Consider the following 71,819-nt stretch of genomic DNA (forward strand, 5'->3'; position numbering starts at 1 on the left):
CCACCATGTTCTTCTCCTGGTAAACATGCACTAGCTCACATTCTGCTATGCATGTCATAAGTTGTCTGCACTAATCAATGATGTTGGCAAGAGAACGAAAACTCGTATCAGTCATATTATTTAAATTAACCACAAGAGCCGAATCCATTTCCACCTATAATCTTGAAATACTTTGTCAACTCCACTTTTCAGTCCAAAATATAGCTCTAAAATTTCAACATCAACCACCTGATCTTTGCCCAAGGTGACAGAGAACCTACCAAGCAATCACCGTTGTTGTCTCTAAAAACTCTTCTTGCACGTATAATTCCAATAGCATTGATTTGAGAACCGTCCACATTAAGCTTCACCCTCTCTGCAGTAGGTGGATCCCAAGCCAGAGATACACTTGCATCTCAGGAACATTAGAGCATACACACTTATAGGCATCATACCATTCATTTGCAACCTTAAAGATAACACGTTTGGGAGATTGCGGCCTTGCAAAGTTGTTTTCAAAGAGTTGTTTATTCCTCCATTTCCATATATCTCAACAAGTAGAAATAAAAGCATTACTCCACCCAATTTGTTCAGACCGTACTAACTTGGATTTCAAATTAGCCAACAACCAAGTTGTAGCATCAAGATTAAAGGAGAGTTGTACCGGTCCAGGCATTCCCATCAATTCCTAAATACTCCTTGCTCTTGGGCAGTCTCGAAGAATAAAGGACAAGAGAAATTCAGGCAGATTTCTCTTGGCCCTTTACTCATTCGTTAAAAGTTTACCTTTTGGAAATTAATGACATAAAAAAATTAATTTTTGGTGGGCAAGTCAACTTCCATATAAAATATCACGGATAATGAGGCCATTCATCGCCTTCAAAAGGAGCTCATAAGCTGTTTTGACACTAAAAAGGCCATTAGCAATTTGTCCCCATATTTGTTTATCCATGCCAACACCCAAAACACCAGCTGGATGACTGGCTATTATTTGCACTAGCTCCTCTGGAAGCTCATTCCTCAATTTGTTCATGTCCCACTATCCATCTTTATGTCATCTGCAACACAAGAGTTCATAGACGAATCATTAACATTACCAACTTTGTTGATTAACGGCTCTCCACTAAGAACCCATGGATCCACCCAAAACTTTGTGTTTAGTCCATTCCTATCCTCCAAAGCATACCCTTTCTTAGTAATTCAATACCACGCAACACACTCTTCTAGGTATAACAAGTGGCGTGCTTAGTTGCTAGAGTGGGGTTAATTTTTAATTGTGTTATAGGTTATAAATTTCGAGGTTCCCATCCTAACAAAACTTGCCTACACATTTTAATAATTACTATTAAATTCAAAAATATGTAATATCATAAATAATTACTATTAAACTCCAAAGTTCTCATTTTATACTCCAACGCATTTTGCTCTCCAACCTTTCTACATTTAAAAAAAATATACACTTGTGAGGAGTGCAAATTGAGATTTTTGGATTGCCAATGACCGTTCCCATAAAATAAATTAAAATATTTTTCAAGAGTTGTTTGTTAAAAGGTTTTATATTTTTAAATTTAGATTAAGAACCTCGTCGATATGGACAATTTCTTGTGAAGCCATAATGTTTCAAGCTTCTCAAGCATGTTTACACCTTCTTGGCATACGTTTGATATTAGAGACTAGTTGTGTCTTTTTCCATTGTTGCATCTTGAAAATTGGCATGCTACATTACTAATATAGTTCTTTGTACTCTCATTAAAGATAACCAAGTAAAAAAATATACAATACTTACATGTAATTGTTTTTTTAAGAATACTTACACATATTTAAAACAATCACCATCTGCCAGTCAGATATAATTCGTGGTGATTGTATTACATGTAAGTATGGTAGCCAAATCCTATTTTTTAAACTATACTTATTAAGTAATAACCTCTTTATAGTAATAAAATGGTTATGTCCTAACATTATGACAATATAGAGGTTTTACTATGGTACCCTTGATAGTTTTTCCACTATTGGGAGCTTACTTTCACACACATTTTTTAGCCTCTAACGTATCTCTCTTTTAGATTAAACAATGATGCGTAGGAGAAGAAAAATTATAGGCGTTTATCATTTCTCTTTTCATATTTCTTTTCCACAAAAATCATGTCCATGATTGATCACATTTTATTTGGTCCAAGGTCTATATAACTATTTTTTGGAAGGAAAAAAGATTAAAAGCTTTATGTGACACCTAGAATCACTTCTGATTATGTTTGAAACTTGGACTTTAATGAAAATTTTGATATGCTTCCCACTAATTGTTTCTTTTATAATTCTTCATCAGAGTCAGCGCTACTTGTATTCAAATGGTGTCTCATTACTAGTTTTGTTGGTGCTTTTGTACAACAATCCTTCATGTGGTAAGTTTATGAAATGATTGAACTTCTAGTTGTCATTATTATAGCTTTGGAGCTCTGGCTCCGTTCCTTTTGTTGGGTTTTACAGCTCAAAATTAGGATGTTACATAAATTAAATTTGTGTTACCTATTTTTGCTCGGTGTCCTATTTGGGTTTGATTTGACTTCTTGGTTGGATTTCTTACTTGGTGGAGAGATTTTGTTAATTACCTATTTAATTAGGATTTGGATTTACTTCCAATTAGGATTAGGATTCTCATTGTAACCTAAGTCCTATGCACTTAAATAGGACCTTAGGGTTAGTTCATTTTGTGTGGCTCATTAGTGTGGCAATTTGGTGAGAGTCCATTTGTGAGTTTGTGAGTCAAAAAGCAATTTGGGAGAATCATTTCCGTTTGATTTGGTTTTTCTACTCTAGTTTAGGATTTGTAACTTGTGGGATTTTGGTTGTAAGAGTTAACCACTCTTTTGTAATCTCCATTTGTTTAATAAAATTTCTCGCCGTGCTTTGCCCGTGGACGTAACTTTTATGTTGAACTATGTAATCTCTTGTGTTATTTTAAGATTATTTTTTTCTTTTATCTATAACGTAGATATTGGTATATTGTTAGAATTCACATCCGTTTTTCACATAAAAGTACAACACCTTTGCTACTTGTCGTGCTTACCAAACCCACAAATCCGCTAATACTAGTGGGCTTTCAATTGGCCAACCGACCCAATCCAAGATATCCTCCTTTAAGTTTGCACATTTTCTCAACTATCTAATAAAACCGATATTGTTTCAGTACAGAAAAAAAATAAAAACTAAAATGCTCATTTAGGAACTTGGACAAAATTTAGTCACTAAATTAGTTTAGTCAAATCGTGTCTTCCATATATTTCATCTATCCTTAAGAAAATTGTTGATGCACAAAATTAGTGAGACTTTGGAACAACATAAAGTGTCAAGTTTGTGACCTTCACTCAATTGCTTCAGTCACCTAATGATGGTAATATGTTAAGAGATAGAGGTAGGGAAGCAAACACAAGATGTACATGGTTCACTCTAAGTTTGACTACGTCCATGGAGTAGAGGAGTTCTCATTAATGTTGAAGGGTTTACATAAATAAATAAGTTTAAACATAATCATCATTAGTGGATTCTAACGACTAGTTTAAGTACAATAATATCATTAGGGATTAATTGTAGGAGAATGGTCTTCTTTTATAGTTGAGGAGAGTCTCCAGCTTTCGTCCGCGATCGATGTGAGACTCTATGAGCTTTATTCTAACATTAACATGTGTTGTGCTGTGATTGGCCTCCTAGGTGGAGGGAAACTCTAGTGCTTCAGTAGGAGTGCCTCAGCATGAACCCCTTAGTGGGCCTTTGAAAGTATGAAGTTGACCGGTACTTAGTAGTCTCGAGACTGGCCAAGTATGATACAAACAATACTCCTCTAAGTTCCCGAGTGAGGAAAGCTTCTCGGTTGGGGACTTAAAAAATCTAAGTCATTGAATAATCACGAAACTTCTGAGTACCAAAGTGTAGTAGCATATAGTAGGAGTCCCCCAAGTTTCCAAGCGAATAGGATAGGAGGTGGCTTGATATTCTTGAGTCATTAGAGAAGAAAGACTTCAAAAATTGTCTCATCTCTTTTTTTTTTCTTTTTCTTTTTTTTGGATGTAGCCCAAGTATATATATATTAATTTTTTAAAGCCTAATTCATTCTTTCATTTTTTTGTGAGAAGAAAAAAATGTGGTTGAAGCCTTTTCCTTTGTGTACATAGCTTGAATGATTGAAGCTTTTTCCTTTGGACACATAGCTTGAATGGTTGAAGCTAGTAATCGGAACCCATAAATTAATTTTTCTTTACACTGTCTTGATCAAGAGTGTGTGAGGTTTTGAAACTTTTTTTTTTTGGCACATAGCTTGAGTGGTTGAAGCTTTTTCTTTGGGCACATAACTTGAGTGGTTGAAGCTAGTTGTAAGACACCATAACTTGATTTTGCTTCACACTGTCTTGATCAAGAGTGTGAAATTTTTTACATCGTGTAGTGTTGAAGCTTTTTCCTTTGGGCACATAGCTTGAGTCGTTGAAGCTTTGTAGATGAAGATTTTTGGTTGAAGTTTTGTAGGTGAAGTTTTTGGGTTGAAGCTTTGTAGGAGAAGCTTTTGGTTGAAACTTTGTATGTGAAGTTTTTTGGTTGAAACTTTGTAGGTGAAGGTTTTTTGTTGAGGCTTTGTAGGTAAATGTTTTTGGTTGAGGCTTTATAGGTGAAGGTTTTTTGTTGAGGCTTTGTAGGTGAAGGTTTTTTTGTTGAAGCTTTGTGGGTGAAAGTTTTTTGTTGAAGCGTTATGAGTGAAGTTTTTTCGTTAAAGCTTTGTAGGTGAAACTTTTTGGGTGAAGCTTTGTGCTTAGGCACATAGCTTGAATAGTTGAAATTATTCCTAGAGCACCATAAACTGATTTTGCTTCACACTATCTTGATTAAGAGCGTGTGACGTTTTTGACATTTGTAGTTGCCTCCTATGTGTTGAAGTTTTGTTGGTCTTCTCCATATGTCATAATTAATAATTTATTAATTACTTAATTAATAATTAACAATTAATTATATAATTAATAATTATCGAAATAATTATTAATTAATTAAGAATTTTCATCACAAACGGTTCGTGAAATTTACCTCACTCATCATGTTGGTCATCATGTTGGTCCCTCAATTTGAAAAGCAACCAATGTCATCCTGAATTTTACTAGCACACATCAATTCGGTCCCTGCCATCCAAATCCATCAATTTTTTTGTTAGTTTGCTGATGTGGCAGAAAGAGAACCCCACACAACCAATTATTTGATACCTATGAGGTTTTCAGCCAATCTGTCCTTCTCTCTTCTGTCTCATTTCTCTCTCTTTCACAATAGCCTATGATGTTTCACAATTTGTCTTTCTCTCTCTCTAACTCCATTGCAACGTAGACCTCAGACTTCCATTTAATCACAAGTGCCCTCTTTATCTTCCAATTCTAGCTAAGATTTCCTCATTCTCTCTCATGGCTTATGATTTGGTCAAGCTTACTTCCCCCCCCCCCCATCCTCAAATTTTCGCACGACCTCATTAAATCAAATTCCCACGCTGCATTCATGGATTCAAATACCCACCAAGCAATGTGCACAACCCAATTCTGAATTGCTCAGATTTTGCTCTGCTCCGAGCTCCCTCCTTGCCAGATTCTTCGACGAAAATGATTCAGGCCAGTCACAGGTAGCTTCAACGACACAATTGCGACCAGGGTGTGACTGAGCTTGGGGGGGAGGGGGAGAGGTTGGCATATGACGAAGAGGATCAGGTGCTTAAGAATATGTTTTGTTTTTGTTTGCTGTTTACTTGTTAGTTTGGCTTTTACTTTTTTTTTTTTTTTAAATAAAAGATTTTTTATTGTCTACATGGTGCCAAATAATTGTTTGGGTGGGCTCTTATGTGCCACGTCAGCAAATTAATAGAAAATTGATGGATTTGGATGGTAGGGACCAAATTGATGTGTGCTAGTGAAATTTAGGGACGACATTAATTGATTTTCAAATTGAGGGACCAATATGACGAGTTAGGTCAATTTCAAGGACCACCTGTGATAAAAATCATTAATTAATTTCGGAAATTTTAACCTTTTTTTTTGCAGAAAAATTTCTTTTTTTGGCGTCTTTTTTTTTTTTAAACTAGGGACAAGAAAATGTGGGAAATACCACATATCCAGATTTTGCTTCCACACTATTAAGCAAGAGTGTGCGAGGCAAACCACATATTGTAGTAGTTGAAGGTTCGGAGGAACCATATAAATTGATTTTGGTTTGCACAGTCTTGATCAAGTATGTATGAAGTTTTCTACGAGTTGTAGTGTTTTCATTGTTATAGAGAGAAAATGTCTAGAACAGATGCAAGAGGGTTGAAGAGCCTGATCTTTGTATACCATGCACTGAATAGGGGTGAGCACTTAGAACCGAAAACCGAAACATGAACCAAATCGAACCACACCAAACGGTTTGGTTTTATGGTTTTGAAACGGTTTGATTTCGGTTTTGTCTTTTGAAAACCGCATCGAAACCAAAACTACATGACTTTATTAAATTTTAAATTCTAATTGGTTATTTCATTGAGTGCATACATTTAGTATGGACTCAACCACATCATAATAGTGATTGTGTTCCTCTTTTATTTGCTTTCTAATCATTTGTAACAAATTAAATCCTTAAGTTTTATTCAGACCTCTAGTTCCGAAATTTTCATAGTTTTAAAATTGGAAGGTTCAAAATGTGTAGATTCAATTCTTTGATATCATAAATCTTATAACTCTACTTATAGTGGCTTAATAGGGTACAAGTAATTTATAGCTAACGCTGGTTATGTTGGTCTTGCAGACGAGGAAAACTTGCCTCTCACGGGGTCCATATTCCCATGTTACTATAGCTCTCAATGCACTATGCCACGTGCACATGATGAAAGCTAGATGAACATGAGGATATACACCCCGTTACAAGGGAGTCTTTCTCCCTAGGGAAGAAAAGAAAGATGAATAGAGGTGGAGTATATCATACGGAGTATGTAGATACGTAGTTTCAGCATTTTTGGTGCTGTGAATCTGAGACAACATTGCTCGGAACAATTGTGGTTTGATTTTGATATAGTTAGATGACCATCAAGATGGTAGTGTGTTGGAAATGATGCAGAATTGTCCAAGAAGATATTCTTGAGGCGAATGTGGCATCTCCGGTTGGTTTATTGAGGAGGATGGATATGGCACATTGGTAGCATGATGTGCATGAAGTAGACAATATGAACTGAGTGCATTTCTTATATTTATTCTTCGATATCATTCAGCAGCTTATGAATTAGTATCCCTTGCTTCGTTCATAGGTTACAAGATTATTCTGTGGAGACAGTCATTGCCACAATTGTCGATGAAAGTGAGAGATTAAAAATGGACACTAAGCACCTTTGGGAGATTAGTTTTCGAGTTGGATCGGTCTACCAGTTCATTGGTGAGCTGCTTATTCAACTGGACAATGAGGTTAGTGGTAAATTACAATTACTTTCACTTGGTGATTTTTGGTGCCGGTCTTTTTTACGAGTCGCAAAGTAAGTTGAAACACCAAAACTTTTTTATTGAATTGGATGAACAATTTATTTTTCATAATGTCATAATGCATTAGGTAACCACAATAGCTTTTTCAAACACCAATACTTTTTTATTGAATTGGATGAAATGAGATACTACTAGGTAACCATAATAGTTTTTTCAAACAATGAAACCAAACCAAAACCGTTTAAAACCAAACCTAACCGAACCAAATGGTTTGGTTTCATTTAGGTTTTAGCCTTAAAACTGCACTGAACCAAACCGCAAAAACTTGCGGTTTTGGTTTTGGTTTCCACTCAAAACCGCACCAAACCAAACCGCGCCTACCCCCAACATTGAAGCCTTTGTTGGCTTGTAATAAGACTTCGTTGGTGACTATAACCCTTGTTAGGCATAAGTGTTCCCCCAGTTGGGTTGAGCTAGGCTTGCTTATCCCTTTTTTAAGTTATAAAGCTTGAGGGTTTTTAATTATTTGTGAATGCTAAGAGTTCACATGTACAAACTGTACCACTCCTCACCTAGTTGGTGAGAAGAATGGTTAGTTGCCGAGGCAAAAATGTTTATTAATAGTACTAGTTGTACTCTTCATCACCTGGTTAGTGATACGAATGTGAGTTCTTTCATCACCTAGTTGGTGATAAGAGTGGCAAGTTGTCAAATGATATTAGAGTACGGGTTGTACCTTTCATCACCTGGTTGGTGATATGAATGTGAGTTCCTTCATCACTTGGTTAGTGAAAATAAGGGCAAGGTGCTGAGGCAGATTGTAGCAAGTGTCGAATGATAAAAAGTATGTTGACACTCCTTCGAAGCTTAGTTGGCTTATGTATGAATGTGTTGAAATGTATAATGTTTATGTTGATTGATATGAGTGATGCTTATGAGTGTTTTGCTATGCATGAAGGAATCTATGCTTTGGATATGTGAACCATGTTGGTTGTAACACTTAGTTTCACTTACTTTGTGTCAAAGTACGCATGTTGATGCTCTGAGTTAGAGTATAGAGGTATGTCAACGTAGACCAAGTGTTCCAGTGCTAGGAATGTAAAAGACTCAGATGAAGTTGTCTGATTCCTTCTTCATTAAATATTTGCCGAATGGCTTGTGTTACAAAAGATAATGGTGGAGGGTCAAAACATTTGTAATGTGTATTCCTTCTTATAATAGCATTTCCTTCATCACCTAGTCCCCCCACCTTGAAAGAGCAAGGTTTGACCTCATGGTCATAATAGTTGAAGGTACGTTCACCCCTGGTTGTCTTGATATGAACCTTTATCCCTTTTGTTGTAATAAGCTTGCTGAGAGTAAAGATTTTTCCTCTTACCAAAAGACGAATACGTTTGGTGACTTAGCGAGTAGCTAAGTGATGCAAAAAAAGGATGCAATAGGTTTCTGAATAGCCAAAACCTCTTCATTTGGTAGAACTTGACTTCCACACCCCACTTGTTGATATGGGTTAGGGTTCCCTTGGTATGCCCTTGCCTCAGCAAAGGCATGATTGTAAGCTTGCATCATCATTTCAGAGTAAGTCTTCCAAGTGTTAACATTGATCATGTACTTGAAGAAGCATTCACGCATGGCTACTGTGAAGGCCCTGAGTGTTATTTTATCATCTACATCAACGTAACGAGAGTACTCGTGACTGAAGCGACCGACATATTCACGCAATAACTCGTCCAATTTCTGATGAATGGTGCATAACTCATCAGCGGAGTGTAAGCGATCAGCTTGGAAAATATGTTAAGCCACGAAAAGTCTTCTTAGCTCAGCAAAGGAATCCACGGTATTAGGTTGAAGATGACAATACCAATTGAGAGCTCTACCAAAGAGAGTTGAAGGGAATATGAGATATCGTTCCTTATCATTGTGTCTTCGGTATGCCATGGTAGATTCAAAGACGTGGATATGCTCAATTGGATCTTCCCTCCCAGTATATGATTGTAAGCCAAGCTTCTGTTTAGTTTTTCCTTGTAGAGGGGTGCAAATGCTCCTTTTTGTTATAAGGCCTAGCCTTGGCTGATTCGTCAGGTATTTTAGTCTGACGCTCGACCTTCAACTTGTTCACTTCTTCAAGGAATTGCAAGATAAAGGGGTCCTTAGTAGAGTTAGGCACCATTAGAACTATTCTTCGTAAGTTTCCTCTTTGGAAGTAAGGAAGTTTGGTCAAATGCATGTGGCCTTTCCCTGGATTTACCGTACTCGTTTCCAGGACATGTCCATTGAAAGTCCCCTGAGTTTCCTACACATTCTTATCCCTCAAAAGCTTGTCGTTCTTTTCTTGGATTGGGGGCTGGCCTATGTTGTGGTAGAAGATTAGGCCCTTCGATAACCTTTGGATCTTTGATCCTTGAGCTTATGTGGATAGGGTTTTCTCGAAGCTGCTGATGCGTAAAATAACTAAACACACAAATTAAACCCTCTTTTTATCAATTGTAGTAAAGTATGTAAGTAGGGATCGTTCTAGGCCGGGGATTAGGAGGGATTGCTAAATCACTTGGAAACTGACTTGAAAACGTGAAAACAAAGTTTAAAACACTAACTAGACTCAAAGAATGCAAAACTATACTTTAAAACACTAAAACAAACCAAAGACTCAAAACAGCCCCTAAACACTAAAAACTACCTTAAAAACACAATCTGGGCAATTTTGGGACTCTCACACAAACTTGGACAAATTTTGATTTTCTAATGAACTAAAACACTTAAAAACATAATCTAAGACAAGTTCTAATTAATATGACTCAAAGAAATAAGATGGGGTTGATTTTTGACGACAATAATTAAATTAAGACAAGAACAAAGTAAACAAATTCTTAGACAAATTTGGGTGAATCAAAACACTCTAACACACAACCAAAACAGAAATTAAACACTTTGAAACAATAAAGTAAAAGAGGGATTTTGGTTTTAATGAATTTGAAAACAAAACAAACTTTGTAAAACAAAACAGATTGTAAGTGAATTTGAATGAAACTTATGGATGGAAGATTAGCTAGGAGGTTCTTCTCCACATATGTCACACTTGCATACAAAACGATTTCCAGTTGCTTTTCGATAAGCTATGAATACTCAACGCCCCAAATTAACCGTGAATTGCACTAATTAACCCTCAGTTTTTTCCACAAGTTATTAGGTTGGATGATTGCATACGACAACCCAAAACATTCCCTACAAGTTCCCTACATGAATTGCATAATAGAGATACAAGCAAGAATCATTAAGTTCTATGAAAAACATAAGCATTGACGAGGCACTCGTTACTATGATTTGCATGAAACTTATGCCAAGAGTTTACTTAACGTGATTGTGACTAGCAACCTTCACTACTTGTGAATATAAGTTTATAACGATTAGGTAAAACTTCTTTATATTCTAGCGTCAAATTCATGCATGAAAATTAAGCGTGCACTCTTAACCAACATACACAAATTAGTTTTTATATGAACGGATAAGTAAATTGAATTCACAACTTATAAATCACAACTGGATGTAATCAAATCATATTGCAAGTATGAACATAGTTTCGAATCACCCCCTAACTAAGAGGGGTTTAGTTCCTCATACTCACAAAGCAAAGATACATAAAATTAGACATTAAAATCAAAGGAAAGAAAACACCTAAAATGCTCCAACTTGGTAGCAAGTGCATCCAAGATTCCTCATTTCCCTTGCTTGCGGCAGATTGGGTTATGGACAGATTTTGGGTAGTTTTATGATGTAGAATGGATGGGGAATGGTATGGAAGGGTTTAGGGTGAGTGTGGAGGAGTGTTTGATGGTTGGAGGGTGGTGGAGAACTAGGCAAAGAGGGTGGAAGAAGGTGGAGTGGCTGTTATGTTTTCTAGGCACTAGAATGGTGTTTTTGGGGTGTTTTGCTTCCTAGGGTGTGTATGGACGAATTTTTGTGATAAAATGATGAATATGGGGGATTGTCCTTTGGCCAAGGGGTGTAAACATGTATTTATAGGCCCCAAAAACCTTAGAAAATCAGGTTAGGTTAAGGATGAAATGCATGGCAAGTTGTGTGTGTGGTGTGCAATGGTCCAAGGGTGAAAATGAAGTAATGATGCAAAGTGTGAAGGGTAAAATGGAGTGGTGTTGTAGCTAGGGAGCATGAATGATTGTGTACATTGCATAGAGATGGAAAAGGAGGTGAAATGTGTCAACAAATGGGTCAAAGGTGCAACAACATGTGTTGCACATGGCATTGGATTCCAAATGTGAATGATGGAGCATCAATTGGTGCATGTAATGGATGTAAATGTTGTCTAAAATCTAATGAGTGAAGGGAACAAGAGGTATCAAGCAATTGAGTGTAATAATTAAATGAATTGAAGCATGAAATTAGAAATTATGTAGGGGACAAGAGTGATCAAGCATGGCATGGAATCCAAAGGGAATTCTATGTGGTTTGCATGGCAAGGAATGCAAGTTGGGGTGACAGATTTTTGGGCTGTTTTCTTCATCTTTTGGACCATAATTCTTCATATTCTTGGCCTCTTTAGTTCTCAAATTCGTCCATCCACTTGGCCCATGCATTTGCTATCCATTCCAAGCCCGAAACATGCTCCAAAGGCCTCCAAAATGCATCTTCTTGCATACTTTGTACTTAGAATCTGAAAACACACAAAAATAACTTTAAACACTAAAATAACTAAGGAAATACAACGTAAATGCACAAGAACAAGCTAATTAAGTCGCATAAATATGCTCCTATCAGCTGCCTTAAGAAGTCTCGAAAATCACGATAAACAACCTTCGATCCTTCCACTCCTTTTGCAAAGAGGTGCCTCCCTCCACTTCTCCTGCTTCGGGTCAAAGCAGTTGGGTTGAGAGAAGTCTCGCGTCGACCAACACATGGATGGGTAGTTCGTTCCTCATTAAGAGTATCCATGTTAAAAACCGGTGACCTTTCATGTTGAGGGGCACCCAAGTGATGATTAACATCCACATGGGTGATGGGCTCGTGAGATTGAGTCTGCCTACCCTCGTGGAGCATCTCAAAGAGTTTCTCATACTGTTCTTAAAGGATCTCATTCTTTATTGCTATCTTATTGTTCTGAGCCTCAAGCTCTTCGACCTTAGCTTGAAAAGCAAACTTCTTTCTTTCCTTCCTTCGTTGTCCCACACTAGGCACGAAGAGGTGTTGTTCTGCGTGTTGTGGCTTCCTTTGTTTCCCATGTTGGAAAGTGATGCCTAATCAAAAGAGAGTGTACAAACGATGGAAACTAGCTTGACAAAGCTAGAGAGAGTAGGAATAAGTGTCATTCCCACAGATGACGCCAAATGTGGATACACAAAATCAGTGGGACTTTGGAACAACGTAAAGTGTCAAGTTTATGACCTTTGCTCGGTTGCTTCGGTCACCTAGTGATGGTAATATATAAAGAGATAGAGATAGGGAAGCAAATACAAGATGTACATGGTTCACCCTAAGTCTGGTTACATCCATGAAGTAGAGGAGTTTTCATTAATGGTAAAGGTTGTACACAAATATATAAGTTTAAGCATAATCATCATCAGTGGGTTCTAATGACTAGTTTAAGTACAATAATGACATTATGGATTAATTGTAGGAGAATGATCTTCTTTTATAGTACAGGAGAGTCTACAGCTTTCGTATGTGGTCGACGTGGGACTCTATAAGCTTTATTCTGACGTTGACATGTGATTGGCCTTCTGAGTAGAGGAAAACTCTAGGGCTTCAACAAGGGTGCCTTAGCATGAACCCCTCAGTGGGCCTTTGAAAGTATGAAGTTGACCATTGCTTGGTAGTTTCGGGATTGGTCAAGTATGATACAAACAAAAACTAAAGACAAAATATTAAACAGTCAACCTAGTCATGAGGGTGGATAGGATGGGTAGGAGTATGCTATGTCTAGATTTCGAAATCTTCCAACATAACTACAAAAACAAAGTATTGTTATTAGTGCTTCAAAAATCTCATTCTACACTCCTCACAAGGGTATTTTTCTTTCTATTTATAGAAAGTTTGGAGTGCAAAACGAAAATTTTGAAATGTTAATAACAACTTCCTAAAAAAATGAAACAGTTAGAAATGTGACCTAAATTACCCATGCCAATACCAATATCAATTTTGACTTAATCAGAAGTTAAAAGCCTGAAATCAGTGGTCCAAACGTTTGCAAGTACAATTGGGATGCAACTAGTTCCATCAACGACATCGACATCGATATCGAACTGGTTATGACCAAGGAAGAAAATATCGGTAATATCGGAAATATCGGTAGTCCGAAAACACGGAAATATCGATGGAAATATCGGGATAATATCGATATCGATAAAAATTACATGGAAACCACGGAAATTGTAAGAAAAACTTGGAAATTTTTAATGAAACTTTGTAGGATGTTTATTTAGTCAATTATCTATTAGTTTATCACAAAAAATTGGAAGGAAATGCATTGCATGATGGATTTAACTGATTTAAGTTGATTATATAGCGAGCTGGCAAACATTGTGAGTGTAGAAAATATGTAGTAATTAATGAAAGAAGTTTAAACACACCATAATCATTTATATATAATTAATTAGTACAATATTTGGAGGTTTTATTTAGGATATTAAAAAAAAAAAGGGAGTGAATAAAATGATGAAGAATAATGTGCCGAATTTGACAATTTAAGTTTCTTACACATAAGCATGCGTCTAGGCGTTGAAGTTCCAAATTATAGTATATCAATTAACAATTGAAAATCAATACATTGAATAAGACTAAACTTTAATTTGGATGCCGATTATGTTTTTTCAAGTTGATATAAAGTAAAAGTATTGAATTTTGGAAGCCAGGAGTGTGTCAATTGAATTTTGGGCGGCGTGCAAGGTATCAATCTCTTCGTCTCTTCGAGGGCTACAACTTTCCTTTTTGTTTCACTCAATTTCGTTGCGTATTGAAAAAGTTATACTCATTTGAATCTTACCCAGTTTCCGGCGACCTCAGTAGCTTTCGAGGCAATTTCCGGCCAAACCACAATGAGTCAGATGTCGTGTGAGGTACCATTCTCTTAGTCTCTTCGAGGGCTACAACTTTCCTTTTTGTTTCACTCAATTTCGTTGCGTATTGAAAAAGTTATACTCATTTGAATCTTACCCAGTTTCCGGCGACCTTAGTAGTTTTCGAGGCAATTTCCGGCCAAACCACTGCGAGTTGGCCGGTGTTCAAGGTATCAATCTCTTCGTCTCGTCGAGTAGTACAACTTTCCTTTTTGTTTCACTCAATTTCGTTGAGTATTGAAAAAGTTATACTCATTTGAATCTTACCCAGTTTCCGGCGACCTCAGTGACTTTCGAGGCATTTGCCGGCCAAACCACGACGATTCAGACGTCGTGTGAGGTACCATTCTCTTCGTCTCTTCGAGGGCTACAACTTTCGTTTTTGTCTTGCTTGATTTCGTTGAGTTTTGACAAAGTTATGATCGTTTAAAGTGGGTGTAAAATTTCGGCCGAAATTTTGATTTTTTCTCCCATTGGGCGAGTCCCACATCGCCCATGCAAGGAAGTGAGCAAGCCATTTTTCCTATAAAAGCCACACTCCCCTGTTGAAATATCCAAAGCTTGTTTGGTCTTTGGGCCATGACCAAGTGAAGTATGTGTTGAGTTTACTTAACATATTTAAGTATTTTTTTAATGAAATATTGCGATATTATCGATAATTTTGAAAATATCGCGATATTTTTGATATTATTGATAATATCGTGATATTTTAACGAAAATAGGTTGGATAGTTAAAAAAATTTCGGAATTCCAAAAAAGCGATAATATCGGCGATATTTTGCCGATATTATCGATTTTTTCTTCCTTGGTTATGACCTATCAATTCATACGAATCCACACTAACCTTACATTAAACATTGGCATTGACTACGTTGAACATCAAAATAGTCGAAACCTCGCTCAAACATGAAGGGAATTATCATTTTCAAGTGTGCAACAACAAAATTTGAGTAATTTCGGTAACCTCGCTCATGTACAATTTGCACTACAAATCTACAAAGAGCAGACAAAACAAGACTACACTGATCCGCTACATGAACAACTGCATTAGAAACAATTGAGCAGCATCTCAACTTACTCGTCATATATGTATACCCCCGCATCACTTTGCAGTCGACCAGAGACTTACCTACTCCTTTTCCCTGCCATGAGTTCCAACGAGAACTGCAACACCTAAGTATCTGGCAAGTAATGCAGATATCTTTGAATTAGCAAGAAACTGGCGAAAGCACATATAATTAAATTACGAAAAAAGCAAATTTCGAATACATTATGAAAAAATACTGATTGAAAATAATCAATCTTTTCCTACCATTGCTGAGTACCAAAAACGAAGTATCCATGCTTTTAAACATATTGATTCTTTTCAACGAATTAAGCTATCTACATTCAAGGTATAAAGAAGAGCACAAGAAAATATGTCCACATAACACCATACATGCGATGAGAAAAAATCCATCTAGCTTGGACCAGTAGAGGAGCCGTTCTTTTTCCTAGGTCTCTTGTTCTTGGGCTTCACAGCATCCTTCAAGGTTTTCTCTCCATTTGTTCGCTCTGCGGTTTCAGCTCCCTCAATGGATGAAGGCATTGGATTAATATCTTCAGGAGGTTCCTCTGGCATGGCTTCACTGGTTGTTTCCTCACCTTTTGAGTCCTCTGGTTTCTGATTAGGCATCGACATCCCTGCACATGTCATGCCTAACATGGATGAGAATTCTCTCCATCTCTTATATATCTGTGCACGTGCATGCATACGGTGACTGAATGCATGTAAATAAAAGTCCTCCCCTAAGTATGCAACCATACAAGAGTGTTATGTAGTATATGTATGCGTAACTGGAGCACTTAGCGACAATACCTAAATAAACATCTTATCAATTAGTAAACATTCTCATTACATCAGACCCAAAAAGGCGTAGCTCACAAAAAAGTAAATTTTGTACAGTAATACAATGCTAATTTGTGTCTTGGGATATTTTTTATCTTTAATAGGGAAGTTTGATGCAATTTCCTACAGTTGGGGTAGACAAAAAGGGCAAAAAACCAGACCTAACATAAATATTTGCAAGTCCTAACCAATATTAATTTCCCCATATGTATGAATTAATTCCACATTCCACAAGGCTGAGCAGAACATTATAATCAGTCTTAAAATCTCTTGGATGAGCTATAAAAGTGACAAAGAGCAGCAATATGTACAATGGTAATTTCTTTCTCTTATAGGTGAAGACACGATAGAGTAGCATGGGAAGCTTTTAAAATATTTGAATCAACACCATTTGAGTAAGGATCCCTGAGGAAAAAGAAAAACAAATTAATATTGAAAAAAATAAACTAGTATAGGATAAATCAGTAGGGATATCGAAGCCTTTATCTCTCTCTTATTGGGAAAATCAAAACTGAAACAACCCAATGCATATGATAACTAACAACTCTAACCCAGAAATTGACCCCCAGGTTCTACATTGCAAAAGGAAAAGAAACACCTTCTCAATTTATTACCTTTCCATGTGCAAATTCTCCCTAATAAAAAGAAGAAGAGGACTGCTGGAGTGCCAATAATAACAGTTCCTTTTATTAATGATTTTCTTTTTGCTTGGCTGGGTCACCAACTGTTTCTACCACACAGTCCATTAAAAATTAAAATGGTTCTCCAACTCCATTTGCTAAATTTGTTCTTTTACGGCATTTTTCTTTAAGTAAGGAAGTTCATTCAGAATCCTAAGAAAAGAATACCCTACAAGGGGTGTACAAAAGAGGAGTACTATTAATAGAGGACAGGAAGCACAATGCAAATTGGCAAGCGTCCACTAACATCCAATCTTTTAAAGCCATTTTCACACATTGATTGATAATAAAGGAATGATAAGGCCCTAATTTTTATAAGATTGGAACCATACCAACTTGAGGGGCCTCCAGTAAAATTCTTCGCATCTTCATTACCCTTATTAGTTTGTCTTTTTTCTGATAATTCAGTTTCACCTGCAGCACCCTCACTTTGATTTGCAACTCCTTCCTCAGACATCCGCTTTAATCTCTCCATATGATTAACAGAAGAAGAGTTTTGCTGCACACCTATATTAGAAGCACCTCTATCAACATCCATGGGGACAGAAGACGTATGGCGCTTGATCTTCCGAAATGCTCTTTCTGTGTTGTATGAATCAACCTGCATTTGAATTGGAGTAAACACTAAAAAAGGAGCCAAAACATGAGAATGCTGACACACATTTGATCAGATACCACTTTTCCAGATGGAATATGCTATATCCAAATATATATTTCAAGTCAACACTTCTTTAGTCACTTCTGGTCATGAATACTTTTACAAGAGACCTTTCAAGAAATATTAAAGACAAATGTCACTTATGTGTTCTTCAGAGACAATGAGATACTGTTATTTGCCTTCTACAACAGTCATATAGATCACAGATACCAGTTCATTTTATAATTCTAGAATTATGTAAAGGGTTAATATTTCTTTCAAGTGAAAGAGAAACAACTCAAGTATTCAAGACTGTTTCATAAAGAGAAAACCTCACCGCCTTCTTGATCTTCTCTGTCATAGAACCAGCCTTAACAGAAGCAATTCGCAAACATTGCATTATAACACTCTGCAAGACACCCTCCCCTCCAGCTTTTTGAATAGCACAAACATCTCCATTTGCATTAATTGTCGCAGTCATTCGCCCCCCCATAAAAGCCTCTTCCTCATGGGTTGGATCTATCACCTATGTGGCATTGAATAAAGTCAGACAAAAGTTGCTTCCAAGTTGTGAACAAATATAGATCTTTCAGAGGGATAAATTTTGCTTACCACACTACTCTCATAATTGAAGAATGCAAAGGTTACTGCTATTGGGAGATGATGTATGATCAGATGAAGTGGCTCCCTCTCCTGTCACAAGGCCATACATAATAAATAAAGAGGTTTATTCAAGTTAAACGGTACACATGTAATAATCTCATCACTTTTCTTCTTCTAAAATTTTGTTTATCCATCGTGTACACAGTTGAACGTTGGTGAGAACAGCATTTACGCCAATACACACATGTATATTTCCCCTTGTCTTGATTCGCAAAGTTCATCATCTAGTGTCAAAGTGTTACTTGATGTTTATTACCACAAGATATAGGTCTTCTGGTAAATAGATTCAGATTATTGTACTTCTTGGTAATGAATCTTTTTCCACTTATTTTGTTTGGGTCTAGTTTCAGTTTGTTGATAGATGGAAATCCTTTGTTTTCAATTAGGAACTTCTTTTCAAGAAACTTTTTACTTCTACATGCAAACCGTTTACAAAGAAATTCACTAGGGCTTAACTGGTGAGAATTTATTGCCTTAATTGGTATCTAGGTTTGGACTGAAATGGAGAACTCCCTCATTTCAAGGTATGTTGAAGGGAGGGATAAATAAATCATGTCTAACTAGAGGATAGAAGATGGGTTACTCGTGAAGGGAACTTATCCATTTCAATCCTCCCTAAATGGTTGGATTGGAAGGGCTGAGATGAGTTTCCTTCAAGTCTAATCCCTCCTAATCCCCTCCAAATGAAAAACCATTCACTTCCACCTTCAATGTATCTTGAAATTAGGAGATTATCCACCCATGATATTAAATGAGGCCTGTACAGATTTTGTATAGTAAACCTCCAACAGAGCCGAGGAGACCACACTCTTAAAGTGTTCTGGTGGAGCTTTATATCTTCCTATCTTATTTTGTCATTTCACTTGTTTCTTTTCCATTTATTTAAGTGTTTTTAGACAGAACCAGGAACCAGCCCAGCTTCAAAATCAAATTTATCACTAAAATCCCCATGCCATTTTTACAAACCTTAATAATAGACCTTTAAAATTGTTCAGCACTAAATATTCTCGTATCTCTCAACAAAGGCACCCTTAATTATTTTCTTTGAGTGAGTAGCTACCTCAGGTGGATGTACAGTCACTTCCTGACTATCCTCTCCCCCCAAGGAGATTTCAGGCCTCCGGAACGTCAACAAAGCAGCCAATGCTGCAATGTTAGCAGCATCAATAAGGTTTCTGTCCACATTTTATTTCTAAAAGTTAAATTTCAATATATAGATGGGAATATGAAACAAAAGTTTGATGCAGTGTCCAAATACACAGCTTACCCTCCATTATCTAAAATATGGAGATCAACACGAATAGCCCAAACTAACTTCCCTGAAAGAACAAAAAGTGATTCTGTATCAACCGCTCGGCTTTCCCTGCACATTCATTCATTTCTAAACCTTCAAAATGCATTCATTTTCATGCACAACCACACAGTCACAGATGTCTTATTTCTTGTTTTCCATTACTCAAATGACAGAATTCTTAAGCTTAACTTTGCTAACTATAATAAGCATGACTAAATGTAATAAAGAAAAACTAAAAGCCATTATAGATGGATTCTAAAATAGTTCATTAGAAGAAACACCCTGACAACTATAAGTTCTATTTAAAATAAAATAAAAACACCTCAAGAGCTCAATTGGCGAGAAAAAACCCCGCATTATCCATTTTTCATGCTCTAATTGTTTTTAGTTGTGAAATACCTTTTAATGTTCCAAAGTAGCATTTCTCTAAAGTACTGAGTTTGAAGTGTTTTCTCTAAATTGTGATGCTATCCCGGTAGGGCTATTACGTGGCCAAGCTCATTCTAAAACGCATTCGGCCCCATTCTAAAATGTATGCTTAACTTTTTTTTTCTGTAAAACAATCACCCATATATTACAAAGAACAAAAAAAATCCAAACTTTAGAAACACACAAGGTATAGCTCAAATTAAAAGCAAACCCAATTCGATAATCAAAGGAGGGGAAGGAATCAACCTAAGACCGCGGTCGATTACGCGGCCGAGCTCGACGGCAGACTCGCCGGGGCGGCCTGGCTCAAAGGAAGGGTCGGCCATTGGGGAGAACTCAGTGAAGATGGAGAGAGTGCCGTCATTGGGCCTGTCGCGGTAGGGCTGGACAAGCTGGGCAGTGATGATGGCCATTACGTGAGTTTGGCCCAGCTGGACCTCCGCCGAGCCCTCTTCTTTGCCGAACTTGATGGTGAGGTTACGGTAGTCGAAGGGCCGGCGGCCGTCGGCTCGGAGGTCGGCGAGTAGAGCGGTCTCGATGAACTTCTTCTGGTTCAGCGTGAGATGCGATGTGTTCGCTAATCTATGCTCCATTGGAGAGCTTCAGAGTCAGAGAGAGAGAGAGAGAGAAGAGTGGAGGGGGGGTTATGTATTCGTGTTTTTGTTTTTGTTATTTGTGCTAGGGTTTTAGAGAATTCAGCGGACTAGACGATGGAAACGACGTCGTTACATTGTTGTCCGCCCCTTTTTGTATCCTAAAACGCTAGGAACTTTTTATTTAAATTTTTTAGGATTAGTTTGGTTGTGCTTTTAAAATGACTGAAAACGCTTTTAAAGAAAAAAAATTTGGGTTCCAAAAGCACTTTAAGTGTATTTCCAGGATTTACTTGCATTTTTATTAAGGATTTGTTCTAACAACATTTTCACCCAAAATTTTTTTAGTCATTTTAAAAACACATCTAAACATGCTCTTCGTCTTCAAATCATAAAGTTTTATGCTTATGTTTCATGTTACAAATCATTTTGTAAATATCATGGTTGCAAAAAAAATAAGGCTTAATTGTGTTAATAGCCCCGTGGTGATAGTTGGAAGATAGTTCATGTGGTAAAAAAATTAGGATTTAAGTCCCTGCAGTAAAGTCTGTTAGGATTTTAGGCCAAAGTTGGAAATTTCTTCAACTCTCCGTTAATTGTTAACACATGAGTCTCACATGTGAGACTAAAAATATAAAGTTAGTCTCACATGTAAGCCCCACATGCTAACAATAAAATGAGAGTTTTATTTTATCCTAATATGTGTGGCTCAATGCTAATAATTAATAGAAAGTTGATGAAATTTTCAATTTTTGGCAAAAATCCTAACCGACTTCACCACATGGTCTTAAATCCTAGTTTTTTTTTTTTTTTTTTTTTTTTTACCATATAGGCTATATTCCAACAATCCTATCACCACAGGAACTAATAGTTCAATTAGGCCAAAATAAAAAATAAATAACTAAGGTCGTTTAGTCAAACTATTGTAGCAAATACACAAACGATTCGTAATGTTTTACCAATTTCATTCGTATATTTTTATACACGTTTGTACCATACTTGACCAATTCCGAAACTACCGAGTACCAATCAACGTCATATCTTCAAGGACCTACTGTGGGGTTCATGCTGAGGCACTCCTACCGAAGCACAAGAGTTTCCATCCAACTAGAAGGCCAATTACAGCGCAACATATGTCAACGTTAGAATGAAGCTCATCGAGTCCCATATCGACCGCGGACAAAAGCTAAAGACTCTCCTCAACTATAAAAGTAGGTCATTCTCCTACAATTAATCCCTAATGTCATTGTTGTACTTAAACTAGTCATTTGAACTCACTAATAATGATTATGTTTGAACCTATGTATTTGTGTAAACCCTTCACTATTAATGAGAACTCCTCTACTCCGTGGACGTAGCCAAACTTAGGGTGAACCACGTACATCTTGTGTTTGCTTCCCTATCTCTATCTCTTTACTGATTTCCAAAAAAAAAATCTCTATCTCTTTACACATCATCATCACTAGGTGACCGAAGCAACCAAGCGAAGGTTACAAACTTGACACTTTACATTGTTTCAAAGTCTTCACAAATTTTGTGCATCAACAATACATTTAGATAATTAAATGACCTTAGTTTTTGCAAAGGCGATCTTTATAGAGTGAACGGTCCTGATTATAAATACAAAGTTCTATAAACCGACAACAAACAATTTTGAGTTGAAACTCTTACTCATCCTTTGAGTAACCAAATATTATTCATAAAATAAAATAAAAAATCCAACAATAATTAGCTTTCATAAAAATTAGGGCTAATTCGAAAGTCTCCTAAAACCTACTTCAACCCTTATAGTAAAACTCAAATTTTAGATTATAAATTTACCCCAACTTGCTACAACCCTTGGGCAAATATGAGTTTTAACCCAAAACTCATTTCGGGGGCAAACTTAGGCCACGAGTGGAGGTGGTCCACCATGTGTATTTTTTAAAGTTTTATATTTATAAATTCATCGAATCCAATGGCTAAGATCTTATATGATCAAATTCCACGGTAATAAAAAAGATCTAATGGTCTAAATTTAAATTCAACAGCTAAAGTAATTAAAAAAAATTCTTTTATGTGTTTCGTTTTCTTTCATAGTGTTCCACGAGTTTTATGGTGTTGGTTTAGTAATTTTTCAATATTTATCGGAATCTAAATATTTTAGGTTAAAATATTCATAAAATTAAATTAGAATAATTTACATAATTCTTTCTTTAAAAAAAAAGGTTACCTTAAGAAAAAAATTATCTTAAGTTCATTCTTTAATAATCTCAAGCTAAAAATTTAACCATAAGGGTTGTAGAAGAAAAACTATTTCTGGATTAACACATATTTTCTAGGTTAAAAAATTTAAGTTTTAACCCAAGGATTAGAAATGACCTAAACATAGATTTATGCCTTTCCTTGGGAGAGACATGTTTGTACCTTTTGAAATTTTATGATGAATCATCTTTGCAGTTGTTGTCATTTTAGTAAAGTTGTTTGGAGTCACATTGGAGGCTTTGACATATGTGGATTTGTTCCATTAGCTTTCCTCTTTGGATTATAAAAATCCTTGTGATGGTTCTTTAGCTCCTTTATGTGTTGCTCTTTTACTGTGTTGGTACTTTTGAATGGCTAGAAATGAATGGGTTTTCTTCATAAAACTGGTATTGTCACCATTGTTTTCCACAAAGCTTTTATTATTGGAAATATTTATGTTTCAGCAAATTCTTCCATGAAGATTATTCGCTCAAGACCTTCCTTTATCCAATGGACTCATATAATTGGGGCTAATTTGAAATTAAATTTGATAGCTCGGTTGTTTCCTCCTCCCAAACTGCTTATGCCTTTGTGTTGTGAGACAATTGGGCTCATTTGATCAGCTGGATATGATAGGTTGTGATCAATTAAAATGAACTTGAGTCCAGTCATTTGTTTATTGTGTCAAAATATGAGATGGACAAGATTGGACATGATTGTTATGAATCCACAAGACAGTAGGTTATCTTACTATCCTTGTACATGAGTTACAAATCTTGTCTAAAATGTCCAAACCAATCTAATCTTATCCCTAACGTCAAATCTTATCTAGCCCATCATCTAACGGCTTGAGGTTTTGTGGGTGCTAGAAAGATTGGTGATGCTTATATTTTATTTGCTGAAGGCCAAGCTCTTTTAGATGGTGTTCAAGCCGTGCTAGCTAGGGATTTCCATTGCCGAGAGGTCGAGGGTGATTCTAAGGTCCTTATTTATGCTATTCGTGAGACAATCTCCACCCCTAGGCATCTTTCCAAGCTGGTGTTTAGCATCCAAAAGTTGGCTTTCAAGTTTCAAAAGATCTACTTACACCATCTTTATCATAAAGCCAATTTTGTGGTTGATGTTCTTACTAGTGTTGGTCAATTTTCTTATGACAATAGGTCTTGGCGGCAGACTCTTCCCGTTGAGGCACATTCTGCGTGGCATTGGGACTTTTTCTAGCTTTGCTTGCCCAGGGGCACTTGTTTGTAATTGTTCCTTTCTTACAAAAAATAAAATAAAATTTGGGCGACTACATTTTACATTCTTCAGTTTTTGAGTGATCTTAAGTTTTAGTTTTCTCATATTGCACCCCAAGATATTGAAACTGTATTTATTTGTGTTTTCGGTCTCATTTATTGTATGATAATTGCCAAGCTTAAATTTCTTAAAAGTTATAAGAAAATAAAAACCAAATATCATCACTGTATGAATTGGGAAGCAGCCAACAAGAACAAGACTCAAAGAAAATTAAAATGTTTTTGGATTTTTCAGAAGTTTATATTTTTTATGTATTTATTTATTTTATTTTTCTAGAACCAAAACGAATAAGACTTAAAAAAATGAAGAGAAGAGTAAAGAAAAATAGACAACAAAGGTACATAAAGAAAAATTAATCAATAAAGCTCTTGGACGAAGAAACTTCCCGGGTTTAAAGGAGACAGGCAAACAAAGATGTAGATGGCAATCCACCCCCAACTTGAATTTTGTTTTGGCATCAAGGTAAAGTGGCTCCGTTTTTCTGCAAAAATAGAAAACAATAGGTAAGCTAACAAGAGACTTAGGGAATAATTTATTATTGAAAGAAAAGAAAAAACTAACAATTAACATTAAAGCTAAATCAACTAAAATATGTAACAATCCAATTAAGTAGGTAATAGAATCAAATTCTTTCCCCGGCAATGGCGCCAAAAACTTGTTGCGTAAATTAGATAACAAAAATTAACCTCATTAAGTCTCGAATTTTAGTGCTTGCAAGTATACGAATCAAATGACAGTATAACATATAAGCACGGATCTCGTCCCACAGAGATCGAATTGATTCTAAAAATCTTACTAACTAAATTGGAACAAATTATAATTGGGAAGCTTTAATGGAAAAGATAGAAGATTTGAATTAAACTAAAAATGAAATATGACTTTAAAATAAAAATACATGAAATAATAAAATTATAAATATAAGAAAATAAAACCTAGGGCATCCGAATTCACCGTAACCAATTCTACTTAATTCCCTTAATATGTTATGCTCAAGTAGTTCCCCAATATTGGGAATCAATTTTCCCTATTATTGGAGGGTCATGGCATCTGGTTACATCAAAAGTATCCTTACATGTTAACCCTCTATGGCATCTAGATGAATTTAAACAAGTAAGAACCCATTAAACTCTATGGAAATCGTTGGAAAATCACACAAACCCTAATTGTATGGCATCTACAAATAGGTGGTTTTGGTATCAATTGCAAGAAGCTAAACCCAAGTTAAGTATGGCATCTACTTTAACTTGCATCAAATCAACCTAATTTAAACCTAGATGGTGATCAAGCATTTAAATAAAACTTAAGTGCATTATACAAATAGCAAAAGATACTCAATGAAGAAGAAAAACATGATAATAATAATGACACAAGGCAATTAAATATTCATGATTAGGCTACATCGTAGCCCTAGCAAAGAAAAACTTCAATGTAGCTCTTCCTCCTGGCCTTCCTTGCCACAACCCCCTACGTAGAATATATGATTTTTGGTTTTGTTTTGGTGGCTGACTTTTTACAAGGAGAATGGATCTCCTTAATATAAAACCCACGGCAAGGGTATTAAGGGCTAATTGAAATCCAATTAAAACCCCACTAATATCCTATCACTAATGCACTTTAAGTTCTTATTAAATAAAATGAAAATAAACGGAAATAATAAAAAAAATCATTATGTCTCTCCTTAAATCCATTGAATAGCACTCCCATGCTCATTTGATTTCCAAAACCATTGCAGTCTCATCTTCTTGTTGTAACGCATATGCCTTGGTGCAGTTAATTCTTGCTCCACTGGAATTACTCTAGACACCAAAAAAACTCATTTTTTACTTCATTTTTGCATAACTCCAGTATTGAATGCCTATACATTAAAACAATATAAATTAGTGCATTTAACCCATTCATATATACAAAATTCAAAGGAAATATATGATAAAAATATATGAAAATATGCACCCATCAATAATTCATTAAATTGATGACGTGGTGATCTTGAAACCTTTATGGGCTTGTTTTGTACACATAATTTATTCGAATATAGAACAATCAATTTCAAGGTATCTTGAAGGTGGAGTGAATAGTTTTTCATTTGGAGGGGATTAGAAGAGGATTAGCTATGAAAGAAATTCATCCTTTATAATCTTACCATTTTAAAGAGGATTGGCCCTAAAAACTATCATACCTACGTGACGCTTAGGCCAAATAGCAAATGAGCTAACTACGTCATTCGGTTGAATGCATGCGTGCTAACTCGTCGACCAAGATCGTGGTGGATGAATGCGTTACCGAATTCTGTATCTGAGCGATCGCAGCTGATGAAGGAACTCATATTAGCCTCTTGAAGTTCAAGATCGTCTGCACCGAGTTTGACTGCCTCAATTATATTCGTGAAAATATAAGTGTGCTGAATCAGAATTAAATTATAAAGAATACCGAACTCTAAAATGCACTTGTGAATATCCTATCATAAAATGGGTTCTGTGTCATGCCTCGAACCCTGCATATGTCCAGGATCGACATGTGCATGTACCCGTCCATCTATCATACCCCACCTCCGAGACATGGACCAAACACCACTCAAGGTCCAATTGCGTAGTAATTTTTTGTATACTTTATGGCTACATCTAACCTCCTCGTTAGAATGGCTACGTACCCTCAGACATGATCAAGCCATTAATAATTCACCATTCATTAAACTCTGACGTTTATCACAGTACGTTCTAACAGAAAAGCATAGCATTCCTCGATCAATTATTAGAACTTGACAAGCATGAAATTACTAGGTTCATGCCTACATAACAAACCCACAAGGCATTTAAGATTTCCATTTCATCCATCATATAAATCACTATGTTTCAACATAATACCACAATCCATAGCATGTAACTATCAGAGAACCAACAAAGCACAATATTATTCTCTAGCCACTTTGGTCAACTAATCTAATCATAATAATAACAATTATATCCAACATTATTCCACAATCACTCCAATTAATCAATTCCATGAATCAAAGATGCACGACATTAACATTTAACTATGTTAATCAATCAACAAGATCACATATCAATTCATGAAATTTAATCAAGGAATTCTACATAATTCCCCGCCTAGATTTCAAGTAATAACATGATAAATCTAATTTATAAACACAATGTCTTCTGTGATTATTCTCATTCACTCGAATCTAGGGTTCAAGACTAACCTTATGGAAATGAACAAGAGTGGGGATTCCAGACCACTCAACGAAATCCAACTAAAATATGGTCGCCTATCGAAATGTACCAAGTACAACTAATCCTCATAACCTAGGTAAACAGTGATCACACCCATCGCGGATATGCCAAGTATGATCATCCCTAGAATGCATATGGTCCCCCATTGCGGATATACCAAGCATAACCATAGGCATAATCTAAGCGTGCAGGCAATGATCACCCATCGCGAATATACCAAGCATGATCACCCCTAGAATGTGTATGGTCCCCTATTGCGGATATACCAAACAAAACCATAGGCATAATCTAAGTGTGCAGGTAGTGATTACCCATCACGGATATACCAAGCATGATCACCCCTGAAATACGTATGGTCCCCCATCACAGATATACCAAGCAAGACCATCCATGTACCATTGCTACATGGTGCAGTTTGATCCACACACAACTTACCCTTACCTTAACCCCTATGATTTACAATGTAAGCACCTGCACTATCAATTTCTCATGGCCACTATCTATCTTGTCATTTAAGCATATAAATTCTACATAGTACTTTTAAAAGGATTCTAGGCTCGCAATTCTATACTAGAAATCGTACATTTCATTCGTATCATCTAGAAGTTCAACAAACATGTATAACACAATAAGATGCCACTTGCATGTATATCGAGGTGCACATCACCTGGGATAACTCACTAACTAAGATAGGCCCGCTAGGCTCCACTAGGTCTATAGTAATGCTACTTTTAGTACTGAAGAACCCTTCAGAACATCTTGACCAAATTCAATCCTAGTAATCCAATCAGGAAGATCCGTCCACCATATTTCCAATCCGTAAGTTCCTAAAATTCTTAAATATTACATACAAGAACATACTAAAGTTTGGTGATTATCCAACGATCAGATCATCATTTGCTACAATGGTCAAATGGTCTTCCTTAATGAAACTAGGTTCAAATGACAAAATGTCACTAATCGGGTGTCATATATGGAACTGAGGTATCAAATGTAGCCTAAAAGGATCAAGTGGTTTCTCGAGCCACGCATCGCCGCATGAGGGGGCCGATCACCCTAACTCGCCGGAAAAATTCACCTAACTCCAAAAATTCTCAAATTACACCAAAATGAAGATCGTGAAGAAAGGAGTAAGTTTTATACCTAGGCCGAAGTCCAATTCGACTAGAAAGTGGCTTGAAATTCCTTCAATATGTTGGAAACCCTATAAAGGGTGCACTTTGATTCGTCTTCTCTGCTGCTCCACCGCCCCCAAACTTGTTTGAGTCTTGTTCCTGGGTTTGGGGGGAGTCTATTGGTGGTGGTGGTTGAGGGAATAACCTTCAAAAACTGCGGATCGCCACCACGGGACTCACGAACTGGTAAAAGTAGTTCATCGAAAAACAAGGGTAAAACCGTGTCAAATTTGGGTGGGAATTTAAGAGGGGAGGTCGGGGTGTCTTGTGGTGGTGATGGGTGGTTCTAAATCATTAGAAACTGATGGAAAAAGGCGACGAAAAAGTCGCCAGAAATCGAGTCATGCGGGTTAAGGGATCCGGTGCTCCCTCTCCTTCCTCATTTCCCTCCTTCTGATTGGTCCCTTTCTCTCCCTCTTTTCTCTCCTTTTTTCCCTCTCTCCCATTGCCATTTGGCAGATTCTAATATTTCTCTTTTTTTTTATAACTCACATAAATGCCTAAAAATAATATAAAATCTCACTAATACATAATACGTAATTTACAATAGTGAAATCCAAGAGTGGGATTTCACATTCTACTTTCAATGTGCTGAAAATTGTAACCTAGTGACATCCCAACTCGCTGACAGAGACTTGAATAGATAGTTGAGCAAACTTGAAGCAATGCTGCTACTCCAAACTAAATGTGCTCCTCGATCCCCTGACTCTACTGCTTCAGTGTTGCTAATTCAAACTGAAGATGTCGCCAGTTGTCAACACAGTGTTGTTAATCCAAATTGAAGATGTGTTGACGAAGTTAGGCAAGTTAGTGTTTTATCAAAGGTTTGAGAGGGTTCCGCGTAGAGCGAGAATTTATGCAACGCAATTTTGATTGTTGAGTTGAAGATCCTCTGAATGTTCCAGAACCTCTTCTATTTATAGGAGTAATAATTTTTGTGTTGATCACTTCATGCCAAAGTAGAGTCCCACATGGATTGTACCTCTTCGACATTCCTTGATCCAAACTCTATCAGATAAACCTGATATCTGCATAAAGCTCGGCCACTCCCATTGGAACTAGGACTCTAAACCCAGTTCCTTTTTGTATTCAATTCACTCTTGATCTTGAACCTTTATTCTTGGAATATTATGAATATTATCAATGTTCATCCTAATGTTTAAAACAATTTCACTCGTATTAGGACTCAACCGAATCATTTCAACTTGACTCCCTAAGAGTCCTTCACCTCTTAGGATTCGACCATCCTACCTTTGGCTGGACTTTGTCCAAATTTTAGAAACATAAGACATTGCCGAAGATCTTCGGTATGTGACAAGCCCATAGTTATATTCGGCCCATGCCCAATATTTTGGGTCCAAACGGTAATCCTTCTTCTATCATCTAAGTTGTCCTACCATTATTTCATCTTTCAACATACCCTTAAGGTATGATCTTAATTTCTTTATTTGTGAAAGCTTTCATGAACAATGGTGTAATTCTCCATTTGATTTTATTTTTTATTTTTTATGAAAAAGGAGATTAGCTAGTGACTTCGTCATGGCAGTTCATCCTTTCGGGGGCCGGGAAGACTCACAGAGACATTTCACCCTCCTTTGACCATCATCGTGTGATTCACTAGTGCCAATAATAGAACCCAAGACATGCTATATGGAATACAAGCCTAGAATTTGTCACAATGACGTTTAGGAAGACGGAGGCTCTATTTGCAATGTGACTCTTTTATTAAAATCTTTTAATTAATTGAGATTCATGTTAGTTTATTTCCACATTATTGACAAATCACCTCTTAGTTTAATTACAATTGTCTTAACTTTAAATTATTTAGAGCCTTTTTTTTTTTAATTAGAACCATTAGATGTAATAGTTGTTTATAAAGCCATCATGGCTCATGACTCATTGCGCAGTGGAGTGTGGAAAGTTCCTCTTGAGAAGACCTATGGCATGGCGCTTGAGCTTCCGTAATGTAATGCTCTTTGTATGCAAGTGGATAATTAGTTATAAAAATTGATCTATCGAGCATTACTAAATTGGGCTAAATCCAATAATGACTCACAAAATTGAACTTATATCAAGTTTACCCTTTTTTCTAATATTTACTTTTGACATAGCTCTGAACTTTTCATTCGGTAGTTGATACATGTTAAACCGCAAACCGAACTAAACCGAATCTCAATGTTAGTGAACTGATTACATTGGGTTTTTGTCCCTATGCTTTGGTTTTGAAATTTAGGCAAACCAAAGTGTGCAGTTTGGTTTGTGATTTGGACCCAAAACCGAACCGACCCGAATTGAGCCAAACCATAAGAGGAACCCACTTGTACCCGTATCTTCCCCGTACAAACATAATCACATGAACTTTTCATTTTCTTTATCATTATCGGAAAATAGAAACTACACATTAGATATAAACACAAAACTGTCTAAAATAACCTAAAAACTGACGGAAGGAAATCATAATAATGTTTGCAAAATGTTAGGTTCAGACTGCAGCATGTGACGTCTAAACAATTTTACTTTAAAAAGTGTAATGATTGATGAATCCCATATATGAGATCAGAGAAACTGGATTTAAATTTGGCAAAAGAAACTACAATAAACCAGCTAACGACCTTGGTATTGCGTTATTCCATGATAATATACATATAGAAACTCCCTACTTTTTTATCTGATTTTTTTTCAGAGCAAGAGTGACTAATTACATAAACAGCATGGAGAGAGATTACACTGTAATAGTTGAATAGGAGTTGTTCCTTACAAAACTCTCATGAGTACTGCAATGCCAGTTCTAGTGCAGTGGAGAGTTGAGGCCCTCTTGAGAAGACAGAGAGTGGAGAGCCTGGTGTCTCTTGGAAGAAATGGAGGGTAGTTTCCTGAAGGACGGCCTCTTATCGAGACGGTGCAGCGTTCTTTTTGCGTAGAGTGACTGAAACACTGGCAACGCACTCTCCTTGAACTTGAGAATTAGGAAGAAAAGAACCCGGTAAATTATAAGAATGGCAAAAACAGCAGCCAAGTCCCACCACTTGGAGTGGTCTATTGGTATCCCAAATATATGTCGGATGATATACTCGCCCGTAAGTTTTGGCTCACCGGGTGTCATGGGCTCGAACTCAAGGCCAATCAAATCGTTCTTATAGGAACCCTGCATATCGAATTACAATACATATCAATACCATCTGATTTTACATTTATCATAATCATTGTGACAACTTGTGTTATAAAGATAGATGATTCACTATGATTTACCTGTAGTGCCCATGAGCCATAACCGATATATGAAATTGGGTAGCGCCAAAACGGCTTAGGAAGATCAGGCAACAAGCGGAAGAAACCCGAGGTCATCATCAGGATGCCCTGCATGCACAACCATTTTATTGAGAAGGATACACTAGGAAGGATAGGCGTGATGGAAAAGAGAAAAGGAAAGCTTATCAAACATTTGAGTGTATCTTCTTACCATGATTCCAGCTCCTGTTATAATACCCATTAGGAAATTGGGAACCAGAGAAGCTACAACCATCATGAGGCTCTCTATCACCGAAATGCTCAGATATATATCGAGACAGAAGTACACATAATGTGAAAACTCCGGCCGAAATTTCACCAGATAGTAAGTAATAGTCCCAGTACTAAGAGAAACTGCAACCAAGAATGGGAATGAAGAGAGGAAGTTGGAAATGATGAACACCGAAACTCCATAATGCCCATTGAGCCTTTCTCGATGAAACACCTGTTTACAAGAAGAAAACAAGGCATGAAAAGCCTTTAACTCAACAGAAATGTCTTGGTATTTCACCACTGCCACTATGAATACTTACATCTGTGTTGCATCAGCTTACCTTCATTTCCTCTATGAAGGATGGGAAACCTCCAATAGACATAAACGTCATAAAGCCGTTAATAAATGCACCACATGCTGCCCGGGCAAAGATTGCGTTATAGCCGTGGCCAACTTCAAAATAGATGGTACCAACACATATTGATAAAAATATATAGATGATTATCCTTAACCAGTAATATCCCACATCTCTAGACATGTTCAGAGACGACCTTCGCAGCAAGGTTGAAAGTTGCTTCCACCAACTTGCTTGGCTTCCACTTTTCATTTCAATGACATGTCCTTCCTGCAACACATAGACTACTTCATATATGTTTCCAGGGATACCAAGTCAATGCATATATACCAATGCCTATTTAAATACTTCAGAAAGAAATGGAACTAAAGAGCTCAAGTTGGAAAAGTTACAATTGCTGCTATTTCTTGCATCCTGGCTCTCGCTTTATTTGCATATTTTGAACGCTTGTATTTCTCGACTAGCCTAGCTTTGATCTCTGCTGTTGGCAAATTCATGAGAGGGTCCGCTGATGTTGGTACATCCTACCAATTCAGACACAGAGATACAACTATTATGAGAAAAGCATCACCCTAAATAATTAACTAAAGAAGGGTGGGGGGAGGGGAATGAAATCAGCTAAGGAAAGATAGAAATTTAATAGGTGCAGCTGAGTAACTTTAACTAAATATAATTAGAAGAGATCAATGCATAAATTTTCTCAAAAATATCAATGACATGAGTAACGCGTCAAGATCTCAAGAGCATATGTTCATGAATAATCAAAATCCAACAACTCAAAAGGCATTAACTACTACGAGGCGATATGGTCAGCAAGCGAGTTTCAGGAGTACATAAATTCTGCAGTAACATGATATGTATTCTTGTACGTAAAAGTCAATGAAGTGTTTTTGGACGTTTACTTGGAAACATGAAATGGAATAACCACGTTGCACCTATCGTGCATTAAAGAACTGAGTTAAGAATTAATATGCACCCAAATTCTTTGAGATCCCTTCAGTGTGGCAGTCACAGTGTCAAAGTCTGAATTTATGCAACGTAGAAAGTGGTCAGAAGGATTTCTTCGACTGGGACATGGGACACCTGCTTCAGCGAAAAACTACAAAAATCAAAATGGAATTAGCATTAGTTACAAGAAAAGAAAAATGGGGCTCAAATAACTTATTCACTGAAGATATTAAAATACTCGGAATAGGGTGCCAAGATTCCTTCTCTTACATCAATAGCAGTCTTTGCTTCTCCGAAATATACAGTTTCACCACCAGATAGTAAGAACAGGTCGTCAAAGAGTGCAAATACTTCACTACTTGGCTGGTGAATAGATGAAACAACTGTTCTTCCATCGCGAGCAATGCTTCGAAGTGTTTGAATAACGAAGAAAGCCGAGGCACTATCAAGGCCACTGGTAGGTTCATCGAGAAATAATACGCAAGGCTTTGTTAGAATTTCAAGTGCAATGCTTACTCGTTTCTTCTCACCTCCACTAATACCTCTCAAGTGCCAGTTTCCAATTGATCGGTCAGCACATTCCAGGAGGCCCATTTCCATAATTGTTCCTTCCACAATGCTCTTAACCTCTTCTTTAGTAAAAGTACTCGGAAGCCGCAAGTGAGCCGAGTATGTTATGGTTTCTCTAACTGTGAGTGTTCCCAACAGTACATCCTCTTGTGTAACATAAGCCTGGAATTCCACAGTTTATAGTGAATTAGGATCACTGTTCTAAAAATCCCCACCTAGCGCCGCGTAGGCCCCGCCTAGGCGCTAGACAGTTGGCCACTCCCGATTAATGCCTAGGCGTTTGAAAATTAAGTCCGCCTAGGCACCCGTCTAGCCTGTCCAGACCTGTCTAGGCACCTGCCTAGATTGCGTTTCACTTAGACAGAAAATAGATAACTTTCATTTGCATTTTATTTTTTTTCAATAAATTGTAAGAGACTTGTTGAATATTTAAATGAACACGCATTATATGTTTGTTCTCCATGTTTTTATTATGTTCCAATACTTCATAAATATATGTCATCCTATTTTGTAGTTTATAATGAAATTATATATATTTTAAGTATAAACCTATATTTATTTACACCAAATATAATAGATTTACTTAAATTCAACTAGCGCCTAGCATTTTTTAGAACCTTGATTAAGATGATATATATTCTTAAACAATGGCAACAATATTCTGTTGAACAGTATTACTATGTCTTCTATAAAAGCAAAGGGCAATCAGCTCTCGTAGTTTAGTTGGTTAGAGCACCCGTTTTAGTAAGCGGGAGGTCTTGAGTTTAACTCTCAATGAGATCAAAAACTACAATGTGAATTTCAATTTTTTAATTTTTCATATGAGCAACTGGAAACAGAAAGCTTTACTTACAACAGCGCCATACGCAAGCCTTTTCTTCTTCCCATTAAACAAAATATCTCCAGTCATAACCACATTTCTTGATAGTCTACCTGTGTCAAATAAACAAGCACAATTTCAGTAAAAAATAACTTTTTTATAGACTGCATTAACTACACCACGCGACATAGCGGAGAGATGATATATTTTTCATTGTTCGTCTACTTGTAGTAATAGACAGTGTACCAACTCGTGTATTGAGTACACTAAAAAATCTCTGCCCCTTATTGGAATTTTAGACCTTGTTTGAATTAAAAAATCGCTAAAAAGAAACAATGAAAATGGAAAAATAAGATGCCAGGTGCCCATGCTGCTAGTAAAAGCCTTTAAAACCAGTCATGCATTCAATTTTATCTTTCTGTCTATTTGCCTTCTCCATACCAAATGGTCATATGAAAAGAAAAGAAGCAAAAGACTCGTCGCCAAAGTTTGGTTTGCATTCAAGTGCAATTGATGGCTCTTTATTGGGTAACAAAAATGTGGGACAAGACTTCAACCTTGGACTGTACAAACCAAGTCCAGCCTAGGATAGGATATGATGCACTCATACTGTCGCTCACCGCCATTAAGTGGTCGTAATGCTCACCATCCAATTGATTGGTGTTAGATGATTTTAAATTTTGAAATTTATTTAACAGCTAGATTAAATCAAACTCATCTAACAATAATCAATAAGGCGATGAGCATTACCACCACCTAAAGGTGGTTAGCAAAAATGCACTCCAATAGGATATGTATATCCCATGGGTTTGGGAATTGCGATGGGATATGGTTTCCAACTAAAAAGGGCATTTTCTTCTTTCTTTTTCTTTGAACAAACGATATATATTATCTATGCTAAAAGATGGGGAAGTTGGCTAAGCTTCATAATGTGCTAGCAATAATGTGAATCAAATTCACTTTTGACTATAATCAAACCTAAGACCTCTCACTTAGACCATCTCCAACTCTTGGAGTAAAACTCAAATTTTAGGTTCTAAACTCACCTCAACTTGCTCTAACCCTTGGGGCAAATATGAGTTTTAACCTAATACTTATTTCTGGGCAAATTTAGATTAGGATTCCCCTTGAGTTAGTGGGATTGACCCACCATATATGTGTATTTTTTTGGTTTTATATTTTATAAATTCATTGAATCCAACGACCCAAATCTAATATAATCAAATCTAACAGTAAAAATAAAAATAAAAAAAATCTAATGGTCCAAATTTAAATCTAACGGCTAAAGTAATTAAAAAAATTATTTTATGTGGTTCATATTCTTTTACAGTGTTCCACGAGTTTCGTGGTGTCGATTTAGTGATTTTCAATATTTATCATAATCTAAATATTTTTCGGTTAAAAGGTTCATAAAATTAAATTAGAATAGTCTACATAATTTTTTTTAAAGTTACTTTAAGAAAAAAAATTATCCTAAATGCATCATTTACTAATCTCGGGCTAAAAATTTAACCTAGAAGAGTTGGAGGAGAAAAAATATTTCTAGATTAAAGCCTAATTTTTTTGCGATTAAAATTTCAAGTTTTAACCCAACGGTTGAAAATGATCTTATAAGTGAACATGAATACTATTAGACCTAATATTAAGTGACCAAACAAGATATTTTCTTCTTAGATTGCTCAATTTCTAAACATCCAGACGATATATATAAATACAATTCCTTCAAAGCTCATTTACTACCAAAACTAGCCAAACCATTTTGACAAAGAATCTTTTTTTTTAATAGAACTAGTGGAGTTAGCAATAAAAAAAAAACTAGTTAATTTTGGCCAAATTACATCACTTTTGGGTGGTGTAACGATTATTAACGTGTATAATTACATACCAAACCCCATAGTCTTTCCTAAAAAATCATGGGTTTTCTATAAATTGGGTATAGGAGTAGTTTTGGATACAAAAGTTCATCCTTTTTAATAAATAAATACCAAAAGTGAAAAGTTTGGATTTTATCTACAAACTACAAAGGATGATGGAATGAAACCATATAAGTGAAACACAGGCATATTTTGTGCTACCAGTGCAGTGCTCATCTATGAAAGATCACAAGAGAGAGAGAGAGAGAGAGAGAGAGAGAGAGAGAGAGAGAGAGAGAGAGAGAACCTGCTAAAGTATCAAGAAGTGTTGATTTTCCAGAGCCAGAAGGACCCATGATAGCCATGATCCTACCAGGCTCAGCAAACCCACTCAGCCCATTGAGCAACCACTTTGTGGGTGCTTCCTTTCTGAAGTTTGGAAGCACCGCACTTAGATCCTGCCACACCAAGTACGCTCCTCCTCCACTTCCACCGCCGCCACTATGACCACCACCTGCCGCCTCTATCTCCATCTTTCCTTTTTGTTCCTGTTAAATCCTACCTTATTAGCTAAGTCCTCAAACCCCAGAAGAATAAAAAAAAACAGTAGATCATAAATTAAGAAAATTTTACATGTGTCCATGTCTTGTGGTTGGAGCAGATAACGAACAACTACCTGCGAGTGAGGAGGAGCATGAAGATTTAATGAAGAGAGAGAGAGAGAGAGAGAGAGAGAGAGAGAGAGGGAGAGAGAGTTTGAATTCATTCAATAATTAGGTTGGTTCCTTCGGGTAGGTGGGTAGTGAAGGGAAATAAAAATGAACATAAACAATGATAATGTGTGCAACCTGGATTGTCTGCCCTCCTCATTTCATACTCTACTCATCCTCTCTTATTTCTGTGGTCACGGTTAAGTTACGTCAACATTTTATATTAATTTTTATAGAAATAATAAGACAAAAAGCAATGGGAATATAAAATGTTGATGTGGCATAATCGTGACCACAGAAATAAGAGGGGATGGGAAGAGTATGAGATGGGGAGGGCAGACAATCCAGGTCTTAATGTGTGTGGAGCAACAGGTGGTATTGGTACGATTACAGTACCAATACTCATGTACCAATTACCATACCAAATTTTTGGTATGATAAAATCTATTACCATTTTCGTGCCAAACTTTCGGTATACTGAATTTCAGCATGCCAAATAGTTTGTTTGGAATGGTATGGTAATGGTAATTACCATTTTGTTTTGGGCCATTCTTTTGGGCCAAATTTTGGTTTTTTTTTCCAACCCAATTCAAGGCCCAAATGTGTTTTAGCCACTCCCTTTGGGTTTTTAAAACTTTTTTAATTAATTATGAAAATTTTGTAGAGATTCATTTAAGAAAAAGAAGTAAATAGATGGAAGATTTGCTGAAAAAAAATAGTACAAAGATTCCTTGTCACATCCCGGCCCGGACCCCCATCACATCCCTGGCTCTACTCCGCCGTAGCACGATATTGTCTGCTTTGGGCCCCGACCACACCCTCACGGTTTTGTTTCTGGGAACTCACACAAGAACTTCTCAGTGGGTCACCCATCCTAGGATTGCTCTTGCGCGAACTCGCTTAACTCGGAGTTCCGATGGAACCCGAAGCCAGTGAACTACCAAAATGCCTCGTGCTAGGTAGAGATGAGAATATTCATATAAGGCTTAGAGGATCCACTCCCTAGGCGACGTGAAATGTTACAATCCACCCCCTTAGGGTCCCGACATCCTTGTCGGCACACTTTCTGCTAGGGATTGGCTCTGATACCAAATTGTCACATCCTGGCCCGGGCCCCCACCACATCCCAGGCTTGACTCTGTCGTAGCATGATAATGTCCGTTTTGGGCCCCGACCACGCCCTCACGGTTTTGTTCTTGGAACTCACATGAGAACTTCCCAGTGGGTTACCCATCTTGAGATTGCTCCCAGGCGAACTCGCTTAACTTCGGAGTTCCGATGAAACCTGAAGCCAATGAGCTCCCAAAATGCCTCGTGCTAGATGGAGATGGGAATATACATATAAAGCTTAGAGGATCCACTCCCCTAAGCGACGTGAGATGTTACATTCCTAAATTCCATCTCTACATTCTTTAAAATTGTACAAAAATTAACTTGATATACGAAACAAGGAGAAAGACAACCCAATTTGATGAAGGAGAAGATGAGATGAACTGCGAAGAGAGAGAATCGCCGGAACGGGGGCAACAGAGATGAAGTCCATGGCAAGATGAGTGAAAATATGAAGTCACAACAGAGAAGGCTTAGGTATTTTTATTGGGAAAGTAAAGGTTAGAGGGTGAGAAGATGTTTTGGATAAATGACTAGAAAAAAAATATAGAAATGCATATATAATGATAATAATACATAATTACATATATAAATGAATAAATAAATGATATACTATTGATAGGAGTGGTACGGAACGGTATATCACTGGTAATTGTTTTGAATATCATTACCGTACCGAAAATGTATGGTATGGTACAAATATCGTACCATTACCAATGGTACAAATTCTTTGGCACAATTTTGGTATGGTACGGTTGGTAATTCAGTTGGTGACGTATAAATAGAGTGGTGAGCATTACCAACACTTGAAGGTGGTGATAAAAAATGAACTCGTCACGTCACATTTTTTATTGCAGATTGCTCCTTCTCCTCTATCTTCCAACTAACTTTGTTTACACATATAAGTATAATCTTAAGACTTCTATCACATTTATGTTTGCATTGCAAATATCGGAAGGCACCTTGCGTACTCTATACGTGTACGTACAAAAATTGTTGGATGATTATTTGGAAGTTGGAAGTTGGAAGTTGCAAGTTGGAACTATTTGGTTGCATTTAGTATACGGAAAGGAATTGATGAGAAATGATTTCTCATGTTGAAAAATAGAAATGTAAAATTCTCTTGTTTGGTATGATGAGAAATTATGAGATATTTTTCAATGTGTCGAAAATACAGTTCGGTACACCAAGTAAATAATGTAATTGGTTGAAAACTTAAAAAATAAAAATAAAAAATCCAACCAATTCTATTATCACAAAAATTAGGTAAGAAATACTACTTTTTGAGATGTAATTGGCATTTTAAATCATCAATGATGACATTGTTATCATAAAAATGACAACTTTTCCCCAGGCTTTCCATGAGTGAGGAAATCATTTCTCAAGCCTAAACTAACCAAACATATCCATTCTCAAGCTCCATTTCCAACATTATCTTTTATGTTTAATACGTCTTTTTAGTTGCCATAACAATGAACACTTGTGTCACATTTTGTGAACGTACTTGTGCTACTTAATTTTTTTATTTTATTTAATGTCAAAGAGATGGATTTTATTAGATTCTAATAGAGAGATTTACATCTTCAATAAGGATATTAAAAAGAAACTCTGGTTCAATACAATCCCTACTGAAAGACCCACCAAACTTCTGGACGAATGTTGCAACCGCTTGTACCTTTCAATTCCCTCTTTTGGGATAAAGGTGAACTCTTTGAATCCTTCATCTTATTTAAGATTATAGTTTCTTTAAGTCTTAATTTTCTAAAAGGCTAAATCGGAGTACATAGAGAAAGTTATTGAAGCAAAATTTTAATTAGAATGAACACTTTATATCTGATCTGGGGAAATATGTTGAACAAGTTAGTCTTGAAGATGAGAGGTCTTATTGTACTCACATTGAAGCCAAGTAGGGCCCACAAAGTTACTAGTGGATCTTTATTGGGGTCTGCTATACTTTGGAGTATACATGATTTTCGACACGTGTTTGCTCAGTTTTAGGCTGCGTTTATTTAGGAGTCATTTACCTTAATTCTGTGTTGTTATGGGTTTTAATGCTGGGAGAAGGAATATGGAGGAACGGAAGCAAACTGTTTGGAAATATGTTTATAAGATCTCAAGCTTTAGAAAGAGTTATCTTGGGCCTGTTTTGGAGTTGTCTAAGGCTTTTGAACATGGCTGCTTTCTTTGTTGGGAGATTCTCCTTTGTAGATAGGGATTAGGTCTTCTGGCTCTCTTAACTTATTTTTGTTTCTTACTTTTTGGAAGACCTTTTCTAAGAAGAATTTAAATTGTATAGTATAAATAAGGCTTTTTGGCCGGTCATTGTTTCTCTATGCGATTTTGGAGAGAGATTTTGACTAAAGCTTTTGGCGAATTTGAGACTGTTACATTCAAGGTGTTTTCAATCTTTTTCTATTTCAATAAAATTCCTTTTGATTTCAATTATGAATATGCGTAACTAATTTTTTTTTTTTTTTTGCTATGTGAGGCCATGAGCATTAGTAAGAATATGTAGTTTTTTTTTTCAAGTTGCTTATATATTATTGTTTGAACCAAAATTGCACCATCGGCCCGTGCAATCAAGGTTGTTGAGTAAGTATAGCTCCATACCGTCGGATAAAAAATAAAGATAATTTTATTATTGTCAAAGGATAATATTATGATTTTTTTTATCATAATAATTATTTTGTAATGATGAATTATCTTGTAAAAGATGAATGGGATGCAATGAGATGCAAATCATATCTCTAACTTAGAAGCAAACAGTACGATTCAAATTGGTCTAGCATATATGGCATATGGGTGTGTGGATTGGAGCAATTGAGGTTTTGCTGACAGTCTCCAGCGGCAATGCAACTACAAATGGATTAATTTCATGAGATTAATGCATGCATGGATAGATCATGAAGAAGCCTAGATAGGCCTGACTTTTGGTGATGATGTGATAAGCCTAGGTTTTTATTCTGAAAAGTCAAGGATAATCATGAAGGACAAATGGCACATGCTCCTATCTTGTCATGAGGTCTATCAAATGGTTTTTGATAGAAAATGGTCTCTTAAGTGATCAGGTTATGTTGCAAATAAAATGCAATTTATTATGCATGCATGGTTGCACCTGGACCAAAATGGTGGAGAAATAGAAGTTTTAGTTGGAATAGGATGCATTCATTTTGCGACGACCCGTCCTTAATTTTCCTATGTAATTTCTCCCCGAGTATGTGTATTGACGGTTATACCCTTACTGCAAGTGGCATGGACGTATTCTTATCGCTTTTATTTTATTTCTCGCTATCGCATTTAAATTGTACACGTCGTTACAGGTATACGTAAATTTTTATCAGTGTGAAAACACTATCCCGGATAGATTTTCGATACTCTTTTCAGTAGAAAATCTAAAACCCTATCCTTAGCTTTTCCCTAGCCCATCCCGTGCACCCTCCTCCATCATTCCTCTCTCTCACCAATCTCATCTCTCCCTCATTTCTGTCCCCCAATCAGAAGAGAGAAAAAGGAACTTTCTCTCTCTCTCTCTTCCTTCTCTCTCTCCCGTATACTCTCTTCTCTGCAAAACCCTCAAACGAGCTGCTAAGCTCACGAATCGAACCCAAAAATCACATCATTGTCCTCCCCTCCTATTCACGAACTCAACCATGTTCTTGAAACCTAGTTTAGACGAGTTTTGACTCGTTAACTCGTGAGGTCCGAACTCGGGCACACTGAGTTCGACGTGTTTTTGAACGCGTTAGGATGATTTGAAGCTTGGGAAGGCTTCTTCACAACTTTTTGAAGGTCCTAGGCTTGTTTTGGAAGAAGGTTGACGTGAAACGACCAAGTTTCAAAGAGTTCACTTTTGGCCGGAACTTTCGAGGCTTTTTCTGACGACCTCCGTCCACTTTTTGGACTCCAAACAGGTATAACGTGATCCTTCATTGGCTTCAAATCTATATATAGTACGTCGAAAATGGTTGAGAAATGAAGAAGAATAGTGAGTTTGAAAATTTTCCAGAAATTCGGCGAAAAATTGAGTTGCAGACAACGGCGGACGGCAGCGACGACGAAGGCAATCGGAAAAGGTGACAAAATATTCTGTCAGAGTTGATGGAATATTCCTGACGGCGTCAGGTAACGCCATTAACGTTTGTTAGCTTTTAACGGAATATTCCTGATGGACATCAGGCATTGGCTTGGGCGTGGGGCATGTCTAGCCGTGCCCTTGACGGCGCGTGAGTCGTCCAAAATATTTTTTGAAAATTTTGGGATGTTCGTGACATTGAGTAGGTCACAATGGTATATTTAAACCCTAGGTTTGAGCAAACTATGGGTGTTTTATTTAAGTTTCCGTGTATGTGCTTTAATTAATTATATTTTAGTTATTTCACATATAGGGGAAACATATCCCGAGGACGTTCGAGGCCAAGCTAGGCTTGGGGGTTACGACCCAGCGACGTACTTATGAGGGGGCAGTTGTTTTATACCTATACATATTTATAGTTTCTATAAATGCGTATTTACTTCACTTTGCATATATATATATTACCAAATAATTAATAACTGCTATATAATTGTGATAATTGTTGCTTTATGGTTGAGATATTACTATCATGGCATTCATACATATTTGTACATGCTCATCTTGTTGCACTGGTGTTAGTACTTGACCTAGGGCCGGGGCCAGTCCTTCATGTGTATGTTCACATCGCACCGTTCGCTCGTTTTGGATCCAAGTTAGGTGCTAGTCCTGTTGGGTAGATTGCATTAGGCAATCCGACTTGTATGTGACCGTGCTTCTGCACCAGTCTTCACGTAATCGTAGTACTAGAGCATATTGATTACACCCAGTCCCGTTCGTGTTAGAAATTATATGTTCGAACTTGTATGTCAGCTTATATGGATGAGCACTTAGCTATACTTGATTATCACATGATTATATTATTGTGGCATTTGATACATCATGATTTGGCATAATTCTGATTATTGTACTACTATAATGCTGTTGATTTATTGGTCACACACTTACGTAGTACGTTTCAAGGAAACTATACTTGTTTTACGGCGAGGGGTTAGTATATTAAAAAATAAAGGATTTCATATAAGCATTGTTTTGTTGACCCACTCAACTTTGTTTTTCGCCCCTCCAGGACCTAGATAGTTGTACTCTTTGTGGCACTCGAGGAATCCCGGCGGTTCTGACTTTCTCTTTTGTTTAGACGTACGAACTTATCACTGTTGTGTTAAGTGTACTTTAACTACTTTGACTACTATTATGTAGTCTCATTATCTATTACGCTCTGAATAATTATAGTGGGTTCGTCCCATGAATGCGTACTCTTTCCCTTTTATCATTTAGTATAATTAGTTTTAATTTTATTCACTTTTTGCATCACTTACCCATATGGTTACGTCACCTCACGGTGATGGCCAGCATGCTTTGACCTTTCCAGGTCGGGGTGTGTCACATTTGGTTAGGTCACGCATGTGGAAAGATATATTTATCTTTTCAAGGAGAATTAGGAGATAGCCTTTATCGTATCTTGGAGATATTGGACAGCTTAAGTGATTGGACACAAGTTCTGAGTCAACGTAGCAAGTGATGTTCTACAAAGTTAGAGTGGCAATTGGACTTTACAAAGCTATCGGGCTGTGCCAAGCAAAAGATAGCCACTATAAATATAGAGTCGCAGGCAACATTTCAGGCCCTCTCCAAATCAACACATAAATTACCCTATGCAAAGCTTCTCAACAACTCTGAGATTTTATCCTCTTCCCCCTTTTTTCTAGCCAACACATCTTCAGTTTGGATAAACAACACTATGAAGGCAATCGACAACATCTTCAGTTTGGATAAACAGTACTGGAGCCGTATAATCAGCCGACCGAGGAGCACCTTTAGTTTGGATAAACAACATTGCTTCGAGACCGACTAGTTATTTATCCAAGTCTCAGTCAACAAGGATTTTCGAGTCCTTGTTGGTAGAGGTCATCTCATCAGCTTTCTCAGCGAAGTGAGTTGTTATTAGGTTACTACATTCGGCATATTGAAAGTCAAATTTGAAATTAAACTTCGCAGAACTAGTAGCCTTGTCTTCAGGCTCTATAACCTGAAGGCCTAGAAGTGTTCATTCCTCGGCCTCAGTCACAAGATCAAGAAGTCAATAGCGCACCCAATGCTACATCAACATATTTCACTCCCCGGCTGAACTCAACCGACGAGTTGCCATGCCCCGCACACAACCGAATGACGTAGTTAGCTTATTAATTACTCGACCTGCGCGCCACGTAGGCTTGGTAGTTTTTAGGGTCAACAATTATGCATGCAAGTTTTAAGTTATTGATCACCGTGTTTAAACTATCTAAGTATCTTGATGATTCCCAACCATTAGGATATCTAGAAAAGTAACTTGATGCAATTTTAGTTGGAAAGTTATCCCTGAAATTGATGAAGGTTTCTTATGGTTAATAATTGTAATTTCACTTGAGATGAATACCACATCTCAAGGTGGCATGACTTTTCAAAGGTTTTCATAAAGCTTAATGAGTCATGCATGTTTAGATTTGATGTGAATGCCACAAAAGGATTGCATGTTTGATATACATTCTAAATTGGGGGTCCAAGTAGAGCATACTTTAGGAAACTGATGAGTCCATATTATACTTTATATTTTACCCTAATCTTAGTATTAATTTATTGGTTATTTTGGTAGAATTTTGATACTTTGTTATGTATTTCCAATGTAGGACATTCAACTTCCTCTAGAGCAAAAATTGATCAAACGGATGAATTTTGGAGTAATTTCACTTGGAAGATGTTTATGTGCCTTTCAAGATGATTGTTTCAAAATTCCATATTTTTCTACCAAACCGTTTGACTGTGGCGATGAAATTAAGGCCCAGCGCGCAGCTTTCCCAGATTGACAGTTTTAGACGTTTTGGGCATTTTGAAGGTAAAGATGGCATATTTTGAGGAAGATTTGTTCTGAGGATTTGTAGGGGACGTCTCAAGCTTTGAAAAGAGACCTTTTGGGACCAAATCAGAGTTGATTTGATTGGCCAAAAGTCTGATTTTCGGATAAATCCGAATTTTAGTTTAAATAGGAAACCTTTTATTTCCAAGTTATCTTATTCTATTATGTTTCCTAGTTTTTAGAAGACATTTTTCTAAGTGGGATTTTATTTTGTAGTAGTATAAATAAGGCTTGTTAGCCATTAGGTTTCTCTACGCAACATTGGGGGAGAACGCATTCACTACTCTAGAGGGTTTTTGAAGTTTATTTTCTAGGTGTTTTCTATCATTTTTCTATTTCAATAAAATTCCTTTTGTTTTATGGTTGTTCGTAACTAATTTTGTTTTGCTAGGGTGATGCCTTGAGCCTTAGCATGAATATGTAGTCTTTATTTAATTGCTTATGATATTATGCATGCATGCTTTGAATTATTAATCAATGTGCTTTAAACTGTTCTATGTCTTAATGCTTAGCTACCATTAGGATGTTTAGATAAGTAATTGGATGCAATTCGGTCGGAATGCCACCAAGGAATTGAGTATTGCTTCTTGTGATTGATAGTTGTAATTTCACCTAGGAGAATGCCGCGTCTTAGGGGTTGCATGGTTTTTCAAAAGGTTTTCACAAAGTGTAATGAGTCATGCATGTTTATATTTGATCTGAATGCCACAGATGGATTGCATGTTTGATATACGTTCTAGCTTGAATGCCACAAGTAGAATATGCATAAGGAAAACCTAGGCTTTTACAATTTGGTTTTCAAAATTATTTTCTTTTGTTTTCTTTACTTTGCTAGTTTCTTTAATTGTTTTAATTTAAAATTCATTTTTAATATTTTAGGTTATAAAATCACCTTTTTCCAAATTTCGTTTTCAAATAGTTAATTAAAAATTCATTTAAACATAAATTATTCTTTCAATCCTTGTGGAAAACAACCTTACTTGAGCTGCTATACTACGACAACCTTGTACTCTTGCAAGCCTTTTTAAGTATTTTTATCCCTACTTTGGTAGGTGGTAAAAATCCCTATCAGAAACTTAACCTTTAAAATATGCATGTATAAGTCATAAGTAACTGGGGGAACTATGTAGGATTGTTAAAGTGACGGCGGAACCCTAGTGCTTTTATAACTTGATTTAAAAAAAATGTTTTCTTTTAGTTTCTTTAATCTTGCCAATTTCTTTAATAGTTTTTATTTAAATTCGTTTTTATTATTTTTAGTCATAAAATCAACATTTTTTCAAATCCTTGTTTTAAATAATTTGTTAAGCCTTAGTTTTAATATATATTGTTTCTAATAATCTTTGTGGATAATGAATTTGCTAGAGTCGACCATACTACGACAATATTGTTTCTCTTGCAAGTATTTGAGGTGTTTTTAACCCTTTTGCTTGTGTGGTAAAACTATAATCAAGTATCAAATGATGCTATTCGGTTAAGGCTTTTCCCATTGTCATCGAAGGACAGCAAAGAATTGGTTGGCTACTCAACCTCATGAATCGAACACTACGTGGGATGACCTATCCAAGAAATTTCTGTCCAAATTCTTTCATCCTGCAAAGACTGTAGGACTACAAACGAGATTAAGTCATTTGCTCAATATGGTATGGTATCGCTTCAGAGGCATGGGAAATGTACAAAGAAATGTTTAGGAAGTGTCCACATCATTTGCTGTAGAGAAGGTTTTTGTCCGAGATTTAAAAAAAATCAATTCTCTTAATATAGTCCCCCTTCCACTGATGACCTTCGTGCCCTAGAAGATATTATACAACCTTGTATTTTCAGTGATCAAAATGCTAGTCTGGCGAGCCCTATTTTAGATGATGAAATCTGGGAGGCTATCAATGGTATTGGTGCTCTTAAAGCTCCTGGTCCTAACGGCCTCAACGTTGGTTTCTTCCAAGAGTGTTGGGAATTAGTTAAGGATTCTGTTATGTGTATGATTAAAGATTTTTTTCCAAAATAGATCTACGCTACAACTTATAAATCATACTAATATAGTCTTAATTCCAAAGATTGTTAACCCGGAGATGGTTTGTAATTATAGACCTATTAGTTTGTGTAAAGTTAGTTATAAAATTATCACAAAGATCATTATTAAACGATTAAAATCTCTGCTGGATTTTTGCATTTCTCAAAACCAAGGAGCTTTTGCTCCTTGTAGGGCTATCTAGGACAACATTCTTATTGCTCATGAAATGTTTGCAAGGTTTAACAGAATGAAGGGATGGACATGAGCTATGGGGTTAAACTGGATTTGGATAAAGCATATGATTTTCTAAATTGGCATTATATTAGGTACATCCTTCTAAAATTTGGTTTTGATATCAAGTGGGTCTCTTTAATTATGGAATGCATCACCTCTACCTCTTTTTCAATTTTAATCAATGGATGTGCTCATGGTTATTTTTTCCCCAAAAGAGGTATTAGGCAAGAGGATCTCCTCTCGCCTTACATTTTCATTATGTGCATAGAACCTTTAATTAGGCATCTTAATATGATGGCTAATAGTGCTAAATCCCACGTTGGTATCTTATCGTCTCCCCGGGGCCTTAGAATCTCAAATTTAATTTTTGCTAACGATTGCTTGCTTTTTGCTACGGCTACCCCCAAGGGAGCAAGAAATATTCTCTTATTTTAACTTGTTTGCTAAGGCAGCTGGGCAAATTATTAACTTCCATAAGTCATCCCTTTATTTTTCAAATAATACTAACTCACATATTAGAAATAATATTGTTAATATTTTACATATCCAACACAAAACTAATGTTGGTAAGTACCTTGGTATTCATAACATTGTATTTTGGAAATATCAAGTTAATGGGAATGAGTTGTTAAAAAGGGTTAAGCAGAAGCTTGTAGGTTGGAAGGCAAACACCCTTTTCTAAGGTGGGTAGACTTACTTTTATTAACTCAAATCTTACAGTTATGCCTAACCATGTTATGTCTAGTTTTAAATGCAGGGATAAAATTTTGAATAAGCTAAATAAGAAGGGCATGGATTTCTTTTGGGTAGCAATAGGAAGATTTTTCCTGTTGCTTGGGATAGCTTGTGTACTCCCAAGAAATTCTCTAGCCTTGGAGTTAGGCATCTGGATCAATTTAATAATGCTTGTCTAGCTAAGTTGGGTTGGAAGGTTCTAATAGATGAGAATAATTTGGGGCCGAGGTTGGTCAAGAGTAAGTACCTTCGAGAGGATATTTTTTGGGAAATAAAGTTAGACAAAATTATTCTCTGACTTAGAAGAGCATTTTAAATGGTAGGGATGTCATTTTTAAGGGGATTATCGCTTCCTCCAGCTAAGAAACGCAGTCCTGAGTCACTGGATCGGAGAACTTAGTCTTAAACAACGCCAAGAGGTGGGAGAGCTCGACAAGATTGATAAAAAAGCTCAGAAATTTTAGCTGTAAAATCACACATCAGGCTGCAACTCGACAATGTCTGCGAAATCAGAATCCGAAATGCGATCCTCCAGATTTCTTGGTCGAAGCCTGACAGCAACCCCCACTTTTCCGGCCTTTTGTTGATATTTGGGGTTAGAGTGAGGAGTTCTCGAACTGGGTATGACGGAGCACCGTGAACTGGAAAAAGAGGGCCGTGTGCGGTGGCTGTTGGCTTGCAAAGACGACGTCGTTTGTCTAGTGGAGTGAGTAAGAAGGATGATGTCGTTTGCCTCTGGGACCTTCCACCTGTATTGTTACTGCCATTAGTATTTCCTGCTGCCGTTAACAACGACGATGATCGTGCGGACAACGAGGAGAAAAAAGAAGAATAAGCGGCCATTGATTTGTCAATGGTCAGAGGAAAGTGAAAAGGAATGGCGGAGGAAGATTCTGGAGCTTTATTGTTGTGAGGAGTGAGAGAGAAAGTGGGAAGTGTGAATGTGTGATGGAGTCAGCGAAGGTTTTTTGGAAAAGCCCAAAGATGGAGGTTTTGGGTTCTTGGGTTGTGCAGATTCACGGTGGTGAGATGAAAAAAAATGAAAGAGAACCGACATAGCTTTTCATGTCGATTCCCACAGACGGCGCCAAATGTTGATACACAAAACCAGAGGGGTCTTGGAACAATGTAAATCCGACCGTGAATCTGCAAAAAAGTAAAGAACACAAGATGTATCATGGTTCACCCCAATGTTTGGGCTACGTCCACACTGATGTTGATTGTATTTCTCTGTATAAATGTATGGATTACAAGTGTGAGGGGGAGTCCCCCCAGAGAAAGAGAGAGTTTGAGAGAGTTTCTCTGTTTGTGAGAGGGTTGCTCTAAATATAAGAGCCTCTGTTTGGGGATGTGAGGCCTCCGGATTGTGAGGGTAAGGAGGCCCTTTTATAGACTAAGGGCTCTTGCCCTTTTACATAAATCATGGGCTCAATATCTGGAAGCCCAAGTAACGAGGCCCAATATAATATGGTACTAACAAAGTATATTAAGAAGAGTTCCTATGATGAATCGACAATTATTAAATGGCATCCACCAGATAAGGATTTTGTTACGTTAAATTTTGATGGTTCCGTAGCAGGTGGCAAGGTGGCGGCTGGCTTTGCCATCAAGGACCATAATGGAATTCTTATTGCTAGTGGGGCTTTAAATCTTGATGGAGCCACTATATTCGAAGTCGAAGCTAAAGGTCTAAGAGAGGGTCTAATGTTTGCCCTTAGAAAGAGTGTGTCTAAGATCATGGTGGAAGGCGATTCCAAGCTGGTCATTTAGGTTGTGCAGGGAGAGTGCTCGATGCTGTGGAATCTAGAGCATACTATTGAAGATATTAAATGGACAGCGACCACATTTAGTATTATCTCTTGGAACCATATCTTCATGGAGGCAAACTTTGTTGTTGATGCCTTTGCTCGTCAAGGTCTTCTATTAACTGGTTGTCATTTGTGGGAGCATGAGGTTCCTCCTTTTGCTTTATCTGCTCTTTGTTTTGATTCTGTTGGGAACGATTGTACTAGAGGATTTTCTCTTTGATATATGTTTCTTTGGGCTTAAAAAAAAAAACCTGTTGTCCAAATGGATGCAAGTTAAGTCGTTTCACAATGAGTTGAACCATACAAACAAGACGATTGATCCTGCGTTAGAGGCGCTTTGGTGGGAGAAACAATTGTTGATGCCTACGATCTTTTGGAGGAAATGGCGTCTAACAGCTACCAATGGCCAAGAGATCGACTCCATCTCTGCCTTAACTGCTCAGATTTCTACTCTCTCCAAACAGTTTGGCACTATGAATGTTAATGCAGTCTTCTACTGCGTTTGTGAGCTTTGTGCGGGAAATCACCATACCAATGATTGCTTAGCAGCAAACCCGTTCGCACCTTCCATGGTTGAACATGTTAATCAAGTTTTCGATTTCAACTTGCAACGAAATAATCAATATTCGAACACTTACAATGCTGGATGGAGAAATCACCTCAATTTTTCGTGGAGTACTAATCAAAACATTCAAAGGAGTTGACGTGGTTTCCCGTCACAAGAGAAGAAGCAACCTTTGGAAGAAGTACTCACTTAACTTGCTGGAAACGTCAATACCCTTGTAATCACTACCAATAATTTTACGAGCAAGATGGAGACTACTCTCTAAAACCAAGCTGCATCTATTCAGAACCTTGAGGTTCAAATGGCTCAACTAGCTAATGCGACGGGAAGGGAATAAGAAAATATGCCCAATCAAACTGAAGAGAACACTAGAATCAGACAAGTACAAGCAATTAATCTTCATAATGGAAGACCCATAAAAACAGCAGTTGACTTGGATGAGCATAAGAAAGGAGTTGGAAATTGCTCAGAAAACTACAGAAAAAGTTGACATCTCCGCAGCACCATTGTCTTCCGGCACAGGAACCAATGCTAAAAACTCTTCTCAATTTCCTTCTGTGTGTTGTAGCTCACTTTCAGTTGCTCATAATCATTGGATAAGGACTACAGTGACATGTGCACAAGGAATTGATCTGTAATACCAATATCCATTGCATTTCAACTTGTTTGCAATGTTGACCAATTTTAGCTAATGCTCCCAGAACCGTCATGTTTTGTGTTAATTAGTGCTGGCAAACAAGCACCAGTTTCAGCCTTGTCTGACCCTTTAAATTTCTCTTCAACTTTGTTCATGTAATTCTTAGCCAAGTCAGCTAGGAGTTCCCCCCCTAATGTGCTCCTGCATTGAATTCTGCATGATAAGCAGGGACATTTGGTTTTTCCTATCCCATCTTGCAAAGAGTTCTCTTCTCTTTCTTGTGCAGTACTCTCATCTGTTAACGCAGAAGGTTGAGGAACCTTGAATGCTATGTTGAACTCGAACATGCCAAGATTCAATTCAATTTGCTGCTTCCATGCTTTGAAATTGTTGCCATTCAATTCCTCAACATTCACTAAACTCATCATATTGAACCTGCTTCAATTTGAAAAAAAAAATTGGAGAATTTCATAAATTTATGACCAAGAAACAATTACAGAAATTTCTTCTCATAAACTCTGGACTCAGCACACCTTTAGGCAAGAAACTGTCCATATACATTAATAAGTTCATATTTTGCATAGCCAAGTCATTGAATACAAAAACTATCCATATATGGTACCTTTGGTTAAGTTAGAGTACAAAGATAGATTGTAAGCCATTACTCACTATACACTGATTATACAAATGAACCCAGTAAAGTCAATCCTTTGGAAGCATTTTACTTGTTAATACTTATAAACCACATCTTCTGTCATTACTCAAGTTATACTAAACTTATCTCAGAACTTCTGTCACGAATACAAAATAAGTTACATTTAAGTAATGATTCGTTAGTGTACTCATTTGCAATTTAGACCTTTTATTGCATAGATCATCAGGCATATATATGTAGAATTGCAATTGACTGATACGAATTCAAGTAAATAACTGATAGAAATGACAAATACAAATGATGCAGTTCACAAGAGTCGAATTTTTCTGTACTGATATAATATTGCATGCAAACACCAAAATTGAGCACTTTCATGCCCAGCGGAAAAATATAGCCATCCTTTATCTGAAGAAGGTTTCAGTTGTGTGGCCATGATAGCACATGTTAACATGATTAAGGGTCATGAACAACTAAACCAATGTGACAGTGCTTACAACAATAATTAAAACCATGCTTGGTCGTATTAAATGCAGTACATGCATGATTAGGTTTCATGACAGTATGAGGAATTTACTTACTTGGAGTGGAATGAAGCCATGATTTTGTCTTCTCTTCTCTTGGATTCAGAAATAGTATCTCTATACTCTCAATAGGAATGGTATTCTATATGAGAACAAGAAGTACCAGAGAAGAGAGACCAAAATCAACCTTATATGCTCCAGCTGCATCTCCCTATCAAAGATGCGGTTGCCGTCAGTTTGCTTCGGTTACAACTGCTCTTTATTTGAATTGATAACCACCTTTAGTTTTTCCTTTAATAGAGATTTAATCTGGTGTAATTAATTTAATTGAGTCCTTATATAACACAACCCTTCCACTTATATATTTGCACTATGGTTTAAATGACACTAATGACACAAATAAAAATAAAAGCACTGTTATGAGGGAAGATTCTAGGGTTTTTAATCAGTCCTTTTTAGAACAGGGCAACAACTGTAAGATTGTCCAAAGGATATTTTGTAGAAGTAATTTTCTTCTATTGATACAAGGAGATTTTATACAATGAGAATCCTAATTGAGGAAGTAATCTAGCCTACATTCTAGGATTACAAATAATCAGAAATCAATTACAAATAAATTACAAAATAGTTTCCTAAACTAACCCAAGATATCAGGGATGATATCGTTGACTTCTCAACACTCCCCCTCAAGTTGGAGAGTGGATGTTGAGAACTCCCAACTTGTGAATAATCCTTGAGAAAGTTTCCTTCCACAATGCCTTCGTGAGTACGTCTACAAGTTGATGTGAAGAAGGAACAAATCTTGTGACAACTGAACCATCTTGTATTTTATCCCGGATGAAATGACAGTCCATTTCTGTATGTCTGATTCGCTCATGAAAAACCGAATTAGCAATGATGTGAAGAGCCGCTTTATTGTCACAATGAAGCAAGCCGATCTTGGATGTAGTACACCTACGTCTCTCAATAAATATCGCAACCATGATAATTCACAACAAGTTCCAGCCATCGCTCAATATTCGAACTCCGCTGATGACAAAGACATAGTCTTTTGTCTCTTTGACCTCCAAGAGATCAATGAACATCCCAAAAAAATACAGTACCCTGTAGTTGATCTTCATGTTGTAGGACATCCTACCCAATCTGAATCACAATGTGAAATCCCGTCCCCGGATTTCACTATTTAAAATTACGTATTTCGTATTCTTGGTTTCGACGCATTTGTATTTGCGACATATAATTTTTTTGATAAGTGAAATAATGAAATTGCCCTATTAATGTATTTGATGTGTATATATATTTCCACTTTTCTTTACATATTTGGATAGTACTCGTCAATATGAACGCGTGGGTGCAAACGGAATGTAATTTGAAGTTATAACGAATAAGTTATAAACGAACAAAGACAAGGGTGAAATGGTCATTTGACTATTATCTAGAAGGCTCTAGATTGCTAGAGCAGTGATATGGTGCCACGTGTGTGGCTAGGATGGGAAGAAGAGGAGAGAAATTAGGGAAAGGAGGGGGGAACGAGCCAATTAGGAGGAGAAGAAAGAAAGGAAATGAGGGAATCCGGACCCCCTTTTTAACTCGCAACCCGACCTAACAGGTTCCCTGGTTTCCGACGCCTTTCACAATGGTTTTTCAACTATTTGAAGCCACTCACCACCCGAAAAACATTCCACAATCCTCCCTCTTCCATTTTCATCAAAAAATTGATGGATTTTGGCCTAGGTTTCATGGATCTCGCGTCGATAGACTTCGGGGGTGCACGACGGTGAAGGACCAATTCCACAAGCATCATCGTCGATCACCACCAACAATCATCTCCTTTTGGGCCCAGGAACAAACCTCAAACAAGTTTGGGGGTGGTGGAGTACCGGAGAAGACAAATCGAAGTGCACCTATTTCAAGGGTTTCCGACGGATCGAGGTGATTTCAGGCGCCTTCCCGGCCAAATTGGACTTCGGCCCAGGTATGAAAAATGTTTCTCTCATTGCGCTCTACATGTTTGTAAAATTTGGTAATTTTTAGACTAAATTTGGTAATTTGGTATTTTTTAGGCTAAATTCGGGGTGGCGTGTGGCCCGAGGAACCACTTGACCCTTCTAGGCTAAATTTGATAACCTGATTCCATATGTGACATCCGATTGACGAAATCCCGTCCTTTGAACATATTTTCGTTAGAAGCCGCCACTTGATCATTATAACAATCAAGTACCCGACCGTCGGATCATTACCAAACTTTAATATGTTATTATACGTAATATTTGAGGACCTTAGGAACTTACAGATTGTGAATCTGACGTCGAATCTTTCTGAATTGAATTTCTAAGTTTGTAAAACCAAACGATGACCGCCTCTTAATTTTAGCGATTGGCAAAGATCCGACCATTGGATCGTTTCAAAATTATAGGATATTGTTCTAGAAGATTAATGAGACTATTGGGAGGTTATGGATCGGAAATCCATGGGTGGATGTTCTAGATCAAATTATGTAAGGTTGTGGAATGCATCATTGACAGAGAGTTGACTTTTGGTCAACATGTTTCGAATCATTCTTAAATATTGAAATTAGTACTACTAGAGACTAAGTGAAGTCTAGTGGGCCTACATTGGTTAGTGAGTGACTTTAAGATATGTGATATGGTTATTACCTTGATTTCATATTTAGTATCATTTGTGGATATAACCTGATTTTATAAATGTGAATTCTATTGAAATGTGATTTTTTATATATATATTTAGGCATTGATCTATGTTTATTAAATGTGATTTGACTTGTGTATTGACGATATTTGTGAAATGTGATCTGAAGTGCTTGTTGGATTGTTTGTTAAATGTGAAGGCTAGCAGTGGGACCGTTAACCTATTGTCATGGGGATTCGTTGCTTGGATATCGTTTTATTTCTTACTTTGTTGATCCGTAGTACTTGTGCTTGTTTCATTTCATTGAGCCTTTGTGAATTGAGTAACTTGTTTCTTCGAGCCATTGTTATGTTTCTTGAACTTCTGCTCGGTTCTGTTAAGTGGTCCGGAACTGAGTTCTGCTGGGGTTCCATTGAGTGGTCCGGTTCCCTACTTCATCTGGATTTTGTTGAGTGGTCTGGAATCCCTCGTACTCCGCGATTCCTTTGAGTGGTCTGGAATCGTTCCTACATTGGATTTTGTTGAGTGGTCCGATATCCATTGTACTCTACAATTTTTTTGAGTTGTTCGAAATCATATCCACTCAGATTCCGTTGAGAGGTCCGAAATCCCTTCTACTCCGTGATTCCGTTGAGTGGTCTGGAATCGCACTTGGTATTTTGGTTCCGTTGAGTGGTCCGGAACTCGATGATGTTGGATTTCATTGAGTGGTCCGAAATCACATCTTTGACTTCATTGATTAGTTGGATTCGGTCTAAATTGAGAAAGCTTCAGAGATGTAGGCTTCAGCCGAACTGTGTTGCTCTAGCCTTACATTTTGGTGTGTTGTATGTGTTATTGATTGATGTGATTGTGGAACGGTGTTGGAAAGCACATGTATGTGTGAATGGATTGATGACAACTCTTGTTTGGCTTATGGTTGATGTGTAATGTGGTACTTTATGTTTTCTGCTAGAATGTGTTTTACAAAAATTTCAGAGTTTAACAAATGGTGAACTACGAATGATTTGATCCCTATTTAGGGTACGTAGGCAGTCTAACGAGGAGGTTAGAAGCAACCATAAAGTATGCAAAAATTACTACACAATCTGAATCTTGAGTTGTACTTTATCATATCCTGGAGGTGGGGTATGCTTAGATATACGAGTACTTGGTAACGTCATGTGTCAATCCAGGATGTATGTCGAAATCGGGGCGTGACACACAATATGGATTTAAAACCAAGTCATTTTGAGAAGGAAAGAACAAATCTTGTCCAAATGTACTTTTTATATATTTCAAAATCTAAAGGGCTGCTTCCATGAGTGGTATGCGAGGCTCATGCAAAAACCTACTCAACACATGCACTGAATAGGTTATATCCAACCTGTTGATCATTGGATATATCAAACGCCCTACCAATCTTCTATATTTTGCCAAATCTTTGAGGATTTCACCATTGTTTGACAACTTAAGAATTTGTTCCATGGGAAATTCTACTGGGCGAGCTCCCAAGAGACCTTCATCTTTCAATATTTCTAAAGCATATTTCCGTTGGGAAATAAAGATCCCATTCTTTGAACATGATACTTCCATCCCAAGAAAGTACTTCAAATTGCCAAGATCTTTAATTTTGAAGCGACCATTGAGAAACGGTTTTAGGGCATCAATGGCACACGAATCATTGACCATAATCAAAATATCGTCAACATAAATTAAGAGGGCTATAAAAAACTTGCCTCGTTTCCAGGTAAACAAAGAGTAATCAACCTTGGATTTTACGTAGCCGACGGACTGAATAGCTTAGGAAAATTTTGCAAACCATTGACAAAAAGCTTGTAAGTTCTCCCCCTGTCGTCGAAGACTTGGAGGATGAGTCATATAGATTTCTTCATAAAGGTCACCATGAAGAAAGGCGTTGTTAGCGTCTAATTGATGGAGAGACCGCCGTGAGGTAGCAAAAGCCAATAAACATCGAACTGTGACCATTTTGGTAGTGAGAGAAAACGTATCATGAAAATCAATACCCTCAAGCTGGGTATAGCCTTTGGCAACCAAACGTGCCTTATAATGTTCAATGGAGACATTAGAACGATGCTTGATTTTGTAAACCCAACGGCAACTAATGGGAGATTTACCAAGAGGAAGAAGAGTGAGAGACCAAATGTGATTAGCCTCCAAAGCTTCCAATTCAGAATCCATAGCAGCTTGCCAATGAAGGAAACAAGCAGCTTTCTTATAAGTCCGAGGTTCAACCTAAAGAGCAATATTTGCGAGGAAAGATTGTTGTGTATGTGAGAAACGATGATAAGTGAGTTAATTAGCAAGTGGATACCATGTAGCTGAGGTGTGACTAGACAACAAAGGCGATGAAGAACTTGGTTGGGTAAGCTTGACAGTAGGGCAAATATAGTCACGCAACTTGGATGATGGAGAAGAGTGATGGCCAGAGAAACGGAGCACCGGTGTTGGAGCAAGGGAAGGCACATCAAGTGCTAGCAGGGAAGGTTAACGGTTGTAGGTTCAATGGGTGGTACAGGCACTGAAATATGAGAATGGCGTGGCAAGCACTGCATTGTCTGAAGGTGGCGATGCAAGGAAATCCACATGTGGAGCATTGGCGAGAGGATCAAAAAAGAGGGTGGCAGAGTGAAAAAAATTCCCCCCATTGTCGACTCATATTTGGCGAATAAAAGTATTAAATTGAGTTTTGACAAAGGTGAAAATATTATTAAGGATATGTTGTGTTTCATTTTTATGTTGCATTAGAAAAATTCATGTAAAACGAGAATAATCGTTTACAATGGTCATGAAATATTTGGCCTTAGAAGTAGAGGCAACTTTAAAGGGAGACATTTTCATATTTTCAACACCATCAGTAAGCAATTCTAGTGAAGAAGTGATATGATATGTTGCACCACTATCGATTATCCATCGATGGAGGTGCAAAGGTGATTTGGACAAACCTGTCTGAGTTGCATTGTCCTGTGGCACATCACTTCCCTAGCCATTCATAATTTAAAGAATTTGTTGAAACTGGACGTCAGAAAGTCCATACATGACATACTGCATCTTCTTCTTGGTGGCTGCATTTTTTGAGACCTGATTAGCCAAGGAAGAACTCATTTTCTTCTTGGGACGGTTGTTCCCTTTTTGTGGCTTAACCTTATGCAAACGATGACCTGGTGGATATCGTTGAAGTTGATAACATGTATTAATCATATGGCAATCTTGATTGCAATGAGTGCAATGCAAAGGTTTGCAATTAGAAGAGCCTGAAGAATAAGACAACTTCAAGCCACCTTGATGAACTACCATGGTTGTTGTGTCTGCAATAACTAGTGAAGAAGCAAGGCTCATTTGCTTCTCCTGGGAAATGGATGCATAGGCCTGACAAACCGTAGGTAGAGGATTCATCAACAAGACCTACCCTCGAACGGCACTATAGGAGTCATTCAGTCCCATGAGGAACTGCATTAACTTGTCCATCTCATATTGTGCTCCACAAGTGCAAGAAACAGAGTCATTGTAGGATGACAACTCATCCCACAAACTTTTCATCTTCGTGTAGTATGTAGTAATAGATAGTTGATCTTGTGTAAGTGAAGCAATGTCCCGTTGCAGTTGGAAAATTTAGGGAGCATTACTTTGAGAATATTGCTCACGCAATTCCTCCCAAATTGCATGAGCATCGGTCATACAAAATGATACTGTCAGAAATATCCGAGTCAATGGAATTAATAATCCATCCAATGATCATGTCGTTGCATCTTTACCACAAAGCATGATCGTCTGACTTGGTCTTAATGGAAGGCTGCATGACAGTGCCATCAACAAAGCTAATTTTGTTTTTGGCACTCAGTGAGATCTTTATAGCATGAGACCAGGTAGAATAATTATCCCCATTCAGGGGTTTCAAAACCAACATCATGGATGGATGATCGGAATGATGGATGAATAATGGGTTGGAAATATTAGCCTTGGCGAAATCACGTCAGTGGCCATGGCAGTAGACGGAAGAAAAAAAAAAAAAAAAGGCTATGTGAAAATAGCAAGATAAAAGGCAACGGAAAAAGCTAGGTTAAAACCTAGCTCTCGATACCATGTAAAGAATCGAGCAAAGGATATTTTGCAAAAGTGTTTTTCTTCTATTGATACAAGGAAACTTTATACAATGAGAATCCTAACCAAGGAAGTAATCTAGCCTACATTCTAGGGTTATAAATAATTACAAAATAGTTTCCTAAACTAAGCCAAGATATCATGGATGATATCGTTGACTTCTCAACAACTTCGCCATGACAATTCAATTCCAAGCAATCAAACACATCAGCTAACAAGTTCATACTCAGAATTAAGGGTTGGTTTTCTCAAAGATATGAGTAAGCCATTTTGATCAAAATCGTGTATTATGATTTAAACCTAACCTAGTCTTAATTTGTAACATAAAACCATAATCCATTACGAACATAACAACCAAACAAGCACTCAAGCATGGATTTGTACCAGTCATACTCATTCATCTTATTCATACATCCGTCAAAATTAAGGCATGATGTGTACTGATCACTCATATATTTCATGCATTTATATCATCCATTTCTAAAGTCTTTGTGATATTTTTGTGTTAAAATGGTTGCATTTTACCTTACCTTATGTTAGTGTGCAGTTAAATTTTCTTTAGGATCAATTTCAAGCAAAAAGGAGAAAAGGAAATAATAAAAACAAACAAAAGAATTGGAAGTGGAGCTTGTCTCCACGGGTGGTGTTTGAAAAAGAAATCAGAAAGCAAAGTGGGGGAGTGAGGATAAAGTGGAGCACTAGGAAGTGGGATGAGGCTTGTCTTCCACTTGTGGCCTTAGTGACTTGGAAAAGAGCTGCCTTTTGTTAAAGGCAAGAAAAGAAAACACACAGACTGGCAGTGGGAAAGACACAAGGCACACGGCAGAGAGCAAAAGAAGGGAGAGCAGAGAAGAAGAAGAGGAACGGACAGAGTTGCAAGAGCAACATAGCAGAAAGCAGAAGGGATCCACCGCTCCAAAAGGATCGGAGAGCTCAGGAGATAGCTTCCTTGTAAAAAAAAAAGGGTTGTCTCTTTCTTTGATTCTTCATGGATAATTTCTTATGTATTCAAATAATTATGTATAACTAATTTCCTTTTGCTAGAGTGAGGCCATGAGCCGCAACATGATTACGTAGATTTCTCTTTCAATTGCTCAAGTGTTGTTACATGCTTGCTTTGATATTTTCAATCTCTAAATTAAACTATCTATGTGTCTTGATGATCGATCACCATTAGGATGCTTAGAAAAGTCATTGGATGCAATTTTGAACGAATGTCACGTTAAAATTGGTTATGCTTCTTGTGATTGAGGATTGTAATTTCTCCTAAGGTAAATATCATACTCTTAGGGATTACATGGTTTAACAAAAGGATTTTCATCAAGATTAATGATTCATTCATGTTTATATTTAATCCAAATGTCATGGATAAATTGCATGTAGTGGTATGCGTTTTAACTTGAATGTCACAAGTAAAACATACACAAGGAAAACCCAACCTTCAAAGCATATATGTTTTCGATTACTTAAGCAATTGGAAGAGCTACGTAGGAGTGTTGTTGGTAAAAGGTTGAACTCTAGCACCTTGTCAATCTAATTTTCTTAAATTATTTGTATTATCTTGAGTTTATATATTTACTTGTTTTGTTTAGTTGGATCACTATTCCTATAAGCCAATTCCCATTTTAGATATTTGTTTAAGTCACATCCAGTAGTATTTAGTTTCGTCAAATTAGTGTAGTTCTTAGAGTTAAATAAGTTAAATACACAAAAACTCGTAAATTGTTTATATCAGTCCCTGAGGAGATCGACCTTGCTTGAGCCATTCTATACTACAAACACTTGTTCTCTTGCAAGAATTTTCTATGGTTTAACCCTTGTTTTACAAGTAGTAATATCGCTATCAAGAAATTGGCGCCGTTGCCGGGGACTGTGCCAACAGTTCCTGAGCTTTTGTGTTTATTGTTCTTATGCTTATGTTTATGTCTTATTTTTATTAATCATTAAAAAACAGCAATTAATTTAGTTGAGTTTCGATCTTTGATTAAGTGCAGTGGATGTGTGGTGTGAGATTTTTGTCTTTGTTTAACTAACTAGTGGTTGCCAATTTGCATAAACTGTGTTTTTGATTCATCTAGGTTTACTTACTTTCTTTTCCTTTTTGTTGTTTAGTTAGTTTCTGTTAAGTTTTATTTTATTTTACTTTTATTTTTATTGTGGCTTAATATTTCTGTTGTTTGTTCAGGTGTAGTATATGGTGATAAGAACAAGGTCCAAGAATCAAGTGCTTATTCCTTACGACCCAGAACCAGAGAGAAGTGCAAGGAAGTTAGCTAGAGAAAAATATTTAGCACAAGATTCCAACCTTGGTGATACTTTTCTTAAGGATTTGTTCCGTGATCCTGAGAGCAGCACATCTATTTCCCAACCTTTGGCACCAATTGCACACATGGCCCTAGCCTTACCTACAGCAGGTCAACCTTTAAGGAATCCATTGGCAGCGAGAGTCAATGCAGTGCCAAGGTGCATTATATATCCAGATGTGGAAGATGGGACAACCTTTGAAATCAAACCTCACATCCTCAACATATTGCCATCCTTTCATGGGTTGCTAAATAGTGATCCCAACATGCATTTGGCTGATTTTATTGAGGCATGTGACAACACCATAATCAGAGGTTTCTCTTTTGAAGCTATCAAGTTATGCTTGTTCCCGTTCTCTTTGAAGGACAAAGCCAAGGCGTGGTTGCATTTTCTGCCTGCCAATAGCATTACAACATGGACAGAATTGCAAGAAAAATTTCTCAATAAGTTTTTTCCTTCTTCCAAGACTCTTTCACTCAAGAAAGAGATATTAGCTTTCGCTTTAAAGCCAAATGAGTCTTTCCATGAAGCTTGGGAATGGTATAATGAGATGTACACAAAATGTCCTCATGCTGGGTTTGATTCTAACCTTCAAATGAACATATTTTATGATGGTCTCAATGCCACCACCAAGAGTCAAGTGAATGCATCTGCTGGAGGGTCACTAATGTCAAAATCAGCAAGGGAAGCATTTGAGTTATTTGATATGATGGCTTCTGAATCCCAACAATGGACAGAAGAACAAACACAAAAGAAGGGAGTTTTTTAGATTTCTTAGAGTTCTCCTAATGTTTCTGCTCAAATTGCTAAAATGGAAAAGAATTTTAATGCCAAGTTTGCTGCCTTAATCCAGGTCTCTTCCATGCCCAATGCCCAAGAAGCTTGCATCATTTGTAGTGAGACAACTCATGACATCACTCAATGCCCCAACAAGGATAGCTACCCTGAGCTTGTACAAGAGCATGTGAATATGGTGAATAATTTCATTAGACCTAGAAGTGACCTTTATTCCAATACATATAATCCTGCGTGGAAGAACCATCCCAATCTTAGTTGGGGTGGCAACCAATAGCCACATCAATACCAACAGTCTTACCAATCAACTAGTGAGACTAAGAAACCATCTCTTGAAGATCAAATGTCATAGCTAGCTCAACATATGTCCGCTCTCTCTAATAGCACCAACAATTTTGTCCAATCCACATAAACTAGCATTCAGAATCTCACGGCATCAGTGGGGAATTTGGAGACTCAAGTTGGACAGCTTGCTACCATGTTCAATGAAAGAGAGAAAGGATAGTTCCCGAGCCAATCTGAGCAAAATCCAAAAGGGATGAAGCATTGCAAAGTAATACAGACATTGAGAAGTGGCAAGAGCTCTGACAACAAATAAGTGGTGCACCATGAAGCCGAAGTGGAAGAAGAAGAGCTTGTTGAAAGTGCACCGTTAGCTGCAAAGTCTCGGTCAGAGGCTATTTCTGCAACAGGTATTCCAGATCCTAGTGCAAGTGACAAAGTGCAATCTCGACCCAACTTTGATGCAAATAAGGAAAAAGGCCTTGGTAGTTTATTTGCACCTTCTGACAAGCCACCATACAAGCCACATTTGCCATTTCCACAACAACAGCAACAATATTCCAAGGATCAACAATGCATTGAATTCCTGAAGATGTTGGCTAAGGTTCAAATTAATTTGCCTCTATTAGATGCTATTAAACAGATCCCATCATATGCCAAATTTCTGAATGAGCTATGTTCTAAAAAGAAAAATTTCTTGGAATACGAGAAGGTGATTTTAACTGAGCAATGTAGTGTTGTCCTCTTACATAAGCTACCACCCAAGAACATAGATCCAGGGAGTTTCACTATCTCTTGTACTATTGGTAGTCTTGATTTTCATAAAATATTGATTGATTTAGGAGCAAGTGTTAACCTTATGCCTTATTCTGTTTTTCAAAAATTAGGTGAAGGAGAACTCAAGCCCACATCTGTGAGTCTTCAATTGGCAGATAGGTCCGTGACCTATCCTTTGGGTATTCTGGAAGATGTGATTATTAAAGTGGATAAATTCTATCTCCCAGCTGATTTCATTGTACTTGACATGGAGGAAGACAAAGAAGTGCCTCTCATTTTAGGCCGACCGTTCATAGCCACCGGCCGGACACTTATTGATGTGGAAGCAGGTACTTTAACCTTAAGAGTGCAAGGAGAGTCAGTTGTATTCAAACTCTTTGAAGCTATCAAGCGTCATCTCGATTTTATGGGATTGTGCATGCAAACTTTGCCTCTCGATCATCTAACGATGAGCTGTTAACTTGCCTCACCAACCATGATGCTACTTTATCTATGGAAGAAAATATGGTGGACGTCATTGCTGCATTGGATAGTGTACCAATTCATAATCCAAAGTGGCGACATGTTTATGAAAGCCTTGGAGTGCCTAAGCAGCCCATTCTTCCTTCAAGTGAGCAAGCTCCGAAGTTAGAGCTCAAGCTACTACCGAGCCACCTTAAGTATGCTCATCTTAAGGTGAACGAGACCTTGCCTGTTATTATTGCTGCTGATCTGAATGACACGGAGGAAGACAAATTACTAAGAGTTCTTCGCAAGTATTAAGATGCTTTGGGGTGGACACTTGCTGACATAAAGGGCATTAGTCCAGCTTTGTGCATGCATGGGATTTTTATGGAGGCTGGGACTAAACCAACTGTTGAAGCTCAAAGATGTCTAAATCCGATCATGAAGGAAGTTGTAAGAGTTGAGATGATGAAGTTACTCGATGCAGGTATCATTTATCCAATCTCGGATAGCAAATGGGTGAGCCCGACTCAGGTGGTTCCAAAGAAAACTGGTATTACTGTGGTGAAGAATGATAACAACGAGCTTGTGCCTACAAGGATGACCACCAGATGGCGAATGTGTGTTGACTATAGAAAGCCCAATAACAGCACTAGAAATGATCATTTTCCGCTGCCATTCATTGATTAGATGCTCGAGAGACTAGCTGGTCATTCTTTCTATTGTTTCTTAGATGGTTATTCAGGGTACAACCAAATTCCAATTGCCCCTGAGGATCAAGAGAAAACAACATTTACATGCCCTTTTGGTACATTTGCATACAGACGAATGCCATTTAGATTGTGCAATGCCCCTGCCACTTTCCAACGATGCATGATGAGTATTTTTTCCGGAATGGTTGAAAATATTGTTGAGGTTTTTATGGATGATTTTTCTGTTTTTGGTAATTCTTTCGATATATGTTTGGATAACTTGTCTTTGGTTTTGGAAAAATGCAGGGAGACTAATCTTGTGTTAAATAGGGAGAAATGCCATTTTATGGTTAAGCATGGCATTGTGCTAGGACATCTAATTTCAAGCAAAGGAATAGAGGTCGACAAGGCAAAAATTGAGGTGATCGCCAAATTACCACCACCAACTTCTGTGAAGAATGTGAGATCTTTCTTGGGACATGCTGGTTTTTATCGAAGATTCATCAAGGATTTTTCCAAAATTAGTCGTCCTCTTTGTAATTTACTTGCTAAAGATGCTTGTTTTGATTTTAATGCAGATTGTCATGATGCTTTCAACAAATTGAAAAATCTTCTCACATCAGCCCCAATTATAACAGCTCCAGATTGGACCCTTCCTTTTGAGCTCATGTGTGATGCTTCCGATTATGCTGTGGGTGCTGTCCTTGGTCAACGACGTGACAAGCTCCCCCATGTTATATATTATGCCAACCGCACTTTGAATGATGCTCAGCTAAATTATACCACTACGAAAAAAGAATTACTTGCAGTGGTATTTGCTCTTGAAAAGTTTCGATCGTACTTAATTGGTGCTAAAGTCATTGTGTATTCTGATCATTCTACTCTCAAGTACTTATTGTCTAAAAAAGAGGCCAAACCACGATTGATTCGATGGGTCCTTCTCTTGCAAGAGTTTGATTTGGAAATCCTAGATAAAAAAGGACTTGAGAATGTTGTGGCGGATCGTCTCTCAAGATTAGTAAATGCAAGCACTGATGAGGCAGATTCATTGCCCCTGCAAGAGAGCTTTCCAGACGAGCAACTTTTAGCAGTTACTCATCAAGTACCATGGTATGCTAACATTGCAAATTATTTGGCATCTGGAGAAATACCATCAAAGTTCAGTTACCAATAAAGGAAGAAGTTCCTCTCCACTGTAAAACACTACTTTTAGGATGAGCCATACCTTTTCAAGCATTGACAAGATCAAATCATTCGTCGATGTGTCCCCTTAGAAGAACAAGAAAGCATTTTGAAGTTTGCTCACCATTATGCATGTGGTGGTCATTTTGGACCAAGAAATACTGCGGCCAAGATCTTACAGAGTGGTTTCTTTTGGCCATCTTTATTCAAAGATGCATACCTATGATGCCAGGCTTGTGTTAAGTGTCAAAGAGTTGGCAATCTTTCTCAAAGAAATGAGATGCCCCAACAAAGTATTTTGGTGATTGAACTATTTAATGTCTGGGGTATAGACTTCATGGGACATTTCCCTTCTTCACATGGCAATCTCTACATCTTGGTGGCGGTTGATTATGTCTCTAAGTGGGTGGAGGCAATAGCTTCTCCAACATGCAAAAGTTCTGTGGTGTTAGGTTTCTTGCAGAATTCTATTTTTCCCCGATTTGGAATACCTCGTGCTATCATCAATGACGAAGGTACGCATTTTTTAAACCGCACCATGGATGCCCTTTGTGCCAAGTATCATATTCACCATCGCATAGCCACCCCATACCATCCACAGACATCTGGACAAGTTGAAGTATCTAATCGTGAGCTCAAGAGGATTCTTGAGAAAACTGTCAGTTCATCTCGAAAGGATTGGAGTTTAAAGCTTACTGATGCTTTATGGGCATATAGGATAGCTTATAAGATACCAATTGGGATGTCTCTTTTTCGTTTGGTGAATGGGAAAGCTTGCCATCTGCCTATGGAACTTGAGCACAAGGCATATTGGGTTATTAAGCACCTCAATTTTGACTACCAGGCAGCTGGAGAGAAGCGGAAGCTGCAGTTAAATGAACTGGAAGAAATAAGGAATGATGCTTATGAGAATGCAAAGATTTACAAGGATAAGACCAAGAAATTTCATGATGCTCACATCCTTCGTAAAGAGTTTCAACCGGGTCAGAAGGTTTTGCTTTTTAATTCGAGATTGAAACTATTCCCAGGAAAGCTCAAATCACATTGGAATGGTCCATATCGTGTTGTACAGGTCCATCTTCATGGGGCTATGGATATCCAAAACATGCAAATTGGTTTTGTCTTCAAAGTTAATGGACATCGCTTGAAGTTATACAAGGAGTCTCCATATGATCTTGCTAAGGATTCCATCACTTTGAAGGAACCTGTTATTTGAATCAAACTGCCAACAGAATGTCTAGCTCTAGACAGTAACTAAAGTGCTTCTTGGGAGGCAACCCAAGCTTTCTATCTTTCATCTTTAGTTTGAATAAATTTTAAATGTTCTTGTTCTGTTTTTCTCCTGTTTTCTGGTTTGTGTGTTTAAGTCCTACTTTTGCTCCCTTATGCTAGTAATGATTTTGCAGTCTCTACCACAACTTCTTGAAAAGTTTCTTAATCCCACGGGTTACTCACACATTTGTTATGCATAATGGGACGTGTTGAAACAAGTTTGGGGATGATTTGGAATTCTACCACGGAACAAAAAAAATGCATTTTTACTGCTGTTCTCCTCGCCTACACAAATTGGTGTGTTCTTTCCTTTTCTTTATGTGTCTTTATTTCATTTTGTATTTCTTTCCTTCCATTTTTATGTCTTATTGTTCAAAATTCCTTTCATTATCATTGGGGACAATGCTATAATTAAGTTTGGGGGTGGAAATATATTTCATTAGTTTACTTCTTGTTTAAAAAAAAAAGAAAAAAAAATTTGCATTTTTGCTGTTGTTTGTAGCTACTTCTCAATTCAATGATGAGATTTGATCTTAATTTCCCTCTTACTTTCAAGAAGTCTAAGTTCTTTTGTCTTTGTGTTAACTGTGATTTCCAGCAATCAACTTGAAAAATAAATGTGCCTAGTCTTGTCAATGTGAAACTTGAGCATGATTTAGTGTTTCATACGTCAAAATTAAGGCATGATGTGTACTCTTAATTCTAACCCAAATAGTTGACGAACAAGTATTCATGGTGGTCAAGCAATCAACAAGCGTATCAACTTTTAATTTTAATGAATAAGAAGAACATAAACCAAATCTGAAACTCGAAGACATTCATGCTGGAAAACTTGAAACTGTCATGTTAGCGTACATTGTAACCCTGAGAAAAAGTTAAGCTAGTTATGAAAATACAAACATCCATAATAGTCATATGAAAATATTAAAGATGAAAAGGTGATAAAAACCTGGGAGAAAATCAATGGCATCTAATTTCCAGTGAGCGCAGCGGCAAGGATGGTGGAAGAGACAATGGTATGATTTTTGGTGGCAGCAAGCCTGTTAGCTTCTCCCTCCCTCTTTCTCTCTCTTTCCTGATTTCTGCGAGGTTGGATGTATAAAAGTTGCAGAAAATACTGTTTTTTTAAGGAGAAAACCCTAACTTGTGTAGGAAAACAATCCCACTCTTTATGGAACTTAGCTTTTCTTCTCAAACAAGGAATAGGAAAGTTGATTCCCACTGAGACCTGATATGCATGCCCAAAGAGGTCAGTTTGGACCTCCTTGAGCTTTAGAACTCTATCAATTAGGTATCGCCATGGGTTTCTAAATTAGCAACACGATTTGAGGCAATCTCTCGGAAGCTTCTTCTTTCCTCGTCATAGTAGGATTCCTAATTGGAATTTGTAGAATTTTTTAGGTTCACAAGTTGGGGGCATCACTCTAACTGTCCCCAACTTGTTATTATCACATGCTCAATCAGTCAAGCGTGGAGTTTTGTCACAAAAAACCTTGCTATTAGTTAGAGTGGGGTAATCATATGTAAACTCTTTCTTTCTTCTTTCCCTCACCGATATGGGATAGCCAAAAGAAATTGGATTTTGAGTTGGGAACTTTCCACACTCTTCTTGAATCAAAATCTTTCCTATCGTTTAGAGAAATACGAAACACCGTTTCCAAGTGGAATACGGAAATGTCACATTCCTAGTTTGAGTAAGAAAACTCTAACACTTTCTTTGTTTTGCTTCATTGCTTCCCTAAACCTGAAATCACTAACAAACACATCAAAATAGCTCGAAAAGCAAACAACTAAGATCAAAACAAGTTCATAAAGTTAATAAAAACATGTTCAGATTTAGTTCCATCAACTCAAGTACCCTCCTATTGGGGGTCATGTTCTTCATTTGTACTTTTTATATTTATTGCTTTCATGAATGAGATATTTTGCATTCTCTTCCAAAAAAAATTATCGTACTTCTGAAATTGGTTGGATTCTTGAATGAAAGCAGTTTTGCTTAGCTTCCTTATTTTTCTTTCGTTTTCACTTTTTGCCAAGTCTGATCATATCTTTTAACCACTAAAAATTTGAGGCTTTGCCCAATTTTGTAGTCACACACTTATAAAAATCTTTGCATTCCTTATAAGTTGAACTATGCACTGTTGGAAATGTGCCATAAAACCAATCATATGATGATACTTTACGGACATTTCACATGTTAAACTAATCTAGTTTAATATCAAGGGCAAAGATTATTGTTTTAAGCCATCTCATATAAATGTTATATGCTTAAACGGTAAGTCCAAGGAATATGTAATTAGGAGAATGTAATTTAACGAAGTTAGATTCATGAGACCATTCTCTTTCGTATACATATCCTAAACGTTTCTGATCATAGGATTGCCAATTAGGCATTGACAGTCCGTTAAGATCAGTACGTGTTGTGTCTTCTCTCAGGGAGAGTGACTGGTCTCGAGTCCTTGGTGTGATTGACACCAAGACAAGCATGTAGGTGCTCAATAGAGAATGAGTCCACTGGACACGATCAACGAGGAGTTTTCATACTCATGTCACATGAGAACTCATGGTTGGGATAATGCAAAGTAGTCCTTTGACCTGAGGCATCATAGTTGTCTTGTGGTTAAGTCCTTGATCTTTGACTATGTCAAAGTCACTCTGTCAGAGGTGTCCACGGCATAGTTGGGGTTAAGCCACTTAGCCATGGAGGCAAGTGAATGCGCAACAAGGGATCTCTAACTTTCAAACTATTTGAGGGAGAATACTCTATGATATAATTAAGAATCTCTAGCTAGAGTATGAATGAGATTTAGGGATCTCTAACTTCCAAATCATATTCAAAGTAATCATATAAGTAAATGAATCACATTGGATAATAGACATGAATAAATTATCAAACCAAACAATGTGGTCAAGAGTATTGTATGAGAGAAAGACCGTATTGCATTGTAATCATAAACTGAATAGGTTATCCACCTCTTCTGATTAGCTTGGGTAACCATGACATACTGCTAGGTGTCACTCATGGTTTGTGGAAGCCCTAAACGTGTATAAACACTAAAGGGAGAATTGAAAGTAAGTTTCAATTCACAATCGATTTGAAAGAGTTCTAATTGCCCACTGCCTTACTAAAAGGAACCTAATGGATCGTACACCGTGTAAGGTAGAGATTGAAGAAACAACGGAGATAAGAATAATTAAACGGTTTAATTATTTATGGCAATGATTAATTAATATGTTAATTAATCAAACGAATAAAGTTCGTTAAAGACCTCGGGTTAGTTTTGGGCCTCAAGGCCCAATGGGCTTCGAATGTCAAGCACATTGACTTAAGTTGTATGACAACTTAATGACTAAATATTCACAAAGGCCCAAACAGCCCAATAACACCCTATGGCCGGCCATATTGATAAAGGAGTGGGTTTTGGACTTATTACAAGTTTGCCACTCCAATGAAGGTAGATATAAATATGACTTTATAGCCTTTTCTTCATTAGGGTTTCTTTTAGAGAAAAAAAGATGAGAACCCAATGTCTCTCCCTTTCTCTCCAAGATGCCGGCCACCCTAGAGGATTTTAGCTAGCAATCTTACTTCCTCTAGGTCACTCATCTCTTCTTCAAGTCCTTCCTTGGTGTGGAAAAATTAGAGGTTCTCAATTTTGGGAACTTGGAGAATCCTTTCAACCATCCTCATCCAAGAAATCCATGGATCTAAGAAGCAAGGAATGAAGGCCCTCTCCTTGGGTGATTAGTCTTTGCTTATGCAAAGAGGAATCAACAAAGGTATCAAATCTCTCAACTCACTTTGTTCTTGAGTTGAGTCTTGGTTCACCTTTCTACTAGGCTTTGAATTTCATGAGTAATGTTTTGTTTTTTAGTGCATACAAGCATGATTCCGCCTTTAATTGTTAATTGCATGCCATAGATGTTGCTCAAATGAACATGTTTTTCAAGAAATTTCCTTCAAGTGGTATCAGAGTCTAGGTCTAGTAGTTGGTGAATCCTTTTGGGTTTTGTAGTTCATAGTCTTTGATTTGAATGTTGTAATTGTTACACGCTTTATTCTTGCTTCTTTGAATATAAATTTTGTTAGAAAATTTGCCATCTCAAATGTTGTAGATGTAGTTCATATGAGCATGATTTATGGAGCTAAAATTTGGTGCCATGTTTTTGGGGAAATTCGGCCAAATCCAAAAGGTGGATTTTTAGGTTCATGTTTGTCTTGTTAAAAGCGTTTTAAAGTGACATTAGGAACCGTTAAGTACCCTAGTATGGTAATATCTTATTTCCCTTAAGTTTGAGGGTTTTTGGGGTGTCTTTGGGTGAAAAATGTTCATGGAGCTCTTATGGGTTTTCATGGATGTTCTTCATTGTTCTTGTTATGTTTTTGGCAAGAACAAAAATGTTGGGTATTTTGATTCAAAAGTTTTGGTTGTTGAATAAAGTTTTTCTTTGTGATGGATGGTTTGAATTTTCAATAAATACTCATACCAATCACTTACACATTTTCCTTGTTTCAAGGAACCATGTTTTATGGAAACCTACTTTTTCAAACCAATCCATCACCTTTTCAACCCATCACCTTTCACTTTGTTGAAAAATTCAAAAGTTTTTATAAGACCATCACTCTCACCAACCGGCCACCCTATTAAAATAGGGTACTTTGGGATTTTTATGCAATTACATAAAGTTTTGATACTTTTGTGTATTT

General features: G+C 37.1%; 4 protein-coding genes and 3 long non-coding RNA genes across 11 annotated transcripts; 3 read left to right on the forward strand and 4 right to left on the reverse strand.

The window, feature by feature from the left end:
- Positions 1-15,391: 15,391 nt before the first annotated feature.
- On the reverse strand, positions 15,392-20,769 carry LOC103448269 (exosome complex component RRP45A-like). 4 transcript variants are annotated; one of them, XR_003766879.2, is made up of 9 exons: positions 20,344-20,769; positions 19,642-19,737; positions 19,435-19,549; positions 18,324-18,404; positions 18,049-18,237; positions 17,407-17,675; positions 16,706-16,799; positions 15,945-16,189; positions 15,392-15,687 (listed from the first exon to the last, which is right to left on the reverse strand). XR_003766879.2 is itself a non-coding variant. In XM_017335419.3 (8 exons), the coding sequence occupies exons 1-7, from the start codon at positions 20,688-20,690 to the stop codon at positions 16,724-16,726; spliced, it is 1,173 nt and encodes a 390-aa protein (XP_017190908.2). In that variant the 5' UTR covers positions 20,691-20,766; the 3' UTR covers positions 15,777-16,189; positions 16,706-16,723. The 4 variants fall into 4 exon arrangements, 2 of the variants coding, with proteins under 2 accessions (XP_017190908.2, XP_008385741.2); XR_003766880.2 differs by lacking the exon at positions 16,706-16,799 and having other exon boundaries at positions 20,344-20,765; XM_017335419.3 differs by lacking the exon at positions 15,392-15,687 and having other exon boundaries at positions 15,777-16,189; positions 20,344-20,766.
- Positions 20,770-24,550: 3,781 nt separating this feature from the next.
- LOC139189107 (uncharacterized) lies at positions 24,551-27,143 on the reverse strand. The gene is made up of 2 exons (XR_011572630.1): positions 26,389-27,143; positions 24,551-26,067 (listed from the first exon to the last, which is right to left on the reverse strand). It is a non-coding gene; the product is annotated as an uncharacterized lncRNA (long non-coding RNA).
- A 4,025-nt stretch (positions 27,144-31,168) lies between these two features.
- Positions 31,169-37,504, reverse strand: LOC103448270 (ABC transporter G family member 15-like). 2 transcript variants are annotated; one of them, XM_029088798.2, is made up of 10 exons: positions 37,299-37,504; positions 36,973-37,213; positions 34,846-34,925; positions 33,693-34,154; positions 33,451-33,573; positions 32,867-32,998; positions 32,460-32,744; positions 32,078-32,350; positions 31,867-31,974; positions 31,169-31,762 (listed from the first exon to the last, which is right to left on the reverse strand). In XM_029088798.2, exons 2-10 carry the CDS (start codon positions 37,196-37,198, stop codon positions 31,406-31,408), a joined length of 2,046 nt encoding a protein of 681 aa, XP_028944631.1. In that variant the 5' UTR covers positions 37,199-37,213; positions 37,299-37,504; the 3' UTR covers positions 31,169-31,405. The 2 variants fall into 2 exon arrangements, with proteins under 2 accessions (XP_028944631.1, XP_070663847.1); XM_070807746.1 differs by having other exon boundaries at positions 37,342-37,470.
- A 13,653-nt stretch (positions 37,505-51,157) lies between these two features.
- Positions 51,158-52,775, reverse strand: LOC139189115 (uncharacterized). The gene is made up of 2 exons (XR_011572645.1): positions 52,671-52,775; positions 51,158-51,872 (listed from the first exon to the last, which is right to left on the reverse strand). It is a non-coding gene; the product is annotated as an uncharacterized lncRNA (long non-coding RNA).
- Positions 52,776-54,200: 1,425 nt separating this feature from the next.
- Positions 54,201-60,674, forward strand: LOC139189630 (uncharacterized). The gene is made up of 2 exons (XR_011573449.1): positions 54,201-54,588; positions 59,911-60,674. It is a non-coding gene; the product is annotated as an uncharacterized lncRNA (long non-coding RNA).
- Positions 60,675-62,478: 1,804 nt separating this feature from the next.
- Positions 62,479-64,283, forward strand: LOC114819764 (uncharacterized). Its single transcript, XM_029089383.1, has 4 exons — positions 62,479-62,665; positions 63,077-63,475; positions 63,632-63,850; positions 64,021-64,283. Exons 1-4 carry the CDS (start codon positions 62,479-62,481, stop codon positions 64,281-64,283), a joined length of 1,068 nt encoding a protein of 355 aa, XP_028945216.1.
- Positions 64,284-66,176: 1,893 nt separating this feature from the next.
- LOC139189500 (uncharacterized) lies at positions 66,177-67,055 on the forward strand. The gene has a single exon (XM_070808461.1). The coding sequence runs from the start codon at positions 66,177-66,179 to the stop codon at positions 67,053-67,055; it is 879 nt and encodes a 292-aa protein (XP_070664562.1).
- The last annotated feature ends 4,764 nt before the right edge of the window (positions 67,056-71,819 follow it).

Source organism: Malus domestica, chromosome 11 (assembly GCF_042453785.1).
Source record: "Malus domestica chromosome 11, GDT2T_hap1".
Classification (NCBI taxonomy): domain Eukaryota; kingdom Viridiplantae; phylum Streptophyta; class Magnoliopsida; order Rosales; family Rosaceae; genus Malus; species Malus domestica.

Bases quoted from the DNA above. Each gene is read 5' to 3' on its own strand.
- LOC103448269 (XM_017335419.3), bottom strand. From the start codon at position 20,690: ATGGAGCATAGATTAGCGAACACATCGCATCTCACGCTGAACCAGAAG. The intron at 19,550-19,641 runs GTAAGCTGTGTA...AAATGTGGACAG, and splicing joins CATATTTTAGATAATGGAGG to AAACCTTATTGATGCTGCTA. The intron at 17,676-18,048 runs GTGAGGTTTTCT...ATTCAAATGCAG, and splicing joins CAGAGAAGATCAAGAAGGCG to GTTGATTCATACAACACAGA.
- LOC103448270 (XM_070807746.1), bottom strand. From the start codon at position 37,431: ATGAATTCAAACTCTCTCTCCCTCTCTCTCTCTCTCTCTCTCTCTCTC. The intron at 33,574-33,692 runs GTAAGAGAAGGA...TGATTTTTGTAG, and splicing joins AAGCAAAGACTGCTATTGAT to TTTTTCGCTGAAGCAGGTGT. The intron at 32,351-32,459 runs GTAAGCTGATGC...TCTTGTAAACAG, and splicing joins CCTTCATAGAGGAAATGAAG to GTGTTTCATCGAGAAAGGCT.
- LOC114819764 (XM_029089383.1), top strand. From the start codon at position 62,479: ATGGAAAAGAATTTTAATGCCAAGTTTGCTGCCTTAATCCAGGTCTCT. The intron at 62,666-63,076 runs GTGACCTTTATT...TGCACCATGAAG, and splicing joins TAATTTCATTAGACCTAGAA to CCGAAGTGGAAGAAGAAGAG. The intron at 63,851-64,020 runs GTACTTTAACCT...TATCTATGGAAG, and splicing joins ACTTATTGATGTGGAAGCAG to AAAATATGGTGGACGTCATT.
- LOC139189500 (XM_070808461.1), top strand. From the start codon at position 66,177: ATGGGACATTTCCCTTCTTCACATGGCAATCTCTACATCTTGGTGGCG.